Genomic DNA, 72,089 nt, shown 5'->3' on the forward strand with positions numbered 1-72,089 from the left:
TTAAAGTCCAAGAATCTTTTAAAAGTTCCTCCGGGATTCAAGGAAATTTCAGAGCAGACTTCTACCAGTTTCTCAACTGACACCTTCACAGATATGAAGAGCACTGATGGTTTTCGAACAAACCAAAATAAATCGTCTGTTCCACCCGGCTTTGAACCGATAATTAAAAATACTGACAAAATGACGACTGAAAGCAGGTCATTGAAAGATTCTCAAACAAAAAAATCAAACGCCCCTCCAGGTTTTGAGAACTTTGAACCAAAACCACTAAGTTTCACATCATCATCGTCTCAAACCAGTGTTGGGAGAAAAACGAAGTTTGGTGTACCTCCCGGGTTCGAGAAAATGAAATCTCCATCGGAACCGAAACTGAGGGAAATTTACTCCTGTATTTCGAAACAAAGTAGTCTGCTTAAAGTTCCGCCAGGCTTCAAGCCTTTACCTGACACATCAAAAGTAGATATGATTCAAAATGCGGAATTTATCAACAATGAAAGCAAAACTTCAAGTTTGTTTAAGCCAGTATTGTCTAAATATGCAGAACAGATAAACGATAATACCAAAACTGAATCATTGAACGTCCCACCCGGGTTTAAAACTATCAATAATTCTGTTTCAACAAGCTATGACAATTCAATCATAAAAGTTTCTCCACCAGGGTTCGAACCCATACCTAGTTCTGGTACCTTTTTCCCGGGATTAGAACAAACTCTGTTGAATGATTTCAGCTTAAAAACTTTGCCTGTAGCAAAACTTATGTCTGTTCCACCTGGATTCGAGTGCAAAGACCTGGCAAGAAATAAAAAAATAAATGATTTAACAGAAGCATCTTGTGTTGACCTCAATTACGAAGAAAAGAATACGAAAAGAAAAATATTACCACCACCCGATTTTAATGGAACTAAACATTTAGTCTCGAAACATACTAACTATCTTACCTTAAATGTACCACCTGGTTTTAAAAGCAGTGAACTGCCACAAAGCATTCCACAACCTGCAAACTTTCTAAGCAACAGCTGTAAACAAACAAAAACACCGCCTGGTTTCAAACCACATTTAAAGGTGCCTCCAGGTTTTCAACCTAAATCTAACGCTTGAGTACCAATCAATACTTTTGTGTATAACCCGCAGAAATCAAAATTTTGTTTTTAATCATAAAACAAAATTATGAAGAACTTTTCAACAAAAAGTTCTAGCAATCTAATCTCATCCAGTTGGTAGCAAGGTACAACAGGAAATCCAGAATATATAAAAATAAATTATAAAAACAATTTAATTAGAGCCAGAGGCGAGGCAACTGGCTAAACAAACTGCCTCTTATAAATAATAAAATAAATATCCGGTATATTTTGTCTCATTTGTATAAATTAATTACTTTATTTTTTCCTAAGAAATAAATAAATATGAATAGTCTTAAATATCTTTTTTTTACTACTTATTGAAAATATTCACTTCTATTTTATTAAAATACTTAACTATGTTAAAGTACAGTTTACAAACTAGCATTTTAGGTAAATTAATATTGCAATGTTTAGCTTTTTAAAGTTATTTAACTAACCAAACTAGTTTTAACAGTTGCTTGGCTTTTAACATGCTCATCATTTAAACTTACTCAAGTCTTTTTTTATTTTAAAAACTTTTTAACATTATCAGCTGTAAACTTTTACGCTTAAAATAATGAAAATATTTAAACCAGTGAATTTTCATTAAAGTATTTAGAAAAATAAAACCTTATTCGTAATAGTTCAAACTTAAAAAAAAAATTTTTTTAAGTAGATATTTTTAAGATAAAACTGAAAATTTTACACTTATTTAGAAATTTAACTTTATGTAATATCATAAACTTAGTTTTAGCTACATAAGTTATATAAAGCCCGAAAGATTATTTCAGTGAGTACATTGTAGTTATTGTGATTAGTAAAAACTTTTAAGTAGTGCTAAACTTTTAGGGCAAAAATTGGCCCAGCAGGCAGAAATCAGTAGTTTGTGTCATATTTTAAACTTGTGTAGTACTATCAAAACTAAGCATTTATACAAAAAATAATTCTAAATGTGCTCTATTTTATGTGTAGGTAGCAGTAGGATCCTTTTTAAGTTAATTCTAATGTAATATTTTATTTACAACCCAACCTAACCACTTAGTTAAACAGTCTACAATTTGTGTAGTATGTTTATGAGTCTTGCTATAATTTTAGTAGTGCTTCACTCCTTGTTAGCCAAGATATCGAATATAATCATAACCGGGAACTAGCGACACTTATCAAAAAAATATTTGTTATAAAGATACACGCATATCTATTATTTTATAGGCATAGCAAAATATGTTTTCAGGTTAGTTGTAAATTAAATCATGCTTTATTATTTATAGCTATCGTTTTGAAATTAGTCACTGTTAAAAGAATTAGTACAATAAACCGCGTTTTGTAGATCTTAAAAGCTTAAGGGGATCATAAGTTTTATTTAATACAAATAATATTAATGTAAAATGTTCCAACATGACTTTATTTTAACTTGTATATTAGTTTTGTTTTAACTTACTGTTTAATGTAAAAGTGTGAAGCATTTTCTGTCGATTTATTTTTTTTCTATTATCCTATTTGTTTTTAAACTTTTAATTAAATAGTTAAGTAAAAAACGTAATTAACTAATTATTTTATAACAGGTGAAAGTAGACTCCGTTAAGCAGGAATTTGAAAAACAAGATGAACTGAAGAAATATGCATTGAGGGCTGTTTATGCTTTACTGCAAATTCAACAAGTTAAAAAAATCACAACAAATCCAAGATTTCCTCACACAAGTTTGTTATACTTACATATTATTTTATGTTATAAAGTAGTTTTCTTTATAAGTTTAAACTAGTTTAGTTCATTTATAATATCACGATGTCACAAAAAATTAAGAGTCTTCACCTAAAACTTAACTCTTGTTATTTTTGTCAGTATTTATTTCGGCCATCATCAACAAAGTTAAGATGTTTTATGCCATCAATAATAAACAATGAACTTCACCGCACGACCAACAACAACAGCATCCGAGACAACATCCAAAATAAAACGTTTTTTTTTTTTTTGATTTTTGTTTAATGGTTGTTATTGAAATTTGTTTAAATTATTGACAACTTTATAAGTCTTATAAATAACTTTAATTGTATCTTTTCTTATTACTTAAAGAAACCCTTTACCATCTTGTTTAAAAACTTCGTACAAAGTTTTAGTAATTCATAATTTGTTATTTTATAGTAAAGTTTTTTATTTTAAAATAGTTAAAACAAATATAAATCTTAAACAACAGTTATTTCTTATAATTAACAACTTCTATCACAGATAAAACCAAATTCTGATCTTCAAAAAGTGTTAGATTCGATACATAAAGACGCTACTCAAGTAAACAATCAGATAAAAGTTGAGTCAATGGACCTATCTTGATTAGTTTTAAAAAAAAAATCATAAAAATTAACACTGTTTATGTTAAGTGTTACTTTGTGATTAGGAAAACATACTTCTAGCTTGCATACTAATATATTGTTTTTAATTTTTAGATATAAATATTTAAATTATTTAAAGATTATTAAAAAAAAAATACTTTCAACAGTCATGAAGGTATTTAATTTAAATTTAAGTTTTTTATTATGACTTCTTTGATTAAAATAATCTTTTTTTAGTGAATTTTTTATGTTACATTATTAATTCCTTTATATTTTTTCGTTGCATAATTTTCTTTGTAGCACAAATACAATTTACTACAAAACTGAATTGTGTTATATGTTTTAATTAAAGTTTATATATATCTGAGTTTCAATATGTAAGTTTTGTTAAAACTCGATTACACAAGGTTTTTGAAGCTCTTAAATGTTGTTTATCTTAAACTTTCCTAAAAAAATCTAAAACCCTTATAGTATTCTAAATTTGTTCATGTGATAGTAGCATAATTTAAAAAAAAACAGCTTTTCTAAAGTAGAACTGAGATTAAAAATGTAAAAATACATAGAGCTTTAGTAGGGAATAACTAGCCTGGGTAGGATTAGTCACATGTAACAAATATAATTTAAAACTAGCATTCTTAACAAAATTTAGCAAATTAGTACTATTTGTTCGTATAACTTGTAATTATATGAATATAGAACAAATACTAAATGAAAATGAGTTGTAAACAAGGGGTAACTTAAAAAATCTAAGCTAAACATATACTGATCTTAAAAATAAAAGCAAAGTCTATCAACAACTTTTTATTAGTTGTATAAGACAACAAATATTTATATAGACAAAAAGTATATGATTTTATTAAGGAGCCAAAAGTACTTGGCAATATTCATTTCAGCAATTTTTTCACCAGTTTTATTTGTTTTAAAAGTAAAAAAAAATTATATCATTTATTTTATAAACGTAAGAATTAAGCCAAAAGAGATTTTAGCACTAGTTCTAAGTACATATGCAATTTGAAAAATAAAAGATCGATCGCAAAAACTAGCTTTTAGATCTTATTTAAGATTTACTGTGGAATTTTTTTAAATTTCATTTAGTATGATTTTTGTGTGGTTCTTAACAATACGTGTTTTTCTATTAATTACTTTGAAAAAAACAAAACTTTTATTTGATATATTCAAGGGTCGCTAAACCTGAACTTAATATTTCCAAGTCTTTTACTAATTAATAAAACCAATATTAAAACAAAACATAGTATTTTATGGTATTAAACTAAAAAATAAGCCAATTGCTTGAGGCAACTTGATTTAATAAATTTTTTAATAAGTTCTAATAAAACAGTATGCAATGATTTCTTAATAAGAATTAAAAACTTTGACTATTTATGATACTTTGATTATAATGTTATGTATAAATGTTTATCTTTACTCTTAGCTGCTCTCAAAGATATTCAGTTTGATATATTTTAGTTTTATCAAAGGCAAACTAGTATTTATCGAAGCCATTCTAGTTAGTATAAGTATACAATGAATCAATATAACAGTCTAAAAAGGATTCATTCAAACTTTTAGAATACTTATAAAAATATTTGATAGTTGCAATAAAAATGATTTTAAAACGCCTGTAGTTTTAAATACTCTTTCTAATCTTAAGTTTCATTGTTAGTAAGACAGTAAGTAAGTTTGTTGAACAAAAAAAAAGGCGCTCAAAAAAACTTTGCTCTAAGTAACTGGGAGCCCAAAACATACCTATTTTTTAAAAGTAATAAGTTTAGTCCTGTGGTAAAGACTTACAATTAAGACCTTAATTTAATAATTACTCATTACTAGTGCTTCTTCAATTGCTTATCTTATCACATTTTAGGTTTAAAACTTTATTTTCCTGTCTATTATTACAAGAAATTTAAAATAAATACATCCTGCGAGCAACTCTTTCTATAAAAATTGGCCCGCGACTTATAAAAGGCTGCATACCCTGGAGTAGCACACCGTGTTAAATTAACCGCAGTGTTAAGTTAAGAAGGATTTAAAATACCACTTCGAAGCTTGTTATTAAAACCAATTAAAGACACACTTAAACGCTGATATTACGTCACGATTCAAACCAACATTGCATTCTGTATCTATATATTTATATAGTTACTGTTTAACTGTTTATATAAAAATTTAATTTTTTTTGAACTAATATTTAGATTTAACTTATTAAATCAATTGACTCTAAAAAACATAAACATCTAAAGTACATAACTCTAAAAAATGAAAAAAACTAAACATCGTTCAAATATTATAAATTATATATTGTTTTGATGATATTTTGTTTTAAATCAAAGTTTTTAAAAGGCTAACGCTAATATCATAAAAAAGTAATTCTAATAAAATCAAGTTAGATTAAAGGCCTTAAATTGAATTATCGTACAAAATATTAATATAACTTGTTTTTAGCTGAAGCCTTACTTTGAATTATAAAAGTTCAAATTATCTAAAACTAACTCTTAAAACATATATAAACTTAAAACTAACAAAATACCAGGTATGTTCGTAAACTTGGAAGCACTTTTTTTAAATGCAAAATAAATAGAAATACATTCATCTAAACCATTTTATGAACAGTTACTAAAGTATAAATAACTGGTAGGCACAAAAATTTGATTAGCTTTTTGTATAAGTAATAAAAGCTTTTTTTAACTAAACATCAAAAAAGCCTTTATTATCTTATTAAAGAAACTTTCAATTATTTTTGAGTAAACTTTTATAAACTAGTTTTGTTAATTATAAGTTTCTAAAGCTTTTTTTTATTATAACTTAAAAGACTTAAGTTATTTTCATTTCTAAAATAATGACATCCATTTTGTAATTATTTTACTTGGAGTGTTTCTAAATTTAAGTTTAAATAAAAACAAGCTAAAAAAAATTTTTAATTAGTTGCTAACATTTTAATGCAAGTTTAACTATTAACAATTTAACTAAAATTTTAATTAAACCTTTAAAACTACTTTTACGTTTAATTCATATGTATATAGTAAAGTTTAAAAATCAACAATAACTTAACCTTGCTATTTGATAAGCTCTTAGACTGCTAATAAAAAGACTTTATATTCATAATTAATGTCTTAACTTATAAAAACTTTATTAAACAAAAGTAAGCTGTATAAAAAAACTAACTTTTTTCAAATACTTAATCATCTTATGTATGATTAAATTTAGTTTAAATTTAAATGGCTCGATACATTATTTAAAAAATCTATAAATGAATAAACATCTGTAAAACTTTCAGTTAAGTAACGTAACTAAAACTTTTTATTGAGAGTTAAAGATTGTTTTTGTCAGGTTTATTGCAGACTTTTGCAAACTAATAGTTTTGTTTTTACTTCAAACAAAACTGATTAATATGCGTAAGCCAACAAAAAAGTAAAACAATCTTTAATTTCTTAATAACTAAACTTTTCGAACTAAAAAAAACGATCTAGTAGTTAAACTTTCACAATACTTAATAACAACTGTTAAAGTCAATATTCATTACTGGCTTTTTGACATGCTATAAACTACCTAACAAAATAAAAACTGATGTTTTTAAGTAACTATTAAAAATCTTCAGTGTGTGTTTATCTGTTGCGGACTAAAGCAGTTTAAAAGTTCTGTTTTAATTTCAAACAAAGCTTTTATTCTGCTTAAGCCAAGAACAATATGTAAATCTGAAAATTATAAACACAAGTTCGTTCATAGTTCATAATGAGCTTATACTGAAAATTCCTATTATCCTATTTTTAATGAAATACCAGATAACAGCAGTTTACTTAAAAGTAGAATGTATTCTGACAAGTTACATCTACAAAAGCAACTCACATATACTAGTTGTTTGTGAATTGTTTTTGTAGATAAAGCTTATCGAATATTTTTTTTTGTTAAACTGCATGTAGACATTTGAATTTACTTTTATAGGTTTAATAAATGCCATACATGCAACAATCTCATAAATGGTATGTATTAAACTATAAAAATAAACCAACAGCTTAGGATTGCTTAATTCTCAATGACTTTTGAAAGATTGGCGGTAGTTTTTATCTTCAGTTTTATTAAAGTGAAATAACCAGGTATGATTGGTTGATTTTTAGCCCACGTGAACAGTTTAAGATATTAACTCGTGTTTGGAAACTGTTATATTCTTATACCTTCTTTAATTTGAACTCAAATATACAAGTTTTTCAGATTGTAGAATCGTGACAAAATTTCTCGTGCCAGAAAAATTTAAAACTCGACTTTTGCAGTTTTAAATTATTCAGGTGCCAAAAAGCTTGTCAAATTTTTTAATTTTAAAACGTTTTATACACTTTTCTGCTTTGAATTGATCGCAGCCGGAAATAAATTAAAGTAAGGTTTGTAGAAATTTTATTTACTTAAATAAAAACAATATACCGTAGCAATTTATTGAAACAAGTAGAATGTATGCTAACAATCTCTTTACTAAAACATATCACAAACTTCAAATGTTTGTCTGTGAAATGGGCTAGTAAAAAAATTATCGCACATTTTTTATTATAACTGCTGCATAAGAATACCTGTTTAAAAACTAATCTCCAATTTTTAGTTATTTAGAATCTGAACTTGTATAGAAAGATAAGCTGTATGGAGTAGACTTTAGAAAGTTTTTTATTTAAAACAAGTTTATAAAACTACATATCAACGAGTCTTCAGAAGTAAAGTTTTTGCAACCAAAAAGTAATTTGTAACTGGATTATTATATACTTTATTCTTATAATCCAGCTAAAAATTACTGCTGGTAACAAAAATATTATCATAGTAAAAGTATTTAGGTTGAGCAAAATCAATGTTTTTAAATTCACTTGCAAATTCAAAACGAATAAACTAATCGCAAATTAAATAAAAATACTAAATTGTCTTTTAATACTTTGTTTTATTTTAAATTACAGATAAAAAATTTACCGTCAGAGAATGTTTCAAGTTCGAAATTTAAAACTAAAAATGAATTCTTTATCCAAAAGCTGTTTAATCTTAATAAAGAATTTTCTTGCCAAGTTTTTTACTGCTAAACAATTTAATTTTTTTCTTTAAACAAAATATCTAAACCAACATAGTTAACAGCAAATATTCAATCTTAAACTCAAAAATATTAAAGGGTAAACTGCTGCCCGCGGGCCAAATTCTATTTTCCAGCGGTTATTTGTTCAACTGTTTACTAAATAACAATAAGTAGAGGTGATTGGCTTTTTACAATTCAGGTTCACACAACTGTAAAATATTACAAAAACTAGTAAACGTAGAAAGTTGAAATAGTTTACGTTAACTTTTAAAGTAATCATGTATGCAATATTCTCATTGATGATTACTTAAAAGTTTAAAAAAGCCAAACAGTACAGTCTCTGTTTCAAACAACAATCTGTAAAATTTTTGAAGAAGCACTGACAAGGTAGTATGATGTCACAATTCAGATCAAAAATCGAACACGTCACTATTTGACGTTGGAAAAAAAATTTATGATGCTCATAAAGTAGTTATTTTATGGACAATATTTATCTCAGTATTATACTTTTTCTTAGAGTAATTTTGACTTATGATTATAACAGTTTAACAACTCTGTTTACCACTTGAAACATAGTTATTAAACTGTGATAGCCAAGAGCAAATTGTAAATAATTTAATTTTTGACAACCGAACTGCTTGACTAAAAGACCTTTTTTACTTTCTCTGCGGTCTATAAAACTTATGAATACTAAAAAAATATTCAATTAAATTTTTTTTATACTTGAAGCATACTTAAATACCAAATATAATAGTTTGATAAGGTTTTCCGAAATATTCTTCCTAACACTTCAAGTCATCTATAATTAGTTTTTAAATCCGTATTAAGTAACTTGACTTGTTGTTAAGTTTTGTTGAAAATTCAACCAATTGCTTCGGAAAAGTAAGAAACACATATTATTTTAGTTTCAAATATTTTTTATTTGCTTTTCTGCATCAAGTAGCAATGTATGATAGTTTATTAGTATTTATTGTTCGTTTTTAAACTTCACCGTTATAAGTTCCCTTTTTTGTTTTGTAGGAAGTTTTTTTAGTTTCTAAGCAATAGTAACTGCCTGATTTCTTTTTAAATTAAAAAATATGGCAGCTGCTCTTGCTAAGAAATTATAAAAAAATTAATAACAGTTCTGTTTTATGGATCAGTTTGTTATAAACCTTCAAAATATTAATTTTTCAGTATACTACAACAATATAATCAATATTAAAAAAAATATTAAAACACTTACCCGTTTTACTGACATCAAGTTTTGTTGATGATTTTTATCTCTATTCTTCACAATAGTAAGCAACATATAATAAAGTACAAAACGAAATATGTTAATTACCATTGTGGAGAAATTAGTAAAATATTTCAATATTAAGTTTGAATGAATAAATACCAAATTTAGTCATCGAAACAACAACTATAACAACAACAACAACAAGAGTTTTACATTTTATTATTAGACAACTAATAACTGACTTGATATCAAGTATTTTTAAAAGCTTTTGCTAATTTCTACACAAAAGTAAGTATCATTTTTCGTTTTTATCTAGAAATATGGCATCAACTCTCGTAAAGAAATAGGAAATATTTTAACAACAAGTGAGTGAGTTTTTACCTTTTAATATTTAATCGCTTTTAAGCTAAATCAAAAAATTCATAAACTATTTTACAAAACTTTACCAAACTACACCTGGTAACTTGATTCGACCTCAAGCTTTGTTGAAAATGTTCGAAAATTTCTGCACAAAAAATAGTAACACAATTTTAAAATCAATACGGAATATTTTACGCTTACCTTTCTGAAGAAGTTATCTAAACATTTTGCTACGTTTTTATCGTTTGCTATTTGAAACCACTATTTCTAGATCACAAGAACAACTTTAAAAATATTTTATAAAGTTATCAAAGTACTCACCCGTTAGGCTGTCAATGTGTTCTCAGTAAAGCCCATTCCGTTAATTTCCAAAGTTACCTCCAAAGTCCATCTTAGAAATACCGCAAACTAAATTATAAGTCTCAACATGTTATGAATGTACAACCGAATACACGGTTTTTTATACCTGAAAAAGTGAGAAGTGGCGAAAAAAGAGAATTTAATGAAACAAACAAAAAATAAGTTGGTTTCCGCGTCAACGTCTAGAATACACGAAAATTTTATATTTTAATCAGACGCGTCGTCGTCAATTCTTTTGTGTGAAAAAGTCGCTGAAATATTTTCGATGTTTTTTCTATAAGAGCTTCTCGTACCAACTTCTGAAATTTATCATAAACAAGTTTTTTTGAATACATTTATTTTGCTGACGTCTATTTTAAGTTTAAAAATAGATATGTCATAATAGTTTATTTTACTTGTTACTCCTTAAAACTGTAGTTAATAACTGTATCAAGTTTTAATGTATAAAACTTGTACTTATATACATATAACATTTTAAATGTTGACATAAATAGGAAGCATTTTCGATATACATACTTTGGTTGCGGACCTTAATTTCAAAATAGACTTTTTTAATTGTTAAAGGTTATTACAAAAGCACTTTTATTTGCCTTTTTAACCGTTTAAAATTCTTAGATACTTACATTTAGAAAATAATACAAAGTTTTTTAAAATAACAGCTTCACTACATGCTGTATAATGTTTTCACAAAATCTCATTTTTTGCTAAATCATATTACTAGCTAAGTTGAAATATTAATACTATACACACTTTTAAACAAAATTGAAAGTATCTAGAAAGTAAAGCTCATCAAATAAACAATGTTCTAAAATAATAAGTTTATAATTTACAATGCGTTTGCTTTAATTCTCGATATTTTGGTTTTTTGAAAGTTTTAACTTAAACAATAAGTGTGATCAAAATCTTGTATTTAGTAAACTTTAATAAATTTTTTTGATCAAATATTGTTGATGAATTGTTTTTTCGAGACATTATATTAAATAATAAAGTAAACAAGTTTAACTGTTATCATTTATACATTTTAGTTATGTAGCTGTTTGTAACTAGTTTATAAAACCTAAGGAGCAAATTTCTTTAACAACTGTCAAAATAAAGAGTTTTGTGTTAATTTTTAAAGTTTTCTGTTATAAACATCCCAATATAAAAATTTTATTACTACTTATACTATTCATTCACATAACAATTAACTCAAAAGAAATTCGAATTGTCATAAACTTTCAGTTTACCTAGTTTAAATATGATTAAAAATATCAATCTTCGATTTGGTCGTACCTCTTACAATTTACTTTAACTGTATTTTGGTAAAACTTATTGTTTACTGAATATTATCAGTACTTAACTTCAAACAAAATCGTACTAATGTAGTTAATTGGTAATTAAGCATTTATCGGCTTGAAAATTTATTATTATAGTTTATTTTAGTCTAAATTTTTTAATTTCGATAAAGTTCTGCTTCAGTTTTAGAGCTCAGTAGTGACATCGTTGTCGGCCAAATTCGAAAAACAAATTTTCAAGTTGCTCAGACTGCAAATAAAGCTAAAATGAAAATAGTTCAGGCCTACACAGATTTCAACTTATATGTCTTGTAGAAAGTGCAGAAAACTTAAAATTAGTTATTTAAGTAAACTTTTAGGAAGTAAGATGAGGTTTGTGTTTTATATAAAAGTTATTACATTTTTTATGACACTATAGTATGCTGTTAATGGCTGGATCTTAATCATTAACTTTATTCATAAATTGACACATTAAGTAATGCTTTAATTATTTTTTATCGTTATATAGGATAACTTAAACAACTGTAATTAGATGTGTTTTTACAATTTAACACAAGTTTTTGAATAAAAAATACTGTCCTAAAATTTTTATGTAAGAATTTAATTTAACTCATTTAGTTGCTAATGTTAAAAACTTTGAAAATCAATCCAACAAACTTTTAATACTACTGAAAAACTGTGTTAAACTTTATAATTTTCTTTGACTTGTGTTAACATTAGTACGAAAAAAAATTAAATCAAACTTGGTATTAATTGAAACCTTAACCTTTACTTGTTGAGAAGTGTACAAACTGTTGTAAAAATAACTTTCTTAATTTTTAGATGAATTTGTGTCTACATTTTGCTGATTTATAACTTTTTTTTGTTAAAGCCTAGTTAAAAACACATAATTTTTCTTTTCGATAAACTTGTAATTTGTGAATAATATTAAAAACTTTAGAGTAAAGTTTATCATTTTTAAAATCACTTTTAGTTTGCACAAAACAAGTTATATATAAAAAACTGACTTTATAAGCTGAAATCATTAAAATGTACTTATTAGGAAATATTGGTAATTTTTCAGGTGTTTAATAATTTTACGACAAACTTTTTTTAAATTTTGTAGACTGAGATTAAAAATTATGATCTAGAAGCTTTTATTGTCTCATTTAAACAAAAAATGATTTTCTATAGAACAGATGTTAACTTTCTTTGTTTGTATGTTGTGCAAATGTTTTTTGTTCATAACAACTAAGCCTCTCAGTGATAAATCTATTCAAATCATGTCTTTACTGCTTAAACAAAAGATAAATTTCTAATTTTACATGTCATACAAGTACTTTTTCTTTGTGCAATAATTTTAGAAACATAACAAAAAAACATTTAAAAATATTCTTAAGCATGAAAGTGTTTATGTAAAGCTTTATAAATTTATTCTTAGAATAGAAAATTCTTTGTTTAAAAAGTCAATTAAGTTTTAAAAAGTTTAGAAAAGAATCAATAAACACCTGTACAAAATATTCATATTTCTACATATTTTAACGGTGCTTCAAGCTTTAATTAAATGCTGAAAACTTTTTAATACTATAAGTTTAAGTACTTTAATGTACTAAGTTTTTTGAAAGACCGTTCAATGAAAAGTAATAAAAATTGTTCAGTTTTTACTGAGATTCTTAACTTCTACAATACTCACCTGAGACCTATGTGTTATAATTAAGTGAAGCAAACTGAGCTTTCAACATCATAAAATTAGCTTTGATATCGCAATGGAGTATAAAAATAATTAATTAAAACAAATTTCATAACATACGATATATATTTCTTGCTTGTTTACTGACAAGTTTTATGTCATCATTGTACTAACTAATTAATAAAACAAATGTTTTACTCACGGAAGTAGTTTCTTTATAAGTAATGACGTTTTTCTGCCCATAATATTTGAACAGCTCTACGCAGTGAATGTTATAAAAATTACAAAATTAGCTTGCAAAGAATTTTTTGTTTAACGTATATACTGCATTTAAATATGTCTTATTTGTATGCCAATGAATTTTTGAAATTAAAAACAAGAGTTTGTTTAAAGGACGAGGTAAACTGAATGTTAGTAACTTAAAATGCGTTTTAATCAACAACCTAATATTTTGATAAACGCATACTTCAGATTTAATAAAATTTGTCTTTATCAAGTAGTAATAAAAAATACAATACATTTAGAACATGACGTACAAAAATGGTTTGTGAAATCGTGTGTTGTAGAACGTACTTTATAAGGTTTCAGATTTTTAAAGCAGCTCACTTTTTATGAACGGAAAAACTTTGTTAGTTAAATTATCTTCTACATCATTGTATATAAATTCAAAAGCATTCTGAAATAAAAATAAAAGATCATTTTAAGTTTGTTAAGGTTTTTAATTAGTGCTAATACACGTATGAAACCATTATATTTTATAAAATTAGCTAAAAACTTTTATATTAATTTATTTTTAGTTTGGTTAAATATGTAAAAAAATATTTTAAAAATAAAATTTATTTTTTAAAACAATTTGTTTAAACTGTATTTTTTTAAATATACATTTTTAACATAAAACGAGGAATTATGAATAAAATATTTGTGTTTTACATAAAGTTGTAGTAAATTGTAAGTAGCATGTAAATCTAGAGTAAAATTTCATGTTCGTTTAAACAACTTTAAAGCTATTTTTTTCTTACTAAAATAAAATGAAGTAGCTAACATAAACTTAAAAGGTAGTGTGAATAAGTGTTAGGCAAATTCAAAGGTATTTTTTGATCAAATAGAGTTTTTACGATATCTGATTTATATTGTGTCATATGTATAAAAACAGCTTTACTTGATAATAGAACTTCAACTTTTCGTTGTGCGGATATTTTTGAACAGATAAAAATTAATACAAAAAGCATGTAAACAACAAAAAGCCATTAAAATTATTTTTCACTAAACAAACGGCACACTCAAAATTTCCACAAATGTTTTTTATCTTTATTTATTTTTGTAATTTTCCTTTTTTATTTATTAAATATTTTCCATTTCCCTCAGTTGGTAAGAAGTTCTTAGATTTGATTGGGTGGGAACTGGGCGCAGGTTAGAGAGTGGCTTCCGAATAAACAACAAGTACCGTTCTATATGTCCGACTAGTTATTTTAGCAATATACTTTTTAGGTTGTGGAGTTTCATCACATTTAGACCTTTCTAAAGTGTTTTTTAACAAAACATACTCATATAAAACTGTATATGGTAATGTTTTTTTTTTTGTGAAAGTTGTTTGAGTATTTGGTGTTGAAAAGATTGAAATTTTTTTGTTTCTATATAACTATATTTCAAATGTTTTAAACCTGAATAACAGTGTTGATATGTATCAGTATTTACTATAATTACTTTAAATTTGTTTTAACAAAGCATTTTTATCAAATAAAAAAGAAAACTGAGTTGTAAATTGTTAAAATTGTAAATTCAAAAATAATTGTATACAATTATCTAGTTATAAATCGAATTGTTTTATGATTGACAAAAAATAAACGCTCAAAACGTTTAGTCCAAGGACCTGGATTACAAAAATATCAAGAAATTAATTAATTTTTCTAAATATAAACATAAGAAACTTAATTAGCTTTTATTATATCTATTTGTCTTTTTTAAATAGTATTTACAGTAGAATAGGAGTGGATAACGTACAATCGTCGGTATACCTGATGTGTTTGTTAACCTAAAGTAACTTGTAAGCAAGTTTGAGTTTCTATAACTATTTTGAATTGAATTATATAATCGTTTTCAGTATAATAGTGTTGCTTACTAAACAATAATTTATTACAGCTTTAAATTTAAACAGTCTTTTTAATTTATATGAAATACTACGTTCTATTTATGCATTATGCTGCGTGCCCACAAGTTAGGGCCATGACATTAAATAACAATTACCATAACAAATTTCTTTGAATTCTGATCACATCCAATGGCCTCGCATCATATTGGAAACTATATTATTTTGGATGAAGGAAAATATTAAAATGAACCTAAAAGTTCTGAATATTTGTCACTAAAAGAGCTTCTGATATTTCATTAAACGTTAGTTTGATTTGATAATACTTTGGAAACATTAGTTTAGCAGATTTTTTTATTTAAAAATTCCGATTACTTTTATACTAAACTGTCACAAAAAGTATTAACAAAACTTTGTTTATTATTATTATTGTTATTATTATTATATTATTGTTAATAACTTTTGTGGTAAAACATTGGTTGTACTTTATATAGGTAAAAAGAAAAAAATATTGTCATTATTATTACTATTATTATTATTATTATTGTTATTATAATAATATCAATTATTATTATTTTTATTATTATTATTTTTTTTATTATTATCATTATCGTTATCATTATTATTAACATTATTATTATTATTGTTATATTTTATTAAAATTGCACCATCTTTTTTTATTTGTAAAGATTAATTTACTCAAAATTTAAAAATCTATTAACTCTCTCAATAAGAAATTATTTTGCATTAGTTTTTTCTTAAAGCTCAATTGGTTTTTCAAACATTTGTTCATGAGTTAAGCTTTTTTTTCAGTTTAATATCAAACTTTCAGTTTGTAAACTTTTTTAAAATTGTTCAGTTTAGGTTGAACCTTAAAAAAAATTGATAAAAATACGAATTTTTTTTAAAGATTTTAAGGTATTTAACTTTTTTAATACTTTATAACTGAAAGTTTGCTAATTTTGCTTCATTTAAAATAAAATTCAACTTAATAATCATTGTTTAAAACAAAATTAAAGTTAAGAAACAAAGTATAACTTTAATACTGTAAATCTAATTTCTATAATTTTGCCTTTTTGCTGATTGGGCTACTTAATAATGTTTTTAGTGTTTCCAATTACTTTATAGAATTAGTTTTATGAGTTTGTCAAAACTAAAGATACTTTTTTTGTGAATTAAACTTTGTTTCACATTAAAATTTGACTATTTTCTAGAAAAACTTGTTTAAACATTTTCTAAAATTAACTTTTGTGTTTAAGTAGAATAGTAAAGACTACTAGCAGCATAATTAGCTTTATTAAAAGCTTAATTATATTTATCATTTTTAATAAAACTTTTAAAGAATTAAATACTCTTACTTTTTTTGTGTTATATATTTGAAAAATATTTATATGACTAATTTTTATTTAAAAAAATAATACATATATGTGCATGATTTTATTTTTATACTCTTTCTATATAACAATATACTACAAAAATATGTTTCACTTTTACATAATATACATGAGCTGTTTAATTAAAATTCAGAAATTAGAATGAAGCTGCAAATACGCAAATAGAAAACTTTTAAACACTGTAATTAATTAATATAGTAGTTTGAGTATTCAAACAATATATAACTAAGATATCAAATGATAAGTTTCAAAGTATTGGATGATTATAATTAATGTTCTAGACAAAACGTTAAAAGGTATCTGTGGTGTGAGACTCGAAAACCATAAGATTCTTTGTGCACCAGGTCCTAGGAACAAACTTTTTGAGCTTTTGTCGTTCAATAAACAATATATAATGTCATAATGTTTAGAAGCATAACATTATTTATAAATAGTTTGTATATTTTACTTAAGAGCTTTCTTTATTGGAATAACGCTACTTGTGTTTTTTTTTTAACTATTTTGATGATTCTTTTGTAAATAAATACATCTGTAAAGTATTTAAACATAAAATGTTGTTTATTACTTCACTTAACTACTACAATAAGTTGAGAAGCTTAATTTTATATTAAACTTATTATTTTTACGTAAACATTTTTTTAGTTGGTGTTACTTAAAAGTAACATAGATTTTTTTAATTTTATTCAAGGTAACTTTTTGTATTGTGCTTAAACTAGTTAAATCTTTTATTTAAAATAACAAGTTTTTATGAAAAAAAATGTTATGCTAGTCTAAAAAGTCTAAATTGATATGTTTTAAAAGTTTAATAACTTTTAAAATTAAAAAACTTAATTTTTTCCTTTTAAGATCATAAAACATCATAAAATTAATATTAAAAGTATTGAAATACTTAATTTGTTATTAAGTTGTTTCTATTTAAAAACTATTTTTGTTTTTTTAAACAACTTGATTCTGTACGTATTTTTATAAAGATATTTAAAGCAAAACAAAATATAACCTTTATATAATTATTGTTAACTTTTTAGTTTACAATATAACTAAAGTTTGTTATTATTATTAATTATCTCGCTAAACTTAGTTTTGAGCATCAATTAAATATTAATTTGTATTGTTTATTAAACGACCAAAAAAGACGTTCAAAATAATTGGTCCTAGGACTTGGTGCACGAGAAAACATTTCGGTTATCGAGTCGCACACCACTTGGATACCTTTTACGTCTAGTTCCGGACAATGTGACAAGTTAAACTTATCTTACATGTATACTTACATTATGTTTAAAAGCTTGAATTTTTTTAAGTATAAACATTTTTATCTTAACTGTCCTACTTTAAAACATCATTTACGTTTGGCCTCCAAGTTGCGTACAAACGACGTCTTTGCTACTATGTGTATATTAAAAATAAAACTAATAGCACAAAAAGGTTTTATCTGTTTGTTTTTTAAAACTTCTTCAAGCTGAAAAATACTACTTGGCCAGGTACGGTTTGTAAACAACTGTAATTTTTCTAAAATTAAACCCCCTTGTAAATTAAGCAGTCTAGAAGCAAATTTATATTTAACAACAAAAAAAGCGCTCAAAATATTTTGTCCTAAGACTTGGTGCACGAAACCTTTCGGTTATCGATTCGCACACTACGGATACCTTTTAATATCTTGTCCAGGACCTATTTAAATTTTTAAATACTAAACTTAAATATTAAATAAATCAAAAATTAATTTTTTAAATTATAGAATTAGTGTACACATTAAGTTTAACATTTATTACCTTTAATATTTGAACTTTTCTATAGACTTTTGTTATGATTTGTTGGTATTTAATGGTTTTACTAATATTTTATTTACAAGTAAAAGCTAAAAACAGCCTATAGATAAATAAATATTCAAGCTTTGTAGGATGCTATGTTATTAACATAAGAAGCAGTTTAAAAAGCTAGGTTATTTTACTTTTATAAAAATGCTTTATTTAGTTTGTTTATTGGCCATAACTAAAATGTTTAATTTGTATCAAATTAAAATGCTCTTTAGTTTTATTTCTTCAACATGGCTTTATATACTACAGACATTGTCAAATAACTATTTTATATTCATATTAACAGATGTTAACATTTCATTTGGTCATCTGAATGTCTTCTTTGTGTCCTGAAGCCTGCATAAGCAACATTGACCAGTTGGTAGAACCTCTCAAAATTACCTGCATGTCTAAGGTTTGTTTGTTTATTTTTGATATATTAAAGACTGCAGCTTTTATCTAAGCTCTTCTCTATTTTCAACTTCCAAGTAGAATTATAATTGAAGGTACTTATTACAAACCAAATATTCTGTTTAAAAGTTATTAAAAATTGAATTTTTAACATTAGGTCATTGTAATATTTTTGCTTATTTTATTACTATAGTTTTGATAATTTATAGTCAAAACTTTAAAGCTAAGTTTTTTTATAAATAGAGGTCGGGAAATTTTATTTTTATGGTACTTACTACGTTATAAAAGTTTTAAAGGCTAATACTATTTAAACTTACCAAAATTTACACCACATTTTTACTAATACAGAGAAAATCAACTTCTTACCTGCATAGAATTTTCGATTGAGCTTATAATGATGCGAATCAATAAAATTTCAGTCTATGGATATTTCCTGATCAGTATCCTACTTATCATAATAGTTGAACACTGTTTTTGTGTTGAATTGAGATTTTTAAAAAACATATTTCTTACTTACTTGTGTATTTATTTTACATTTTATATTCAATTTTAACTTTCATCCAAGACAGTTAAATAGTAAATACTTTCTTATAAGTATATATGGAAAAATAGTATTTTAAAGATCTAATACCTTTGCCTGTATGGATACTTTATGATTAATTATTTATCTCAAATAATAATTGAAAACTGGTTTTGTTAGTGTTACTTAGTAATTATGAAAATATATTTCTTGCTTGCACACTAATATATTATTGTAACTTTTTGGTAATCTTTTTTGTGTTTTTCTTAAACAAATAAATGGTCTTAGAAACTTTATTTTTTAAACTTGTACAAAAAGATTTTTAAGTGTTAAGTTTTACTTATATAATTACCTTTATCCCTATTTTCTGATTAATATTTTATTTATAACATCAACTATACGTTGTTTTTGTTGAATGTTATTTTATGACTATGAAAATATATTTCTTGCTTGCATACTAAAATACTGTTTTTACTTTTTAGTTAACTATTTGCATTTTTTCAAAATTATTAAGTTTTAAATATTTTATTTTGAAATTTGTTTGATAACATATTTAAAAATAAAGTCTTCTATTATTGCTGACTTTGCTTTAAATGTTGTTCAGATTTTAGTATTTTAGCTAGCTATTTTATAAACGATAAAAGTTTGTATTTGAATTAACACTTATACTCGTGTTTTTCGTTATCCGTATATTTAACTTTTTAAGAGTTTATACGTTTCAAAATCCGTAAAACACAGCAATACCCTTAAGTTTCATGAATTCAAAATGTCTTAATTAAAACTTTTTTACTTAAAATTTTTATGAAGCACTGCTAAGCTTGTTTAATTTTTTTTAAACAAAAGGTTATCACTTTGAAAACCTTTATTTTTAGCGGTAGCAACAAATTAAAAAAATAGTTCGTTAGCCAGGTGTTAAATTAATTTAACTAAAGTAGATCATTATAAAATTTTTTTAATTGTTTATAAGATATGTTCTATAAAAATAGAGATTTATAATATGTAACTCTATTTTAGATACAGTAAGCACTAGGTGTTTTAAAAACATCCTTAACTTTGTTATAATCTGAAATTTAAAGTTACATACACTTGTATTTCGATATATCTATATTCATATTATTTATTTACATCTTAGTGAAACTATTACATACTGGTATATTTTAGTTCGTACTTCAAAAAAATTTAGCTGTAAAGTATGAAAGTACTTTAAATGAAAATTGTAAAAGATAAAAGCGTTTAAGATTTTTATAAAGCTTTAAGCATTTAACAAACAGCAAACTATAACTTTTAAATAAAAGATATGCTGTTGTACAGATACATTTAAAAAGCAATTTAGTAATATTTTACGAGGCATATTTTAAATTTTTGCTTCTTGTTTCATATAAATTAAGAAAACAAAAATACAAGAATTTTTAAATATTTAACATGCGATCTTTTTGTGTGTGATTCAATGTAACTTTCAAAAAGCCTACATAAAAGATGTATAAGTAGTTAAAAATTTAAAATACACGATCATAATACTTATGTTTGTGTTACACTTTGGTATTAGTAGTACAATCTGTTTAAAATTATTAACTCTTGAAAAAGTTTCGTGTTTTTAAGCATCTAAACGTTTTATATATGTAGAAAAACTAGTTTAAAAATTGTATAAATAAATACTTTGATAACACAACGGAACGATATAAACGACTTAGAACAAAATAATTGTAGAAAATAGCGTAAGAAATATTTTAACTAAAGTGTTAAAGTTATTTCCTGAAGCACTTAAGTTAAAAGAAAGGTTTATTGTATAAGCTTACACTTGCATGACAGTTAATAAAATCATTAAGTTGTTGTTTTCACTTGCATTTTGTATTCTTTTGTCGACTGCTTCTTGTGATGAAGGTTAGTTTTAAAGTGTTCAGTTTCTAAACATTTAAATTGTTTATAAAACTTAATTAATGTTAGTTTTTAAATATTCAGTTTTCTACTTATTAAGAACTTTATTATGTAAAGATTTTGCACTACCTAATATTTGTAGTTCACTCAATTTGAGTAAAAAAGTTTATAGTGTTTTATTTGTATCTTTTATTAAGTTCGAAATTAAGTTGTGTTTTTCTTAAAGTAAGTAAATAAATGTTTTAATTTGATACAAAAAGGTTAAAACAGTTAAATACAATTCACACAATTCAGTATAAAACTAAAGAATCAAAATCTTGATCTTAATTCAAAATAAAGCAAGTACAACAAAGTTTTTTTAGTTATAAAAAAAAATCAATTGACTTTGTAGTATTTTTTGTATAAAATAATTATTTTACAAGATAAAGTCGCTAAAATAAACTATAATATATTTTTTTTCAACTAAAAGATAGTAGATATTAGCTATTATTTGGTGTTAAAGGGTAATTTTTAATACATCCCCCATAGTATTTTTTCTAGTTTGAGCGAACAGTTATTGATCACAACTTTAAGTAATATAAATAAACACCTAGTTAAAAACCCTGACTTAGTTTTTTTAATCGGTTTTGAAAAATTTAATAAACTTAAGCTCAGTACGATAAAATTTAACGAAATGTATACAGTAAAAGTTTAATAAACAAACGAAAGTTTTGTGTTTAAATGTGCGAAAGTTAGCTAACAAAACTTAACCTAAGTTAAAGAATTAGTTACAATGAATTAGTATACTTTTCATTAACAATAACAACTTGTAGAGTTTTTGTCATAAAGTTATACTTTAATTGTTATTTGTATATGTGTACATTTAATAATTTTTAAGTTTCAAAGACTTTATTACTATTTTTATTCTTAGTATTTGGCTTTAAATAAAACTGGTTCAAAACATAATAAAAACGCTAAAAGTGTTCCTTGAAGTATATTTACAACTAAACTTTTTGTTCTAGTAATAATAGTTTTGATTATTTTATGTGTGTGGCTAACAATTTTTAACTCGTTTTTTAAGGATTTTTAAGAAACTTCTAACTCAATATGTCTACTCAAGACATTTTTTTTTTAATTTTTACAAGTTTTTACCCAAAACACTTAATTACTCAAGTACTTTACAAGCTAATTGTTTGATATTACAGATCCTAACAAAGCAAGTTCGATTGAATGTATAATAAAAACAATTTGCAATTTACTTTTCTTTGTTGAACTTACATATGTTTCTTTTGTGTAAAACAAGTAATCACAATTCCACGGATTTGTTAATATATAAAAAGCAACACCTTGGATCCAAACAACTCCGTGGAACGGTGTTAAATAAGTTAAAACAAAAAGACTTCTGTTAGTTCAGTGAAGAAAAAGGTCTGCGCAAGTTGTTTTTACCAAACTTATAGTCGAACTACTATTCGATTATAAATCACCACCGAAAGATCCCCAACTATTACGGCTATCTCGGATCTCCCGATGTTACCAAGGGAAACACTGGTGACGTCACACTGCAAAGAAAAGCCACGTCGCACGACAATGACGTCACACCAGAAGGCGATGACGTATCCGATAACATCGAGGAGGTACCACCTAACGTCACAGAAGAAGAGACGACAGGTGAAAAGCTGCGACGTCGCGGCGAAAACGTTCTTTGAAAGCAATGACGTCATTAACGAGGAAGTAGACATTAGTGACGAAAATGACGACGTGGATGAAGAAGGTGATAAAAGTTATGACTTTACCAATCTCACACGGTTTTAGGAGAGCATGTTGGAAGACGCTTACTAAGTATGAAGAGTGATAGTGAATAAATAAATATGAGGCCATTACCGCCCTAGTGGAGATGTCTAAAGTTTAAATATAAAGTTCACGCATTTTTATTAAAATTAATTTATGGTTTAGTTCATGTGCTCAATTTTACTTTTATTTTTGCATAATATCGACCCTTTTTATTTTAATCATTTCTCACCAAAAACCTTTGGATATTTTAAAGCCGTTGTTTTAAGATGCTTTTGTAAAACATTCACAACTTTGTTTTTGTTTGTAAGTAGTTTGTCTAAAAATAAAAATAGTATATTATTTAGTATGTTTATGTTAAACGAATCTCAACCATTGTGTACAAATGCTGTCACATCGAGTAGACATGTTAAAAAATTTTGTTGTATAACTTTGAAAATAGTTAATTTAGAAATATAAAATGAAATTAAAACAGAATACTTCAAAAACAGGTATGTTGGAAAGCAAAACTTTTGAGAACTAGTACAAATTGCACGAAGACAAAATTGCAAGAGGTTACTAAATTGCACGAGGGGACTAAATTGCACGAGGGAACAAAATTGCACGAGGGCACAATATTCCATGAGAGAATAAAATTCACGAAGATAATTTTGCACCAAGTGTCTGATTTGCACGAGTTACATTTTTGCAAGAGAGTAAAAAATACAGAAAAAATAAAATAAATAAAAGATAATTTTATTACAAAATTAAAAATACTGACTGAGGGTAAGGGTAACAGTCATCGTAAAAATAAAAGTATTAATTTTTTTATTATTATTTTTTTAACAAAAAAAAATTATAAAGAAATAACTCACCGACCGAGGGTTAGGGGTAACAGTGATAGTTAAAAACTATATTTATTTAAATAAATTAAAATTTAATTTAATAAAACAATTAAAAAAAAAACCGTAAAAAAATTTCTCCGTGCATAGTTGTCTGCTCGTGCAAAAGTGTTTTCGTGCAAAAGTGTTTTTGTGCAAAAGTATCTTCGTGCAATTTTATCCCCTCAAGCAAAAGTATCCTCGTGAAATTTTGAGCACTCATGCAATTTTTCCCCTCGTGCAATTTTGTACGCTCGCGCAAATTTAACAGCTACCTTAAACTTTTATAATTCAATCAACATGCCTTTATTATTAGTCAAATTAAAATAAATTATAAAAATATTTTTTTGTTTTTCATTAAAGCGTTTTTGACTTTTTTAGGAAACAAGAAATATTAAATAAAAATTAAGCCAATAGTATGCATTAACTACAATTTAAATAGTTTTTAAAATTGCAGATTTTTTTTTCCTTTAGGAACTTTTTGAACAAATTTAGTGAAAAATTTATAATTTTAGAATTTTTTTTCAAAATTAAGTAACTATTACAATTTTTAAGTAATTGGATACGGATCCGACCGGATTTTAGGATACTGATCTATTATTTAAATTAAGATCTTGCTTTTATGTTACATCAATGTTCTTTAATTTGTTTTTAATCGGGATATTAACAAAAAAGGCTAGGTTTTGTAGATCACTACTGCTAACACACATTAAAAAGTTACTCACTGTTTTGTTCTAAAAGCAACACTATTTTACTTATAAGTTTTTAAATAGTATTTATATTAATATTTGTTATAAATAAGTTATATCAGAATGTTTATAAGAGTATGAAGATAAGAATACTTTACTTAGCTGAAATAAGAAACACAAGAATTAGTTTTAACAGCTATTATTAATAAAAAAACGCTTAAAATTTGGAAAAAACGCTGTATGGATTTATATGCATTAAAAAAAGTAGTATCACTAATAAAGACATAATTAAAGTTCAAAAGAGACTTAATACCTAACGTTTTTGAAATAATTATAAAAAACAAATAAGTAGCTTTTCAAAAATGTTATTTTATTAGAAATATCACAGATTAGTTATTTAATGTATATTTGTGTGACAAAATAAAATAATCAGTGTATTTACAACTTTTTATGTGATGTCATTATTATAAATTTGACGTCACTGATATGGCCAGCAAGCTATAAATTCATAAAACTTTTGTAGATTGACTACTGCAGGTTTTTTTGTTGTTACTGACTACCAGTTTCAATAAAAAACAAAACCTGGGTATCAGTTTACCGAATGTTTGTGGTCAGATGATCAAAATGGAACGATTCAACTTTTATCTTAGTTTTCTTTGTGTATGTAAATATTTTAATTTCAAGGTTGTTAAACTTAATTCAAACAAAAATTTTTTTAAATTTTATACAGCTACTTTGAAGTTACACATAAACTCCTCACAACTTGTTTTTTAAAACTAATACAAAAGAAAAATTTATAATATGTATATTGTTTATTCAACGATAAAAAAGCGCTCAAAAAGTTTAGTCTGAGAACTTGGTAGGTGAAAAAACCTATCAGTTATCGAGTCGTACACAACATGCTTTAACAATTTCTTACAAGATATAAAATTAGAATGTTTTATCGAAACTTTTAAACCTTAAGATATAAAGCAATCAATAATATAAAGGAAAAGAAAAAAAGTATTTTACCGAAAAAAATAAAACAATGTTTTCAGCAGCACAATAAAAAATTACTATTATTTTTGTAATAACCAATTTTTATTTCAGCCATTATCAACAAAATTGAGATGGTCGCGCTATCAAATCAAAAATAATAAAGTTCAACACACGACCAACATCAACAGCATCTGAGACAACCTACGACCGGTTTCGTCCTTAATAGGACTCATCAGGCACGCATAGTCGCTAGATACCGCTGTTTTGATCTTACCAAGCGGGCTTAAGTAAAAACTACTAAAGGGACTCTTTGTGAGCAAAGTTGAAAAAGTTTTTAAGCATAAAAAAAAAACATTTATTTTCATACGGCTTTAACTTTAAAGTCTTTTTAAGCTTTAAGCTTCTTAAGCTGCAAAAATAAAGTAAGTCTTAAGCTTTTATTAAAATCCCTTCCCTTTGAAACTTTTTTAAGTGAGATTTCAGAAAAAAAATATCTGTTCCATTAAAAATATTTTAGACATTTTGAAAATTTCGGTGATGTGCTGACTTAGTACAACTTGTTTGTTAAACCAAAATTAAAGCTTTTTAGGTAATAGTAATATGTTTCTTAAAATTACACATTTCTAGGTTATTTCCCTTAGTTTCAGTAAATTTAATTTTAATAATCCTAGAACATAATTAATTGAGATCTTAATTAAAGACTTGTAAATGTATTGCAATTAGTCACTTTTGGATGAACATATTTGTATGAAGGTAAATTTAGAAAATTACATAACATATACCTGCACCTTTAAAACTTTTCAGTTAATTATTAAAACATAATTAATTATTAAAACATAATTAATTATATCTTTTCTAAACTTGTATAGGTCATTGTCATATGTAAAGTTACCTTTTTTGTACATATTTTGACCTTTGGGTTTCAAAATTGCGGTCCAACTAATTTAAATATCAAACCATCATGAGAACCCTAAGCAAAATACCTATTATTTTAGGAAGAAAATATTGTATCGCATTTGGCAAACACTCATTTTGGTGTAAACTACAAAATCAAACATCACTATTTTCTAGAAAATAAAGTCCAAAACCAGCTACTCTAAAATAAAATGTAAAAATTACCTACTTAAAACACAAAAAAAGCATTATTAAGAAACAACACAATTTAAGGTGTTTGTGGTGTCCAACATTTTATCTAAAAACTGGCCCTTATTTAAAATATAATTTATTTTCAAAACATACTTATTATTATACAAAAAAAAAGTTAATTTTTAAGAATAATCAGTCTTGACAAATATTTCCTGGACAAGAGGTTAAAAGGTATCTGTGGTGTGCCACTATTTAACAAGAAGGTTCTAAGTGGACAAGGTCCTAAAACGAAATATTTTAATCTTTTTTTTGTTGTTTGTCTTATACAGATGGTAACCATTTAACCTGAAAATATAGAACTTGAAAATAAAGACAAAATAAACAAAAAAAAAACCTGAACATTTTTACATTTCTGTAGCAACCTTACTTTTATGTTCTTTTATGGTGGAAAAACTTTATTTAACAAAATTGGGTCCTTAGTTTTACTTGCACAGACTTTGATTAAGATTACAGGAAATTTTAGGCTTTATTTTCAAAATGAAACTTTTTGCTTTGCCCTGCTAATGACATTCTTAAAGTTAGCAGTATATTTGCATCTTTACATTCATATTGTTTTATCTTGTGTACAAAACCTACAAGTTACATTATATTTTTTTAGTACTTTGTATTTGTGTTCTTGTACATCATCTCAACATGACTTACTCTTCACTCTAAATAATTACAATTTTTTATAAGTAAAAATCCATTTATGATTTCATAGTCAACATAAAAACACTAATAACTGAAATTTAGTACAAGTATGAATATAAAACACAAAAATGCAGCTAACTATAGAAACATATTCAACAATAATTCTTATAATAGTTGAAATGACGTTCAATTACATCATTTTTCATTGGTAGAATGGCACTGTCCTTCATAAGTATTGTCTTTAGTATTCTGATGTAAATATGATCAAAATAAACAGAAAAAAATTATTAGTTAAAAAAGCTAAAATTTAAGTTGGTAACAACACTAACTTAAAATTATCTTTAAAAGCTGAACATAGACCTAACAAAACAACATTTTTTAATAAAAATAAAGGGCATAGGGGGGGGTAAAAATACTTTTTTCACAATTTTATCTTGTTTTATATACTTTTTACTGAGCTACATGATGTAGCTTAAAAATTTTTTGAGATATTGCCAGTCAAAGTCGGAGGCAACAGTAGGTTCTTTATAGGAGGCGCAAACTAAAACAACAAATAGTTAGAAATCACTATAAATCTATAACTTACGTTTTTTGAGATAACTACCTTAAATTTTTAAGAAATGTTCCTTGCAATATTTAGAAAATTCTGTGTAAATAAAATTTAGAAAAATAAAGAAATTAAAATTTTGTGATAAAAAAACAAAAAAAACTTTTTTTGTTTATTTTTTTATAAATTTTCAACTTTTATAAAATTCTTTCTAACGGAATCTTCTTAATATATCAAAGAACACTTCCTGAGATTTTGAGGCAGTTATCTCAAAAAACAAAGATGGAGATAAATTTTTAGTGATTTAGTCTATTTTTGCTGTTTTAGTTTGTGACTCCCATAAAAAACCTATTGTTGCCTCCGACTTTGACCAGCCATATCTCAAAAGTTATTTTGAATTTTATAAATCTGTAAAAAGCATCTTGTAGCCTAGCAAAAACTATATAAAATAAGATCAAATTCTGAAAAAAGTGAATTATCCCCCATATGCCCTTAACATTGGCTCTTATATGAAAGCTTAAACTAAAGTCAGTTTTTATAGATAAAAAATTTTTAGTTATATTTTGAAATATAGATGTTTTTGTAAAAAGATTCCAATACAAACTACCACAAATTTTTCAGGGTCAATTTTCTTGGAAGTTGAAAAAATCACTAAAATTCTATCTCTTAAATTTTTGACCACAAATTTTCAGCAAACATTGCTTTTATAATTTAAAAGACTTATAGTGTTAGGTTTTAGATAGAAAAATCAAAAAAATAGATGTTTTTTTTTAGAAAATTTTTATTTTTCAAAGTTAAAAAAATTGCTGCACTAAATCAAGTAAAATATTAGTAATGGAATTACTATAAAAATTTGAAGGAGATTCATTAAAAAATGAAGAAAAAACTTTTTTTGTGCTTTTAGTTAGTGCCTTCCATTAGCAAACTAGTGAGGTCACCGCCTTTGATTGCTTATATCTCAAAAATTACTTTGAATTTTGATAAGTGGTTCAAAACGTATGATAGCTAAGATTAAACCTACAAAATAAAATTAACTTGTAAAAATCAAGAAGAACCCCTCTATTCCCTTCATGAAGTGGCACTATTATTAACAGTTTAAGAGACACCCAATTTTCTGAATAAAATGAAATTCAGTAGTATATGTTCATTAGCAAAGCAATTGTTTTTATTTGAAAACAAAGCTGAAAATTCCTTTAAATTGAATTTTTAAGTGTATATATAAAACTAAGGATAACCCAAAATTACTGCACTTTCATAGCTTTGTTGGAGTGTGTTAACTTGTTAACACACAGAAATTATAAAATACAGGGTTGCCACACTCTCAGGGAACTCAGGGAATCTCAGGGAATTTTCAAACTGTAGAAAATCTCAGGGAAACTCAGGGAATATCAGGGAAACTCAGGGAATTTTGGCATTTTTCTTTTAACTCAGGGAAACTCAGGGAAGTTTTGATTTGTTCTCTAAATTTCAGGGAAGTTTTTGAAAATCTCAGGGAATTTTTTTTCTAGATCTAGAATGAGGTTTAGTTAATCCAGTTTCAATATTTTGTTCAAAAGTAGTAATTTTTATTATTTAAGTGGTTATTTAGAATTTTTTTAGCCTTGCGGCTAGCTCTTCAATATTCTTAGTATTAACATTGTAGTTTTTTTAAGTTTTAAGTTTATATTTACTTAAGTAAAATAATGAAGTTATTATGTATGCATTTAAGTGAGTTCTTCATGTGAAATTATTACTGTAGTATAATTAAATTTTGTCAATTAAAATGTCAAACAAATTAAACTTTATTCTTTTATGTAGAAAGTTAACTAACAAGTTTACACAAAGTTGTGCAAAAATTTAGTTTTTAAATTTTAATTGGTTTAAACATTTTAAGATTGAGTTTTTGAAAACAGTTTTTTTCATAAATTTAATGCAGAAGCATACACATACAACCTTCCTTTTATTATTAAAGAAGAAAATGAGAATGAGGTATTAATAATTTGTGTTAGAAGAGAAAATTTTTTTTTTAAGATTTGAAAAATACTCAGGGGAACTCAGGGAATTTTAAGGTTACTCAGGGAAATTTTTGGTCACTCAGGGAAGATTTTTTGGCTCAAAGAGTGGCAACCCTGAAAATAATAACTTGTAAATACACAGAAGCATGTGTTAGTTTTATAAAGAAAGGGTACTGTTTAAATTTGATTTTATTATATGTGCTAAGATAGACTTTTGTCTCAGTTTCTAGTTTTGTACATGATCTAAGTAATGACAATTATGAAATCTATTTGCTCTTGAATGAATAAGAATCCTGTTTTATATTCCTTTCATAAGTGAAACTTAGTAACTTTCTGAACTAAGTACTTAACAAAATAAAACTTTGTTCAATATAATTTATACAAGTTTACAATTACAGACAATGTTTCTTAACAGATTAATAATTTTTTTCTAGAGTCATCTACCATAGGCTATGAATCACATGCAACTAGTGTGAAATTAGTTGGAGTGAAGCTAGAAGCTGAAATATTCTACCGTTTTTGAGAATTGCAACCAACATTTCAGTAGGCAAAAAATATGGAAAATTATAAATGAGTTAGTTTTTGTGAAAATCAACTGATAAGTATTTTTAAAACTAAATTTTTAAACTTTTATGTATTATAGTTCGGTAAACTATAAATTAGCAATAAAAGAAGTTTGTGATTATATACTTGATGCAAATTTGGCAATTTATGATTTCAAATTCATACTTTTTGTAGTTATAGCTGTTTTTATTCATTTAATCTATCTCTATACATGTTTAAAGTTTTAGGTAACTGATAGTATTTAATTTTACTTGTTTAGGTACTTGAAATTTTAGAACAACCACCTTGTAAAAAGAGAATTTACACTTATGTTAGACCAAATACTATTCATAAAAATCAACTTAATTGTTTTTATTTTTACAGTTACTTGTATACAGTTATATTTCCTTGAATTAATAGTGAAGTAATTGTCTTAAACTTAAAAAATTATCATTTGTTGGTATATTTTTCGTTTTTGTATGATCTGAGGTATAAATTACTATAAAAAAACTAAAATATGTAACTAATGATTAAGACAGCGTTATAGAAGACATAAATTTAAAAAATAAGGCTTTTAATATAAACAGTTTAACCTCAAATTTTTGATTAGATTCAGAAAAAAATTAATGAATATTAATTTTCTTGATATTTCAAAAAATAAACTTTTTTTGATTTAAATTAAAAATATTTTACTCTATATCAGGGTTTCCCAAAATTTTTTACAAATGGCCATCTTTAAAGAAATTTAAAAATCCATGTCCCCATTAACAACATTACTCAAATATTACCGTAAAACCACCTAAGACCTTTTTTTTTGCTTTTCATCTGCAACTCGAGAATATCTAGTGTAAGTTTTAAATTATGGCCTAATGCTCCCCTATGGCTCCTTTACTGCTCATGCCCCCCTCTTACCCATTTGCTGCTTGTGGCCACTTGAGTGTCATATCTGTAATTGGCCCACTTTGAAAAAACCCTGCTCTATATTATTATTCTCTATATTATATAATTTTAACTACTATTAATTTATAAATTCTATTAGATCTGTCCTGTAGCCTGTATGCTGCCCATACACTATGAAGAAATTTTTTATACTTTGCATTTGAAAACAAAGTGATAGTAATGCTATTCATCTTCATTTGAGTATAATTACTTTTATCTAACTTTGCTTAAAAATCATTTAATTAATATTTTTTTTTTACAATTTAGCAATTTTAACAATTCTAAGTTTTGTTACATAAATGCTTGGACCCTTCCATGGTCTTGAAAATATTATACTGTATTAAATATAATTAGTTATAGTAGTAGTAGCCTACTTAAGAGGGTCATAATTTATTTGTACACTAATTAAATCAGTTGTTGAAATACTAAATCTGCTTCTGTTAAATTGTTATTAAGCTATTCTAAAAGCTCCATGGTTATTATATCAAAATTTGTTTATTGACACAATTGTCACACACTCGGACTACTAAGACTATCTGAAAATTTCAGAAAAACTCACGCTATCTTGTTAAAAATGTTTAATATGACTCTGATTTCTTTAAATTTATTTTTTAAAGCAAATTTGTTTTGTTTTTTACTAACTATCAGGCTAGTTTTTATTATTTTCAAACTAAATTTATATAAGAATAATGTATTTCTTTCTATGTAACTAACTTTTTTGTAATGTTATAATTTAAGTATTCAAGCTTAATTAACAGTTTTTTTTTAGCTTTTAAGTCTTATATAAAAATAAAAATCACAAACTCCTAACAGTTAATTTTAAGTCAGGCTTTTTTTTTGCCTCAGAGAATGAAAATAAAACAGAAAACCAAAAAGTGCTATTTATATAACCGAGTTATACAATATATCTGAAAGTCCTACTAGTTTTTTTATAAGTTTACCTCAAACGTTTTTTTATACATAAATTTAACTATGATTGAAGTTAAAATAAGTAGTTTCTTTATATGTTTAAAATAATATTGTCCATTAATATGTCTTGGTTGGTTTATTACGTTTAAAAGCTAAATAAATCAAGGCCATAGAGGGGTGTCCCAACAAATAAAAAAAAATCTTTATTTAAAAGGTTTAAGTATAAACTACAAGCCAGTTCTTATTGAATTCAAAAATATCAGTTTTGAGATATTTTTTTTTAAAGTTTCCAATACAACTGTTTAGACCACAAATTTTTTGAGGTCAATTTTCTTGAAATTTAAGACAACACTAAAAATCAATCTCCTCCTATTTTTTTAAGCAATCTTCTTTATGTTTAAGGAGGTTTTTTACATTATTCAAAAAACATAACTTATGAGTTTTAGTAAATTATAAATTAAAAAAAAAGTTATTTTAGTCTATGGTAATGTTTTTTTTGTATTGTATAAAGGTTAGACTGTAAAAGTTTGAAGAAGATTGCTTGAAAATTGTAGAAGATAGATTTTAAACAAAATAGTCATTTTTTGCTGTTGTAGTTTTTACTCCTCATAGGAACCTATTATGCGGACCAACTTTGACCGACCATATCTCAAAAACTGATTTGAATTTTTTTAAATGGTAAAAAGCAACTTAAAGCTTCGTAACAACTCAATGATTTAAGATTTACTTTTAAAAAACATGGCCTATCCCCTATGACCTTAATACTGTTTAGTAATAGAAAATTTACATTAGAAACCCTACTAGTAAATATTTATGCACAAAGCTTTTTAAAGTAGATTTAAAAAAATTATAAATGATCTCTATTTTATTTATACAAAAGCAATGAAAATAAGAAGTAAACAAATTGTCACGCCTTTTAAGAATTGCACTTCATATAAAAATGTTACATGTACAATTCAAAATAAAATATACAAACCAATTTAAACTAAAATTTTCTAATTTTCCAAATAATATAAGAGCTTTACAAGTATTATATACATTTAGCAGTGAAAAAGAAACGTTTATACTTTTTAAAATCCTTATTATTTCACAGCCTAACAAATAGCACTGTATAAAACAATATATGGTAAAAATACAAACAGTTATAAAAAACTTTTAGAACAATAATTCAACACTGTCAAGAATTTTCTAGTAATTTAAACCTTGAAATTGCCTAAAAAATAAAAACTGTTTTAACTCATCTCATACATTGTAGAAATACAATAAAGCTGAGTAAAACAGTCACCGGTCAAATTGCAGTTGGAGAAACATCTATTGAAGTTTATATATTCTTTCATCTACGCTTTGCAGGAGGGTGGCAAAGTGCTTCTTCCTGATGCTCATCATGTCCGGATCAATGTGCAGCTTGTCAGGAATGTCAGGGTGTTCTTCCACCAGCTGAAGCGCAAACTCAATGCAGAACAACCCGCAGCTGGTCCCGTCCTTTTGCAGGTCGTGCTCAATGCACTCAATTGACCAATCAAAGTCCTCAAAGTTCCAACCGGTTGGTTTAGAGTCACAAGAGTGCACGTCTCTGGACTTTTTTCCAGCGTAAATGATTGGCTTATTTTCCTCACCCTTTCCTTTGTCATATTCTTGTTTTTTGTGGTTGATCTCAGTAAACCACTGAAGCAGATTATTACCAAGGGTTAACTGGCGCTCTCCGTTTTCACTGGCCAAGGAGTCAATGATGTAAATTGTCCTCGTAGCCTTGCAAAGCATGAACAATATCCAGTGCTGCACTTTTGGGCTCAAACTGAGGTTATACACACCCATCACCAGCTCCTTGTCCTCTTCAAATTTTGGAATGCCTTCACTGGTGACACTAATCAACTCAGTTGTGGATGTCTCAATGTAGTGCACGGGAGTGTCCTTGCACTTCAATTTGATGATTATCAAGTCCAACACATTGCCTATGAGCAACTTGTCTTGAATGGCAAGGCTCATTAAGTCCTCGCCGTTGAACGTGTAAGCGCTGTCTTCTGCCGCCCTGCACTGGATCATGACCTCCCGTGTAAATAGCCTGTCTTGGTTTTGGTTGAAGAGGTTGTACCACTTAATTTTGAGAATGTCTGGGAGGTGCTGGTTGTATCCGATGCATTCCAGCAGCTTTTGAATGTGCCAGTTTCTTAACATCTGCCATTGAGCCATTTGTTGCCTATGTTGTTCCAATAAGACAGCAAGCTCCCGTTCTTCATCCTCGTCTGTGTCTGTGAAGACTTCATCTGTTTCATGCTGAACACTTTCAGCCGTTTGTTGCCTATGTTGTTCCTCTAAAGCGAGTTTCTTCTCTTCCTCTAAGACAGCAAGTTCCCATTTTTCATCCTCATCTGAGTCCATGGAGACTCCATCTGCTTCATACTGAACTGAGTGGGCTTCATCATGCTTGTTTTCAGCAACTTCAGCTTGGTTGGCTTCCTTGTTGGCTAAATCCTGTTCACCTTTTTCTTCTGAGTTGTTGGTTGGTTTGATAGTCATTGTTATCAAATTAATCTTGGTCTCTAAAACTATTGGTCTGAAAATCTGTAATTTTAATATGTTTATGTATGAATTTAAGAGCCCTTACTTAATGATTACCCTTATGTTGAAATTTTTCAGCATTTGTTAAAGGTTCTATTCATGTTCATGAAAAATTTTATAGTTTTGCTAAAAATGAAACTATTATATTGTAGTGTAACTGCAAGTATAAAAATAAATAATCATAGTTTTTAATTTATACCCAAGCAAGCAACATAACATGATATCATAGGGGATTAGAACAATACAGTCCACAACAGGGTTTCTTAAAGTGGACCAAGTGGCCCCCTTGGGGACCATGAGGTTATGATTTGAAACTTACACTATATATTTTGAAGTTGATGATGAAAAAATGATAAAAGGTCTTAGGCGTTTTTAGTAACATTTTTTTGAGAAATCTTGTTAGAGATGACCATAGCTTTTTTGTTTTTTTAAGGGGTCTTTCAAAAAAATGTTGGGAAAGCTTGGTTTACAACTACACGTCATCTGTTGAAGTTTTTTTTAGTTAAAAATATACAGTTTGAGTACAGATTGCTAAAGAATTTAAATTTGAACATTTAAGTTTGACAACAAAATTCATAAGGAATTTTTGCTTTACTGCAACCTTATAATGACTTTAACAACACTAATGCTATCAATAATTTATAACATGATTAAAACTTGTATTCAATTTTGAGAAATAATGGTTCAACTTTTTAAGCTCAATAAACTGAAAACTTAATTTAAGGGCATAGGGGAGATCCAACTATATGTTTAACTAAAAATAACTCTAGCCTTTATGTTAGCTTTAAGTACAAATTACAAGCCAGTTTTTATGGAATTAGAAAATCTAATTTAACTTTTGATATATTGCATTTTTTTTAAAAACCTTATGATACAAACAAAATGGTCTGCAAATTTTTTGAGTTCAATTTTCTTGGAAATTTAAAAAATTACTAAAAATATATCCTCTCCTTCATTTTTTGAGCTTAAGACCTCAAATTTTTAGAAAACATTCCTTTTTTAGTTTAAAAGACTTTAGAACATTAAAAAAAATTAGTTTTAGATAAAAAAATTAGCTGATACTTTTTAATAAAAAAATTATTTTCTAAAATTAAAGAAAATCCTGCATTCAAATTTTTTTAATCAAATAATGGACTATCTGTGAAAATTCGAAGATTAGTTAAAAAATGAAGGAGATAGATTTTTAGTGAAATGGTCATTTTTGGCGTTTTTAGTTTGTGCCTTCCATTAGGAACCTATGGAGGTCACCAACTTTGATTGATCATAGCTTAAAAATTACTTTGAATTAAACTCTATAAAAAAGATTAACTAGTAAAAGTCAAGCTGGACCCCCTATGCCCAAAAGTTATATATAAAATACAGCACTTAAAGTAACAGTACTAATTAATCACTAAACTCAGCTAAAAAATACTTACTAAGAGCATTAATAATAGAAACAACTTATTGAGAAACTTTAAAAATACTTAATTTGTATAAAAATTATTTTATTCTAATAAAGTTTTGAAATCTTAGCTGTTACTCCGAGGTCTAGTACTTAAAAATTATTTTATTGATTACCTTTTGACAAAATAAAATTAACCTTCACAAATATTTCTATATAGTTTTAATTGATAAATTAATAAAAATACTTGTTAATACTTAATACTTCGATAAATCGAAACATATTATAAAAATGCCATTTCATTAAAGTTGCCATTCTTAAAGCTAAAATTTAGTCAGATTAAGTATTTTTAAGGAGTAAATGCCAGTAATATAATAAATTACTGCTAATCAAGCAAAAATATAGAAAAAACTTTTAAGAAAAATATATACAAGAATAATAATTAAAACTACATGAGTTAAAAAAAATATCATGGGTTTTTAAATGGCCTAAAAGATTTCAAACAACCACAATTTGATCTGTGATTTATTTAGTAATATCAATAATTCCTGTTTCTTTTTTTTAGTAAAATATTTTTCCAGTTTACTAAAACATATTACTAGAAACCAATCATAATTGATATTTTTAATTGAAAGGTGTTGATATTTTCTTGCACAGCAGCATTTTAGTAGTGACGTTTTTTGAATTTCCTAAATACTATTACAATTTTTCTTAATTGATTAATTAAATATTTAAAGATATGTTTTAATTCATTTTAAACTATAGTTATGTCATATGTTGGTTGCCACTCTTTGAAGCAAATAAGCTGGCTTGACCAAAAACTTGCCTGAGTTGACCTGACTTTTTTGGAATTTTGAAAAATATGATCCAAAAAAAAAGTTATAGTAAAAAGATATAAAATCAAAAATATAGCCTGAAACTTGGGAAAGATATCCAAGGTAGCCTGAGTCAGCATTATTTTTCAGAAACAAAATCAAATTAGCCTGAGTCAGCATAATTTTTCAAAAACCAAATCAAATTACCCTGAGTCAGCATAATTTTTCAAAATCAAATTAGCCTGACTCAGCCAAATTTTTCAAAAACAAAATCAAATTAGCCTGTGTCAGCATAATTTTTGAAAAACAAAATCCGACTAGCTTGAGAAGTCTAAATAAGTAGAAACCCTGTAATAAGTATGATTTTATCAAAAAATCTTATGTTATAGTTTTCATGTTGAAGAAATACCTTTTGTTAAAAAATTTTCCAAGAAGTTCCATTTTTTATTAACAAGTCAAAAGTTTTATACAAAAAAAAGCTATATCTATGAATAGCTTATAAAAATAATAACTAATGAATTTTAGAAACCATTCTTTTTTATGCTTCTAAAGAATACATATACTAAAAACATTTTTTCATAAAAATTAAGTAAAAAAATAAACCTGATAAAAGTATCTCTTAAAACTAAACAATTTTTTATATATATATTTTGTGATAATCCTACCAACTTCCAGGGATATGTCCAGGCTTCATAAGGTAAAATTGCATAAATGAAATGTTTTTAATTGTTTGGTGTATCTTAAAGCTTCACTTTCCCTAAGCTGCTATTTTCTAGGCTAATACTGTTTGACATCTAATGCAAATAAATCAGTTCAAAAATACAAACAACTAAAAGTTTAAAGAAATGTTTTTCATAGTTTAATTTTGATGAAACTATTTTATTTTGGTTCTAACTTCTGTATTTTTGGAACATTGTTATACTTAAATAAACTGCCTGAACATAATAATTATTATTGCTCACTTATTATTAAAGCACTTTAATTTTGTCAACTTTGTACTTGAGTCACTAATTTGCAACTGTTTGGACTTAACTTATAAGATAATTACTTTCTAAAAGTATCAGCAAATATTGCTAACTTTTTATACAAACAAGTTTTTATCTAAACAAGAAAAATCCAGACAATTTCTTAAATTTTTCATTTCAGTAAAACTTTTTTGTTTTAGTTCTAATTAATAAATAGTAGCTTTATAACTAGTCAATCACAGTTATTTTAAATATTGTAGCCTAGGAAAATGAACCTTTAGAGTGAGAGACACCAATGTTGAATAAGTACTTTTTTCAGAATTTTTTCTTTAATTGAAAGGTTTACAAAGAATTATTTATTTATTTAAACTTAAAGACATTTTGTTAGCTAACTTACTTCGTAAAAGGGTGTACTTTGATAAAGAAATTATAATTAAAACTAATACTGTAATTTATTTTTCAATTTATAGATATTTTTATAGTTTTTATCATCTATAATTAATTTCCTTCTAATTTAGAATTTTTTTATTTAATTCAATTCTTTATTTAAGTATATTAGTCTATAAAAGTTGAAATGTCACTTAAAAAGGTATTAGTGTTAAGGTGTTTGTAAAAGATATGTCAACATAAAACTTTTAAGTTGAACTTCATTTAAATAAAGTGTTAAAATGTCACTTTAATAATGTATTTGTTGAGTAAATAAGACTTGTTGGTCAGTTTTTAATAAGTTTTAGCAATCAAAACTTGTAAAATTTAAAGACAATACCAAATATTGATTTGAAAATGGTTGGGGGAATTTCTTTTAACATAAATAAACCTTACAAGAGTATAAAAAAAATCAAAAATATTAATGTGTAAATATTTAAGTAAAACTTCAAGTAATCTATAAGTATTATAAATAATTTTTTCAACTGCTGTATAATAAAAATAAGTAAAACTGTAAATTAATTTCTACATATATTGTGTGGTTCAACTTAAGTAATTAAGTAGTTTATGTAGTTTCCAGTACAAAAGGAGTGCATAATCTTAATTTATTTACTTTCTTGTCTCAATAGAGCTCTCTAAAATTATTCAGCTACATTATGAAATTACAATGAATTTTTAATTAAAAATTAAAACAGCTGATTGTAAGGTGATCAGCTTTGAAATGAAATTAATTATTTTTATTATAGTATATAAGCATAAAAATATATATTTGAGTATGTAAAATTTATGTTTAGACCAGGGTTTCCCAAACTTTTTTACAAAAGAAATTAAAAAAAAAGGCCCCCTCCAACAAGATTTCTCTAAAAAACTACCATTTAGAACTGCCTACAATTATTTTTTGCTTTATGATCAACTCAAGAATACCTAGTGTAAGTATTTATGGCCTTATGGCTCCCTAAACTTCTGTAATTGATTCCATTTGGCTCATTTTGGGAAACCCTGGATTAAACAATTTTTTGGTGAAAATTATAAGCTTTCTAGATTTTTATTTTCTTTTTACAGATCAAACGAAAACTCTAGGATCCAGTCTAAAACCTCCTCCGTCAGCTAAAATGCAACTTTACTACCAAAAGTTTTACAAACTGTAAGTTGAGTATATACTAACTATACATTGCTATTTACTAAACCAAGTACTGACTCCATAGATATATTTTATACTCTGGTAAATTCATTATATTTACTCTGATCACTTAGACTTTTTGCTTTAAAGAGTGGTAACCCCGAATAAATATACAAATGATATTTTTTAACACTGTTGCTTGAGCAATAAATTATTTAAATAATTTTTTGGTATGTGGTATTGAAAAATATAACTTTACTTCTATATTTGTTCATGGTTGACATTTTTGAGTCAAGAAAAGCTGGCCTAAGTGACCAAAGAACTAGCCTGAGACTATTGAAAACTAAAAAATGTTAATATGATCAAAAAATAAGAAATAATACTGTTAATTAAGCATACTACCTAAGTATTAGCAACAATTTCTAAAGGAAACTCAATATTAAAAAAAAAGATTAAGTCAAAAGCATTAGCCTGAGAATTAAAAAAAAAACATCAAAACTAGCCTGAATTTATAGAAAATTCAAACTTTAGTTTTTCAAAAAAGTTCATACTAGATTGAGTTTTCTTGAGTAGCTTGATAGTATGTACGTACAACCCTCTTTACTGCTATCTAATTATTTTAAAGTACTTTAATAAGTTTTCTTATTACAAGTATAAAGGACAAAACTTGAATTTGGTATTTAATAAATGATGTCTTTCAGTGAAAAATTATACTAGTTCGACATCAGTTTCTACCAACATTCTTAATAAAAAGTTTTGAAATTGATAAAATAATTGTTGTATAAAGTTAAGGTATATCAAATACTTTATCTAAGAAAAAACAAAAAGGATTTTTTTATATAGTCTTTCTACTGATTTTTATTTCTTAACTTTTTTATACAAAACTAATGCCATATTTGCCAATTAACTTTAAATATTTCTCTGTTGGAAAAAAAGTGTTGGTTATTTGAAATATATAATTATTTTTAAAGTGAGTTTATCCACAAGAATACACTGCAGGCTACTCTATAGATTAGTAATGTTTTTTGAAGTTTTTATGTCTACTTGTGGCTTATTCTAATGTTACCTAAACTGTTACTGGTAGTGTATACAGAAATTATTCTTAAATTACAAATTATGACTCTTGATAATTACAATTGTATCTTTTATTGAAAATGACCAAGCAACATTAAAAAGTGAAGTAAAAGGTTTTCTCGTGATTTTAAAGGGCTGCCACTCTTAGTTCCAAAAAACCCGGCTTCATTTAGCAAAAATAGTATGAGCTACATCAAGCTAGCTTTAAGTGGCCTTAGTTTAGATCACAATATACAACAATGAGCTAAAACTAATATAAAAAATAGAAACTTATTTTAAACATATAAGATAGCTAAAAATTAACAATAGTGTTTACAAAATTTACAACATGACTTTTAAGAAAAAAGATAAAATTTCACAAATGCTATCATAACTGACCTGAATTTTTCATAAAAGTTAAAAAAGCCTGAGTCACCTTTTAGTAGTGAACATTTAAAAAATTCGCTACTCTATTTCTTTTTCTAAAACTGAGATTTTATACAGTTTTCAATATTTTACTAGTGCAAGGGAACATACCAAAAGTGTGCATACAAATCATAACACTTTGTTGGGAAAAAAATTCAGCCTGAATGACCAAAAACTAGACTAAGAAAACAAATTTTAAGGGAAATTATAAAAAAAATAAGAGCAAATAACTAAAAGAATAACTTTAAGGGCATAGGGGGATGGGAAGGGTTAGGACATTAAAAAAAAATTTCAACAGCTGTTATATGAGCAAAATTATTAGTAAACTCTGTATAAATTAAATGTAACTTTTTATAGAACAGAAAAATAACAAACTTATGCAATATATAACTTTTCACTAAAAGTTCTTGATACAAATGTGTAACTTTTTCATCTTCAGTTTTCTTGATTTTTAGAAATTCACTAAAATCTTATATTTTTTGTTGTTGGGCTAGATACCTTAAACTTTTAGGAAAAATTCTCTAAATAGTTTAAAAGAATTAACAAGTTCAATTTAAAAAAAATTTAAATCATAAATCAACTATTTTTTTTAATTACTTTTTTTTTGAAAATATGTACCTATTTTAAAAGTGAAACATGATGCATGACAAACCTAAGCGTTTAAATGCAATTTAAGTCTTTTTAAGCATAAAATGAACGTTTTGGGTTTTTCATTACCAGGGCTGGTATAATACCAGGGACTAAAATGTTCCTAATGCAAAAAAACTTTTATCAATTATTTAGTAATTCTAAAACTTTTATTATCTATCAACAATAAAGTATGAACATTTTTTACATTATCCAAAATTTAAATAAATTTAGGTCTTTTTTGGAAAAGTTATAGAATTTTCATACTATTTGATTTAATAGACATCATTGTGCTTCAATTTTGTATCTTGTAAAACTATATAATTGTTTTTATGAGTTTTACATTAATTTTTTTTCCACTAAAACTATAATTAAAAAAAAACAGTTTTAAAATATAACCCTTTTTTTTATATTTATTTTGTGTTTTATTTGATGAAAAATAAATGATTTAATATATACTTTTGAAATATTAGTTGCACTGTTTTGTAAACATTCAGTATTCAAAATTCTTTTTAGTATCAAATTAAAGCCATATTGGAACACACTATTCTAACTTTTTAGGAAAATTCTATTTGTATTATGAACTTTTAGATAAATATTTTACAAACAGTCATATAAAATTGTTTTGAGTAAGTTCAAATTAATATAAAAATATTTAAATTAAGTTACACAAGCAGATTCGAACATTTTTTCTTGCAACTTATTTCTGTCAAATTGTTTCTAGTTTGTTTTATGTCACAAAACTGTATTATGTTTCTTTTTATCATTTTCATGTTATTGATTATCTAAACTTTTAAATCAAAAAGAACTAAAATAAAAGTTTGTTTTTATTTTGCTATCATGGTTAATGAGGTACTTTTTATTCATTTAACTACAACAAACTAAAACCTAATTTATTTGTTCAGTAAAACTGTAACTTGATAAGTTGTTCTACCAAATAAACAACTACTTTACTAATTTTAATTCATTTATTACAAGAGCTTTTGTATAGTAACAAACTTTAAAACTCATGAACCACAAGATGATCTGAGTAAAAAAACACTGGGATTTGTAAAAGATTATTTGAGCTAATAGCATAATAAAAATTGATGTTCTTATGAGATGAATAAAAATGTGCGAACTGATATAAATAAATTCATTGTTCTTATAATTGGCCAAAACTCTTTTTTAAAGCGTATTTAACAAAGGGTTGATCATGCCAATTCGATGATCAGACCACAAGTTTCGGTAGACTGAGACCGGTTTCGTCCTTATTAGGAATAATTAGTCTGTCACAACCGAAAAAACTTACAGTCGTCAATCTACAAACGTTTTATCATAATTTCACATGAAGTAACCATTTGCTCTTCATACAAAACCATTTGCTTCATGTGAAAGCATGATAACCCGTTTGTAGATTGACAACTGTAAGTTTTTCGGTCGTGACTGACTAACTAGTCCTAACAAGGACGAAACCGGTCTCAGTCTACCGAGAGCTTGTGGTCCGATGATCGAATTGGCATGATCAACCCTTTTGTTAAACATGAGCTTGTCTCACGGCAAACGAAAGTCCAGGCTTCTGCTCTGCAGTCTTTTGCCAACGATTTTGTTAAAAACCTATTTGTAGAAAAAAAAGACTTATATGAGTTTTAAGTTGTACTTCAATATTTTTCAGATAAAATAAAGTATGTATATATTTCTATTTGATATATTTTAATTCATTACTTATTGTTGTTTAAATTGGTATTCAAAGTTTTAATTTTAAAACTTAAATCAATTTCATAAGCATTGTGTTGTATGCAAATAGTTACTGATTAGTAAGTGTTGATTTACAGACAAACAACCATTTTTATTTAGTTAAGTAGAAGTATCTATGTGGTGTCTAATATGATTAAGAAAAAAAAGTTCATTTATTTTACAAATTCTTAAAGTTTAAATATTTTTACACTATTGTTTATTATATTCATACAAAAAATGATATATTTACTGAGTTTAGCAAAGTTAAGTAATGTTTATGTATAACTAAAGTGTTAAGTAAAATGGTATGTTTTGAATACGAATCATTTTTTGTAATAAATAGTTATGTTAAATTATAAGCTTCTATATAGTTTTAATATAGATAAATTTTAATAAAAATAGTTTGTTCTATTATGCTTATAAAAAAGTCTTGAATTAGTTTAATTGATAAATCTAACTTTTATCCATGTGAAGTTATTCACAAGTTTGTACATAATATGTTAACAAATATACAAGTAGGCTTGAAATATATATATAAAGTTAAAAGTAGCCATAGCAGGGGAGTAAATTTTAAATATGTATTTAACTTTTGATCACACTTAAATTTTGTAGAGTTTGTAAAATATGGAGATAATTTTTAAATAAAAAAACATCAATTTTATAAACAAAATCACTTGAAACAAAAGTGAAAGTTATAAATTAAAAGTACTAATAAAACATTGAGACAAACTTTTGTAAAATTAAAGGTTATTTTGGACAATAAGTGACGTGCTAATTTCAAATATCATCAAATACTTCTTTTTGCAGGATAAAAACGGAGCAACAACTTGAATGTCACGCTTGAAGTCAAAAAGAACATTGCTGTTTTGCGCCAAATATAACTACAAACGTCTTTGGACTTGAGAAAAAGCTTTTCAAAATTCCACAATTCACACAGGAACACGTAGTAGCTACATTACAGTAAACAAGGATTCTAAAATTTCCTGATTTTTAAATGTGCACTTTCATATCAAGCTTTTTATTCGAGCTAACTTTTTTTTGTTGTTGTAATTAATTTAAAGTAGAAGGATTTTTTTGGTCTTTTTAGTAAAAATATTAAATTGTTTTGAATATTTTACCAGCACTTCATGTTTTCATAACGTTTTGAAGATTAAAAGTTCTTTTTTTTTAATGTTGATTTTTTTTTGTAAATTATTCAAAATTGTATTATTAATTTAATCTATTAATTGTATAGATATTATATTTTGGTATAATTCACCATTTTAATATTTTCTTCAATTGTAATAGGTTGAAATTAGATTTAGGAGATGATTTTTGTAATGGATTTTTACAAAAATTTATTAAGCTTATAGCTGAGATTTAGCTGATTATTAAACTATTTCTTACTTGTTTAGATTTTGTTTGAAGTATTTCAAAGTGCTTTTAATGGTATTTTTTAAAGTAATAAGTCAATTTAAATTTAAAGTTTAGAATAATTATTACTTAACTTTCTTCGCTTTTAATAAGTAAGTTTGCAAGTAAAAATATAGATTACTAAATTTGAATTCTGTGAATGTTTAATATTTATTTTGTTAGATATAAAAACGTTGAAATATTGTTAGAATAGGTATAAGTAAGTAATTCACTTTTTGAATTTATCAATTAAGGCACATACATTTTTAATAAGTTTTGATTACAAATTATATCAGAATGCTAAACTATGTTTGTAACATTTAAGAATTAAGTTTTGTCGTTTTTATTAGACCAGAAGTCTTACAAGATTACATTAACAAGAAAAAAAATTATATTGTTTGCTGGTTAGATTTCTGTCAGGATTTTATGACAATCATTGAAATTTTCGTTTACTTCAAACATTTATAAAATAATTTTACATTTCTATAGGGTCGTTGTTTCAATATATATTTATTTGTGCTACTCTTTGGTTCACAATATATCTATACGAGTCTTCTTGGCGATTCTTACGAGAGGTACATTGTTTATGAAGGACTAGCTTTTCATGACAAATCATTGATTTCAAGTTTACATGCCAGCAAAGTTTGCTGTGATGCTAACATATTTTTATGTCGAAATAATTCATCTACACCAGCGGTTGGCAAACTGCGGACCTCGGGATACTTTTCTTTAAAAAAAATACTTTTTTTAGTGGAATTTAATAAAAAAGTCAAAGTTATTAAAACTTTCAATTTATATCTTAATTTATTAATTCGTAGTTTTAAGTGCTTTGAAAATTGTTTTATTAAGTATCTTGTTTTAAGCAGTATTTTTATTGATCAATGCAAGTATTTTAAGTGACTAAGGCCTGCAGAAGACTTTTATTCAGTGCGACACTCTAGAAACTTTCTAGAAAGTTTGGCCTCTTACTTAACTAGATACCGACCTTTAGGTCAGGGGTCGGCAAACTACTGCCCGCGAGCTCCTTTTCAGCCTAAAATATACATTTTAAAAACAATAAAAGTTAAAGATTTTGTAATAAAAACTTACAGTTAGGCTCTTAATCTAATTATTAATCTTTATAAGTGGTCTAATATTGCCTTATTTATCATTATTAGATTTAAAAAAATATTTTTATACTGATTACTACAACTTCTTTGTAAATAAATTCTGAGCTTAAAGATCTTTTTCTAAATAGTGCGGCCCGCGAGCAATTTTTCCTACGAAAATAAGCCCGCAAGTTACATAAGGTTGCCGACCCCTGGTCTGGGTAAAAAATGCACTAATAGATATTTTAGAAGCAAAATTTACATAATTTTTAAATAATCATATAAATTTACAGAAATTTGTGTCAAAATCTTTATTTATGACGTCTTTACTTAAAATTAAAAATCCTCATAAGCTGATTTTTTTTTCTTTCTAATTAAATGTAAAATGCAAAACAAAAAATTGCAATTTGTTGTTGCTTTTACCTGCTCAATTTTACTTGGTGCAGGTAAATTCGTTTACGATGCAAAAGTTATTCAAAATGAAAACAAATCTACATACTGTAAGCTGCTAGGCTTTGTTGAAAGCCTGATAGAAGAGGAAGAAAAAACGAGTTTCCAATCTTTCATGGATGCTCTTTTCTACAAAAAGAGTTGCGAAGAAAAATCGTTGTATGTCTTGCTGTTCAAACTATTTAGTCAAACGACGACGAAATTAATTCAATTTGTCGAAAACAAGGCTAACGATGACTCCATTAATGTGTTGGTTTTTCTACTTTTTTGTCTACAGAGTTTATACATGCTAAACAGTTTGTCAATAATCTTGGAAAACAAACTAAAAAATGTTTGCAAGTTGAAACAAAAAAGTTCAAACACATTACAACTCAGTGAAGATTCAAACTTAAAAGTTGAACTTAAAAAAGATAGATTAGACAGAGAATCAGTTTTAAATGTTGATCTGAATAAAGAAAATTTACCAGATTCGAAAACAAATCAGCGGACGAGTTTAACTTCAAAAACCGAAGTTATTTCTAAACCGAGTTTGCAAGAAAATCAGTCCGAAAACAAAACATCTTCAACTACAGATGGTACTTTAAATACAAGTTTGCAAGTTCCTCCATTAGATCTTAGCAGTCTAAAGTTAGATCCTTCAGAAGAAGTAGCATCAGCTAGAGAAACGCAAAAGGAAAATTGTACAAACTTGCAAAAAAGTACGTCTGATTTGATAGTTCAAACTGCGTCGTTAAGAAATATGGAGCAAAATGTTTTATCTTCAACAGAAATGCAGGAAAAACCGTTAGGTACAGAACAGGACACTTGTAAGAAATTGCAGAAAAATACTTCCGAATTTGAGTCTACAGCTCTCGTTCTTTCTAACACAAGTCTAAAAGGAAAACAGTTGGAGAGCAAAATATTATATTTAAACACAAATACTTTTGATTTTGAGTGTAAAGCTCCCGTGTTAACAGGACTTGATCCTTGTGGTCCAAATTCTGCAAGAACTTTAATAGACAGCATGCCTTTAAAGTCCAATAATATTTTAAAAGTTCCCCCGGGGTTCAAGGAAATTTCAGAGCAGACTTCAACCAGTTTTTCAACTGACGTCTTAGCAAATTTGAAGAGCACTGATGATTTTCAATTTACCCAAAATAATTTGTCTGTTCCACCCGGCTTTGAACCGACAATTAAAAGTACTGACAAATTGACGACTGAAAGCAGGTCATTGAAAAATTCTCAAACAAAAAAATCAAACGCCCCTCCAGGCTTCGAGAATTTTGAACCAAAACCGCCAAGTTTCACATCATCAACGTCTCAAACCATTGTTGGGAGAGAAACGAAGTTTGGTGTACCTCCCGGGTTCGAGAAAATGAAATCTCCATCGGAACCGAAACTCCGAGAAATTTACTCCTGTATTTCGAAACAAAATAGTCTGCTAAAAGTTCCACCAGGCTTCAAGCCTTTACTTAACACTCCAAAAGCAGATATGACTCAAAAAGCGGAATTTATCAACAATGAAAGCAAAACTTCAAATTTGTTAAACACTCCACGGGGGTTTAAGCCAGTATTGTCTAAATATGCAGAACAGATAAACAATAATACCAAAACTGAATCATTGAACGTCCCACCCGGGTTTAAAACTGTCAATAATTCTGTTTCAACAAGCTATGACAACTCATTCATAAAGGTTTCTCCACCAGGGTTCGAACCCATACCTAGCTCTGGTATCAACATCCCGGGATTAGAACAAACTCTGTTGAATAATTTTAGCTTGAATACTTCACCTGTAGCAAAACTTATGTCTGTTCCACCTGGATTCGAGTGTAAAGATCTTACAAAAAGTGGAAAAATGAATGGTTTAACAAAAGCAGCTTGTGTTGACATTAATTACGAAGAAAAGAATTCGGAAAATAAAGTATCACCACCACCCGGTTTTAATGGAACTAAACATTTAGTCTCGAAACATACTCTTACCTTAAATGTACCACCTGGTTTTAAAAGCAGTGACCTGCCACAAAGCATTCCACAAGTTGAAAACTTTCAAAACAACCACTGTAAAGAAACAAAATCACCACCTGGTTTCAAACCACATTTAAAGGTGCCTCCAGGTTTTCAACCAATATCAAACGCTTGAGTACCAATCAAGACTTTTGTGTATAACCCGCAGAAACTAAAGCTTTGTTTTTTGTCATAAAATAAAATTATGAAGAACTTTTCAACAAAAAGTTCTAGCAATCTAATGTCACTTAATCGGCAGCAAGTTACAACAAGAAAACCAGAAATTTTTAAATTAAAATATATATTTACAATTTAATTAAAGCCAGAGGCGAGGCAACTGGTCAAATAAACTGCCTCCTACAAATAATAAAATAATTATCCGGTACATTTTGGCTAATTTGTATAAACTTACTTTTTTTCTTTATTTAAATTACAATCTGAATATTAGTCCAATGCATATTATTTTTGTATTTATTAAAGGTTGTGCTGCTATTTTAAAACAATAAATGTATCAATGTTAAAGTACAGTTTGTAAACTATCTTTTAAGTAAATTAGTATCGCAATGTTTAAGGTTTGTTTTCAAAGTTGTTTAACTGACAAAACTGGTTTTAAAATTTGCTTAGCTACGAACAGGCTCATAGTTTAAAGTTGCTCAAGTTTTTTATTATTATATAAACTTTTGAACTTTATCAGCTGTCAACTTTTACGATTAAAATAATGAAAATAGTGAAATCAGTGAATTTTCATTAAAATATTTAGAATAAGAAAACTTATTCGTAATAGTTCAAACTTAAAAAAGTAAATATCTAAAGTAGATAATTTTAAGATAAATCTGAAACTTTTACACTTAGTTAGTTTACAATTTTACTTTATGTAATACCATAAATTTTGTTTTAGCTACATTAGTTATATAAAGCCAGAAAGACTATTAAAGTATAGTAGTTATTGTGATTAGTAAAAACTTGTAAAGTAGTGCTAAACTTTTAGGGCAAAATTTGGCCTAGCAGGCAGAAATCAGTAGTTCGTGTCATATTTTCAACTTGTGCAATGCTTACAAAACTAAGCACTTATACAAAAAATCTAAATGTGCTTTATATTATGTGTAGGTAACAGTAGGATCCTTTTTTAAATAACTTTACTGTAATCTTTTATTTACAACCTAATTACTAAGTTAAATAGTCTACAAATTGTGTAGTATGTTTATAAGTCTTTCTATAACTTTAGTAGTGCTTCACTCCTTGTTAGCCAAGATATCGAATATAATCATAACCGGGAACTAGCGACACTTATCAAAAAAATATATTTGTTGTAAAAAGACACGCACATCTAATATTTTATAGGCATAGCAAAACACGTTTTCAGCTTAGTTGTAAATTAAATCATGCTTTATTATTTATAGCTATCATTTTGAAATTAGTTAGTGTTAAAAGAAGTAGTACAATAAAATGCGTTTTGTAGATCTTTAAAGCTTAGGGGATCATAAGTTTTATATATAACAAATAATATTAATGCAACATGATTTTATTTCAACTTGTACATTAATTTTGTTTTAACTTACTGTTTAATGTAAAAGTTTGAAGCATTTTCTGTCGATTTAATTTTTTCTATTATCCTATATCTTTTAATTTTTTATTAAATAGTTAAGTGTAAGACACACTTAATAAAACATTTTTTAGCAGGCGAAAGCAGACTCCGTTAAGCAGGAATTTGAAAAACAAGATGAACTAAAGAAATGTGCATTGAGGGCTGTTTATGCTTTACTGCAAATTCTACAAGTTAAAAAATCGCAACAAATGCAAGATTTTCTCACACAAGTTTGTTATATTTACATATTATTTTATGTTATAAAAAATCCTTTATTTGTTCATACTAGTTAGTTTATTTATAATATCACGATGTCAAACAAAATTAAGATTCGTCACCTAAAACTGAATTCCCATTATTTATTTTTAATTTTCAGCTAAATAAATTACTTATTATCAAATCAAAAAAGTTTCAAGTTTTTAATAAAAAACTTTTGCTGATACTCAAAATAAAAACCAGGAATGAGTTAAAAGTGTTGCATGATTTTTGTTGGTTCAAAATTCACCACAAAAAGTTGTTACAAAAACACATTGTGCACAATTTAAGACGATTTGAAAAAAATCATGGAAATACTGATTGATTTTTTCAACAAAACTGAAAGTTAACGAAAAATGATAAAAACTTCACAAATCAAATAAATCTTCGTGAATATTTAAGACGCATTGTTAGTTCAAAATTCACAACAAATTTTTCACCACTTTCCCTTGATATTTCTGTCGTGGGTGCTTCCTCCAAAGTTATTCTGGGTTTGTTACCATAACACATAGATAATTTAAAGGTTTAGATCTAGTAAATGTAGTTGTGTGTGTGAGGATGCTTTATTCACTAGATTATGACGTCACAACAAAATTTTGATTTTATTTCAATTACTATTTTTTTACTTCCGGGCTGTGATTGTCTAACAATTTCTTAACGATTAAGGCTATGCGCAGTCTCATTTACGCGGACTTAATTGTAGATAAAAAAACAGTTTATAAATTGTTGTTTGAATTACTAACATACAATTTTATACGGCTTGTATAAAACGTTACAAACATAATTTATAATGTAATTAATGGTCTTTTAAAAGTTTATCGGACTCCTAACAAGTTAGAAATTGGTAGTAAATACAACAGAATGATTCATAATTTACTTTTTCAACTTAAGAGTTGATGGCTTAATCGTGTTTTGTTTTATTTTCAGCTTAATGGTTTTACCGAGATTTGTTTAAATTATTGACGACTTTATTAGTCTTATAAATAAATTTAATATCAAAATGATCTTTTTTTATTACTTAAAGAAACCCTTTAACGTCTTTTTTAAATTTCGTACAAAGTTTCATTAATTCATAGTTTGTTATTCTATAGTAAAGTGTTGTAATTTCAAATTACTTAAAACAAATGTATAACTTAAACAACAGTTATTTCTTATAATTAATTTTTATCACAGATGAAATCGAATTCCAATCTTCAAAGGCTGTTCGATTCGATACATAAAGACGCTACTCAAGTAAATAATCAGAAAAAAGTTGAGTCAATGGACCTATCTTCATTAGTTTTAACAAAATCATAAAAATTAACACTGTTTTATGTTAAGTGTTACTTTGTGATTAGGAAAATATATTTCTTGCTTGCATACTAATATATTGTTTTTAATTCTTAGATAAAAATATTTAAATTTTTTAAAGACTATTAAATAAAAAAACTTTTAACAGTCATTAAGGTATTTAATTAAAATTTAATTTTTTTTTTTTATGACTTCTTTGATTACAATAATCTTTTTTAGTTAATTATTTATGTTACATTATTAGTTCCTTTATGTTTTTTCGTTGCATAAACTTCTTTATAGCACAAATACAGTTTACTTCAAACTGAATTTCGTTATATGTTTTAATTTAGATTTATATATATCTGAATTTTAATATGTAAGTTTTGTCAAAACTCGATTACACAAGATTTTTGAAGCTGTTAAATGTTGTTTATCTTAAAGCTATCTAAACAATTTTAAAACCCTCATGTTATTGTAAACGTATTCATTTGGTAGTAGTATAATTTAAAAAAAAAAAAACAACTTTTTTAAGTTAGAACTGAGATAAAAAATGTAAAAATATATAGAAGTTTAGTAGGAAATAACTAGCCTGGGGTAGGAATAGTCAAATGTAACGAAATATAATTTAAAACTAGCATTCACAACAAACTTGCCTTCAGTTTGTTTTGATGTTTTTGCCTATAGTTTAACAAATTAGTACTATTTGTTTGTATAACTTGTAACTATATGAATGTAGAACAAATACTAAATGAAAATGAGTTGTAAACAAGGGGTACAAAACTTAAGCAATTTAAGCTAAACATATACTAATCTCAAAAATAAAAGCAAAGTTTATCAACAACTTTTTAATAGTTGTTTTAAACAACAAACATTTTAATACATAAATGCTATATTATTTTATTAAGGAAGCAAAAATAGTCGGAAATGTTTATTTCAGCAATGAATTCACCAGTTCTTTTGTTTTAAGAGTTTTTTTTTTCTTTTCATTTATTTTATATACGTAAAAATTAAGCTAAAAGAGATAAATATTTTAAAATTTTTAGCACTAGTTTAAAGTACATATGATGCGATTTTAAAAATACAAGATGAATTGAAAAAACTAGTTTTTAGATGTAATAAAACTTAGTGTTGAAATTTTTTTTTTTTTGATTTAGTACAATTTTTTGTTTGATTCTTAACATTACGTGTTTTTCTATTACATAATTGTTAAAAACAAAACTTTTGTTTGATATATTCATAGGTCGCTAAACCAGAACTTAATATTTCCAAATCTTTATTAATGGAACCGTCATTAAAACAAAACATAGTATTTTATGGTATTAAACTAAAAATAAACCAATTGCTTGAGGCAACTTGTTGTAATAAATTCTTTAATGAGCTCTAATATAATAGGATGCGTGATATTTTTATTAATTTGACATAAAAACTTTAATTATTTATGATACTCTGGCTATAATGTTTTGTATAAATGTTTATCTTTACTCTTAGCTGCTCTCAAAGCTCTTATGTTTGATATAATTTAGTTAATTAAACAAATGCAAACTAGTACTTATCGAAGCTATTCATATTAGTATAAGTATCCAATGAATCAATAAAACAGTTTAAAAAGGACCCATTGAAACTTTTAGAATACTTAAAAAAACATTTAATAGTTGTCATGAAGATCATTTTAAAACGCCTGTGGTTTTAAATACTCTTTCTAATCTTAAGTTTCATTGTTATTAAGACAGTAAGTAAGTTTGTTGAACAAAAAAAAATTGCGCTCAAAAAGTTTTGATCTAGGAACAGGGAGCCCAAAGCATGCTTTTTTAAAAACAGTAATAAAAATAGTTTTGTTTTAAAAGCTTACAATTAAGATCTTAATTTAATAATTTCTCATTACTAGTGCTTCCCAATTGCTAATTTTATCACATTTTAGGTTTAAAACTTAATTTTCCTGTCAATTACTACAGATTTTTTAAAATAATTGCAACCCGCGTGCATCTCTTTTTATAAAAATTGACCCGCGACTCATAAAAGGCTGCATACCCCTGGAGTAGAAAACCGTGTTAAATTAACCGCGGTTTTAAGTTAACTAAGTTTTACCACTTTGAAACTTGTCATTAAAATTGAAGATACACTGAAACGCTGATGTTACGTCACAATTCAAACCAATATTGCATTCTGTATGTTTTTATTTATATGGTTACTTTTTAAAAGGTTATATAATTATTTATATGCACTTTTTATTAACTATATATTTAGATTAAACCTATCAAATCAATTGATATAGAACATAACTCTAAAAAATGTCAAAAAACTAAACATCGTTCAAATATAATAAACTATATATTGTTTTTATGATATTTTTGTTTAAATTAAAGTCTTTATAAGACTAATGCTAATATCATAAAAATATAATTCTAATAAAAATCAAGGCTTTAAACTAAATTATCGTAAAAGTTATTAGTATAACTTGTTTTTAGCTGAAGCCTTACTTTGATTAATAAAAATTCTATCATTTTAAAACTAACTCTTGAAATATTGATAAGGTTAAACATATATAAACTTAAAACTAACCAAATACCAGATAATTTCGTAAACTTGGATGCACTGTTTTTTTTCAAAGTAAATAGAAATACGTTCATCTAAAACACTTTATGAACAATTACTAAAGTATAAATAACTGGTAGGCGCAGAAATTTGATTAGCTTTTTGTATAAGTAATAAAATCTTTTTTTAACTAAACATCAAAAAAGCCTTTATTATCTTATTAAAAAAACTTTCAATTAATTTTGAGTAAACTTTTATGAACTAGTTTTGTTAATTATAAGTTTCTAAAACTTTTTTTTTATTATGACTTATAAGACTTAAGTTATTTTCATTTCTGAAATAATGACATCCATTTTGTAATTATTTTACTAAGAGTGTTTCTAAATTAAAGTATCAATAAATCAAGCTAAATAAATTTTTAATTAATTGCTAACATTTTGAGCTGCAACTGTAAATTAATTACTAGCAATCTAAATAAAATTTCAGCTATACCTTAAAAACTACTTTTACGTTTAGTTCATATATTGAGTAAAATTTAAAAATCAAAAATAAATTAACCTTGCTCTTTGATAAACTCGTAGACTGCTAATAAAAACACTTTATATGTAAAATTAATCTCTTAACTTATAAAAACTTTATTAAAACAAAAATAAGCTGTATAAAAAAACTAATTTTTTTCAAACATTAATCATCTTATGTATAATTAAATGTAGTTTAAACTTAAATGGCTCGATATACTATTTCATAAATATAAAAATGAATAAACATCTGTAAAACTTTCAGTTAAGTAACGTAACTAAAACTTTTTATTGAGAAATAAAGATTATTTTTGTCAGGTTTATTGCAGACTTTTGCAAATTAATAGTTTTGTTTTTACTTCAAACAAAACTAATTTATATGCGTAAGCCAACAAAAAAGTAAGAAAATCTTTAATTTCCTAATATATAAACTTTTCGAACAAAAAAAAACAATCTAGTAGTAACATACTTCTAACAACTGATAAGATCAATATTCTTTACTGGCTTTTAAACATGCTATAAACTACCTAACAAAAGAAAAACTGATTTTTTAAGTAACTATTGAAAATCTTCAGTGTGTTTATCTGTTTCGGACCAAAGCAGTTTAAAAGTTCTGTTTCAGTTTCAAACAAAGCTTTTATTCTGCTTAAGCCAAGAACAATATGTAAATCTGAAAATTTTAAACACAAGTTAATTCATAGTCCATAATGAGCTTATACTGAAAATTCCGATTATCCTATATTTTATGAAATACCAGATAATAACAGTTTACTTAAAAGTAGAATGCATTCTAACAAGTTATTTCTACAAAAGCAACTCACATGTACTAGTTGTTTGTGAATTGGTTTTGTAGACAAAGCTTATCGAATATATATTTTTAAAATAATCTGCATGTTTAAATTTTAATTCGTTTTTATAGGTTTAATAAACGCCATATATGCAACAATCTCATAAATGGTATTTATTAAACTATAAAAATAAACCAACAGCTTGAGATTGCTTAATTCTCAATGACTTTTGAAAGATTGGCGGTAGTTTTTATCTTCAGTCTTGCTAAAGTGAAATAACCACGTATGATTGGTTGATTTATAGCCCACGTGAATAGTTTAAGATATTAACTCGTGTTTGGAAAGTGTCATACTTTTATATATTCTTTAATTAAAACTCGGTTATACAAGTTTTGCAGATTGAGAAGAATTGTGACAAAATATCTCGCGCCAGAAAAATTAAAAACTCTAATTTTGCAGTTTTAAATTGTTCAGGTGCCAAAAAGCTTGCCAATTATTTTAATTTTTAAAAGTTTTAAACCCTTTTCTGATTTGAGTTAATCGCAGCCGGAAATAAATTAAAGTAAGGTTTGCAGAATTTTAAAATAAAAACCACATACCATAGCAGTTTATTGAAACAAGTAGAATGTATGTTTACAATTTCTTTTACTAAAACATATCACAAACTTCAACTGCTCGTCTGTGAAATGGGCTAGTAAAAAAATTGTCGCACATTTTTTATTATAATTGCTGCATAAGAATACCTGTTAAAAAACTAATCTACAATTTTTAATTATTTAGAATCTGAACTTGTATAGAAACATAAGCTGCAAGGAGTAGACTTTAGGAAGTCTTTTATTCAAAAAATTATTTATAAAACTCACATATCAATGAGTCTTCAGAAGTAAAGTTTTTGCAACCAAAAAGTAATCTGTAACTGGATTATTATAGATTTAATTTTTATAATCCAGCTAAAAATTACTGCTGGTAACAAAAAAATTAACATAGTAAAAGTATTTAGATTTAAGCAAAATCAATATTTTTAAGTTCACTTGCAAAGTTCGAATAGAATAAGCTAATTGCAAGTTAGTTTAAAAATATAATAAATTTTTTTTAAATACTTTGTTTTATTTTTAATTAAAGATCAAAAATTTACCGTCAGAGAAGGTTTCAATTCAAAATTTAAAACTCAAAAATAAAATCTTTATCCAAAATCTGCTTAATCTTAATAAAAATGTTTCTAGTTAAGTTTTTTAATGCTAAACAACTTAAAAGATTTTTTTTTCATTAAACAAAATTTTTAAACCAATATAGTCAAGAGCAAATATTCAATCTTAAACTCGAAAATATGAAAGGGTAAACTTCAGCCCGCGGGCCAAATGTCTTTCTCCAGCAGTTATTTGTTCAACTGTTTACTAAATAATAACAAGTAGAGCTGATTAGCTTTTTACAATACAGGTCTCGTATATTTTCACACAACTGTAAAATATTACAAAAACTAGTAAACGTAGAAAGTTGAATGGATTTTATAAAACTTGCAATATTATCATAGATGATTACTTAAAGTTTAAATAATCCAAACAATTAATACTGTCTTTGTTTGAAACAACATCCTGTAAAACTTTTGAAGATGCACTGACAAGGTACTATGACGTCACAATTTAGATCAGAGATCGACCACGTCACTATTTGACGTCAAAAAAGGGTTATATTATTCTCATAAAGTAGTTATTTTATCAACAATATTTATCTCAATATTGTGTTTTCATTGAGCAACTTTTGACTTCTGATTATAACAGGTTAACAACTCTGTTTACTACTTGAAACATAGTTATTAAACTGTGATAGCCAAAGGCAAATTGTAAATGATTTAATTTTTGACAACAGTACTGCACGACTAAAAGACCTTTTTTACTTTTTTTGCGGTATATAAAACTTATGAATAGTAAGAAAATTAAAGTAAAAGACTACTTCACTTGGAGCATACTTAAATATCAAATATAATAGTTTGATAAGGTTTTCCAAAATATTCTTCCTAACACAGGTTATGTATTAACCTCAAATCATCTACAATTAATTTTTAAGTCCGTATTTAGTAACTTGACTTGTTGTTAAGTTTTGTTGAAAAGTTAACCAATTGCTTCGGAAAAGTAAGAAACACTTATTATTTTAATTTCAAATAAGTGTTAATTGCTTTCCTGAATCAAGTAGCAATACATTAATTAGTTAGTATTTTTTGTTCGTTTTTAATCTTCACCGCTATAAGTTCCTTTTTTTTTTGTAGGAAGTTTTTTTAGTTTCTAAGCAATAGTAACTGCCTGATTTCTTTTTGAATTAAAAAATATGGCAGCTACTCTTGCTAAGAAATTATAAAAAAAAATTAATAACAATTCTGGTTTATGGATTAGTTTGTTCTAAACCTTCGGAATATTAATTATTGAGTATACCACAACAATATGATCAATACTTAAAAAAATATTAAAGCATTTACCCATTTGTACTGAAATCAAGTTTTGTTGATAATTTTTATCTCTTTTCTTTACAATAGTAAGCAACATATTATAAAGTACAAAACGAAATATTTTAATTGCCATTGTGGAGAAATTATAAAAATATTTCAATATTAAGTTTGAATGAATAAATACCAAATTTTGTCATTAAAACAACAACAACAACAACAACAACAACAACAACTAGGGTTTTATAATTTACCATTAGACAACTAATGACTGACTTGATATTAAGTTTTTTTGAAAGTTTTTGCTAATTTCTACACAAAAGTAAGTGTCATTTTTCGTTTTGATCTGAAAATATGGCACCAACTCTCGTGAGGAAATGGGAATATTTTAACAACAAGTGAGTGAGTTTTTACCTTTTAATATTTAATCGCTTTTAAGCTAAATCGCAAAAGTCATAAATTATTTTACAAAACGTTACCAAATTACACCTGGTAGCTTGATTCGACCTCAAGCTTTGTTGAAAATGTTCGAAAATTTCTACACAAAAATTAGTAACACAATTTTAACTCAAAACTGAGAATATTACGCTTACCTTTGTGAAGAAGTTATCAAAACATTTTGTTACGTTTTTATCGTTTGCTATTTGAAACCACTATTGCTAGATCACAAGAATAACTTAAAAAATGTTTTATTGAGTTATCAAAGTACTAACCCGTTAAGCTGTCAATGTGTTCTAAGTAGAGCCCATTCCGTGAATTTTCCAAAGTCACCTCTAAAGTCCATCTCAGAAATACGGCAAACTAATAACAAGTCTCAACCTGTTATTAATATAAAACCGACTAGACGGTGTTTTATACCTGAAAAAGTGAGAAGTGGCGAAAAAAGAGAATTTAATGAAACAAACAAAAAATAAGTTGGTTTCCGCGTCAACGCCTAGAATACACAAAGAAAACTTTTTTTTTTCTAATCAGACGCGTCGTCGTCAAATCTTTTGTGTGAAAAAGTCGCTGAAATATTTTCGAAATATTTTCTATAAGAGCTTCTCGTACCACCTTCTGAAATCTATCATAATCAAGAAGTATGTTTTGAATACATATTTCGTTGTTGACGTTTACTCAAGTTTAAAAATAGATATGTTGTAAGTGTTTACTTTGTTTTCACTCCTTAAAACTGTACTTAATAACTGTATCAAGTTTTAACATATAAAACTTGTACTTATACATATATAGTATTTTAAATGTTGTCATAAACACAAAGCGTTTTTGAAATACATATTTTTGTTGCGGACCTTAATTTCAAAATAGAATTTTTTATTGTTAAATATTTATAGAAAAACACTTTTATTTGCCTTTTTAACCGTTTGAAATATTTAGATACTTACATTTAGAAAATAATACAAAGTTTTTCAAAATAATAGTTGAACTACATGCTGTATAATGTTTTCACAAAACTTTTTTTTTTTGCTAAATCATATTACTAGCTAAGTTGAAATATTAATACTATAGACAAATTTAAACAAAATTGAAAGTATCTAGAAAGTAAAGCTCATTAAATAAACAATGTTCTAAAATAATCAAATTTATAATTTACAATGCGTTTGCTTTAATTCTCGATATTTTGGTTTTTCAAAAATTTTAACTTAAACAATAAGTGTGATCAAAGTCCTGTGTTTAGTAAACTTTAATAAAATTTTTCGATCAAGTATGGTTTATGAATTGTTTTTTCGAGACATTATATTAAATAATAAAGTAAAAAAGTTTAGCTGTTATCGTTTATACATTTTAGTTATGTAGCTGTTTGTAACTAGTTTATAAAACCTACGGAGAAAATTTATTTCACAACTATCAAAATAAAAAGTTTTGTGTAAATGTTTTAAGTTTTCTGTTATAAACATCCCAATTTTAAAATTTTATTACTACTTATACTATTCATTCAGATAACAATTAACTCAAAAGAAATTTGAATTATCATAAACTTTCAGTTTACCTAATTAAAATATGATTAAAACTATTAAACTTCGACTTAGTCTTACCTCTTACAATTTACTCTAACTATATTTTGCTAAAACTTATTGTTTACTAAATGTTGTCAGTACTTAACTTCATACAAAATCCTACTAAAGTAATTAATTGGTAATCAAACACTTATTCGGCTTGAAACTTTATTATTATAGTTTATTTTAGTCTACATTTTTCAATTTCGATAAATTCCTGCTTCAGTTTTAGAGTTTAGTAGTGACATCGTTGTCGACCAAATTCGAAAAATATATTTTCAAGTTGCTCAGACTGCAAACAAAGCTAAAATGAAAAAACAAAAGTTCAGGCCTACACAGATTTCAATTTGTATGTCTTGTAGAAAGTGCAGAAATTTTGAAATTAATCATGTAAGTAAGCTTTCAGGAATCAGGTAGTAAGATAGAGTGTGTGTTTGGTAAACATTTTTTATTGTTACAAGCTAGTGTATGTTTTATGGTATTTTAGTATGTTGTCAGACACTGGATCTTAACTATTTATTTTTGACACATTAAACAATGCTTTAATTAAATATTTAAACTTTACATAAGATATTTTTATCTTAAACAGCTGTTGTTAGACTTGTTTTTCATTTTAAGACAAGTTTTTGAGTAAAAAGTACTATCCTAAAACTTTTATGTAAGAATCTACGTTTACTTATTTAGTTTCTAATGTTAACAATTTTGAAAATCAATGAAGCAAACTTCTAATTATTCTTAAAACTTTAATTAAACTTTATTATTGTTTTACTTTTGTTAAGACCAATATGAAAGCAGTTATATCTTATTTCTTATTAACTGAAACTTTAAATTTTCATTTAAAAGTGTACAAACTATTTTAAAAATACCTATCTTTAATTTTATATTAATTTTTGTCTACATTTTGCTAACTTATAACTATTTTTTGTTGAAGGGTATTTTAAAAATCACATATTTATTTTTTTGATAAACATGTAATTTTTAAAAGATATTGAAAACTTTAAAGTAAAGTTTATCATTTTTACAAACAATTTTACTGTTACACAAAGTAAATTTTATATAAAAAACTGATTTTATAAGATGTAGTCATTGATATGTGCTTATATGGAAATGAGAGTAATTTTTCAATTGTTTAACAAATTTGCAGACAAATTTTTGAAAACTTTTTAGACTTGTACTGAAAACTATGAACTAGAAGTTTTTATTGTCTCATATATACCAAAATAGCTTTTTAAAATACAGAAGTTAGTTTTCTTTGTATGTTTGTTGTGCAAATGTTTTTTGTTCAAAACAAATAAGCCTCGCAATGATAAATCTATTGAAATCATGTTTTTACTTCTTAAACAAAAGATAGTTTTTAAACTTTACATGTCATACAAGTACTTTTCTTTGTATAACTTTTGAAATTCTATAACAAATAAGTATTTCAAAGTATTCTTAATAATAAAAACTTTTATGTAAAGCTTTATAAGTTTATTCTTAACATTATTATTATTCTTATTAAAACTTATAAAATTCTTTGTATAAAAAATCAAAAAGGTTTCAAAAGTCTGAAAACAAAAAAATAAACACCTGTTCAAAATATTAACATTTCTATGCATATTAATGGTGTTTATACCTAAGATTAATTACTAAAACTTTTTCATACAGTAAGCATAAATACCTTTATATGTTTTTTTTATAATGTTTAATAAAAACAATGAAATTTGTTCAGTTATTATTACAGATATTCCAATACTCTTGTGAGATTTCTGTGTTTTTTTTTGATTTAGTTTAACAATAAGCTTTTAACTAAGTAGTAACTTTTGTATAGAATTAGCGTTGATATGTAACAGAGTATAAAGATAGTATATATAGCGTAAAAAGTAATAAGCTGTACCATATCTTCTTAATGATTTATTACTGACAACTTTTATTTCTATATTTTATGCCAGGGGTCGGCAGCCTTTTGTAACTCGCGGGCCAGTTTTCTCAGACAAAATTGCTCGCGGGCCACACTTTTTAGAAAAAAATCGTCGAGGGCCGCATTTATTAAAAAAAATATAGTAATTACTAGAAAAACACTATTCTAAATTACAAATATAACAAAACAAGCAGAAAAATAGCACATTTAAAGAATATTCATTAAATTAAGAGCCTAGTCATAAGTTTTTATTGCAAAACCGTTTACTTTTATGTTTTTTTTTTGAATATTTTTTTGATTAAAAAGTAGCTCGCGGTCCGCAGATTTAGGCATTTAGGGCCGCATTTGGCCCGCGGGCCGCAGTTTGCCGACCCCTGTTCTATTCTAATGATTAAAACAACTGATAGTTTTGTCCATAAATGTGAACAGCTTACAAAGTCCGTAAATATTATAAAATCTATTAAAATAGCTTGCAAAGTATTTTTTTCAATGTATATACAGCATTAAGTATATCTTATATGTGTGTCAATAAATTTTCATGATGAACAATGCAACAATTTGTTTAAAGGACATATTAAATGTTGGACAAACTTAAAAGTTAGTAATGTAAATTTCCTTTTAATCAACAACGTATTTTAGTTGTAAAAGAGTTTATAAATATATTATTATAAAAGCGTTTTCAGGTTTAAATAAAATTACTGTTAATCAAGTAGTAATAAAAAATGAAATACAATTAAATCATGACATACAAATTTAGTTTGTGCAATTGTGTTTTAAAACGTACGTTATAAGGTTTCAGACTTTTTAAAGCAACTTATTTTTTATGAACAGAAAAGCTTTATTACTTGAATAAACTTAAAAACATTCTAAAAGTAAAATACCATGTCTAGTTTGTTAAATTTTCAAATAGTTATACTAGATGTAACTAACCATTAATGTTAATTTAGTGCTAACTATAACTGTTATTACAAACTTATTTTTGATTTGTCCAAAAGTGCAAAATGCATTGTACTAATGATCTTTTACTAGTTTAAAACAACATTTTAAGACTATATTTTGTTAGCTGTTAGGATTTTTATGTTAAACGCTTAATTATGAATGAAAAGTTTGTATTTTACATTAAAAAAAAAATGTAAGTAGCATGAAAAATTTTATAGTAAAATATAACATTTGTTTAAACCACTTTAAAGCAAATTTTTGTGACCAAAACAAAAGAAGCTTTAATTATAAAACTAACTGTGTAGCACAGGGGTCGGCAGCCTTTAGTGACTTGCGGGCCAATTTTCATAGAAAATATTGCTCGCTGGCCGCACTTTTTAGAATAAGTTTTTTAAGGGCCGCACTTATACTGAAACTATTGTAACAATCACTATAAAAGTACTGTTTAAAAGAAAAAGATTAAATAAGCAATAATAAAGAACTAGTAGAGAGTATTTATTGAGCTAAGACCCTAACTTTAAGTTTTTATTACAACACCTTTAACTTTAATTGTTTTAAAAAAGTATGTCTTTAGCTAACAAGTACCTGGCGGGCCGCAGATTTTTGCTCCGAGGGTCGCATTTGGCCCGCGGGCCGCAGTTTGCTGACCCCTGGTGTAACATAAACAAGCTATCATACACTTATAAGGTAGGGTGAGTAAATTTTCATCAGTTAAGCAAACTAAAAGGTATTTTTTTAATCAAATATAGCTTTTATGATAACTGTTTGGACTGAGTCTGAAAACTTTATTTTGAGTTTTGTATTCCGTCATATGTGTAAAAATTGCTTTAACTCTTAATATAAGTTTAACTTTTTTTTGTGCGAATACTTTTCAGCAGATTTAAATTAATACAAAAAAGCATCTTAATAACATAATCAATTAAAACTATTTTTCACTGAATAAACGGCATACTCAAAATTCCAACCCAATTTTTTTTCTTTATTTATTTTTGTAATTTTGTGTTTTTATTTATTAAGTTTTTACCATCACCCTTGGTCGGTAAGTGGTTCTCGAATTTTGTTGGGTGGGAATTGATCACGGAGAGTGGCACCTGAATAAACAACAAATAAAAGTTTATATGTCCGACTAGTTATTCTAGCAATATACTTTTTAAGTTGTGCTTTTTCATCATAAATAGACCTTTTTAAAGTGTTTTTTAACAAAACATACTCATATAAAACTGTATATGGTAATATTTTTTTTTGTGTGTGTAAGTCGTTTGATTATTTGATGTTGAAAAGATTTAACAACTTTGTTTTTCAAATAACTACTTTTCAAATGTCTTAGACCTGAATAACAGTGTTAATACTTATCAGTTTTTACTATAAAACCTTTAAAACTGTTTTTACAAAACATTGTTATCAAATAAAAAACAAAACTGAATTGTAAGTTGTTAAAACTGTCAGTTCAAAAATGCTTGTATACAAGTTTCTAGTAATAAATTGAATTGTTTAACGATTGACAAAAAATAAACGCTCAAAACGTTTAGTCCAAGGACCTGGTCAACAAAAGTATCAAGTACTTTATGTAATTTTCTATATATAAGAAATTTATATAGCTTTGTTTATATCTATCTGTTACTTTAAATAGTGTATACAGTAGAATAGGAGTGGATAAAGTACAACCGTAGGTATACCTGATGTGTTTGTTAACCTAAAGTAATTTGTACGCAAATTTGAGTTTCTAGAAGTAACTTGAATTGAATTCTATAATTGTTTTCAGTATAATAGTGTTGCTTACTAATCAATAATTTATAAAAACTTTGAATTTAAACAGTCTTTTTAATTTTTATGAAATATTACGTTTAAATTATGCTGTGTGCCAACAAGTTAGGTCCATGACATTAAAGTACAATTACCATAACAACAATCTTTGAAATCTGATTACATCCAATGGCCTCGCATCATCTTGGAATCTGTATTATTTTTGATGAAGCTAAAAAAATAAAATGAGCCTAAAAGTTCTGCATATTTGTCACAAAAGAGAGTTCCTGATATTTCATTCAACGTTAGTTTGATTTGATAATATTTTGAAAACATTAGGTGTTTTTACTTAAAATTTATTAACATTCCAATTACTTTTATACTTAACCGTCACAAAAAGTATTAACAAAACTTTGTTTAATATTATTATTTTTATTATTATTATTAACATTATTATATTTTATTAACACTGCACCATCTTTGTTTATTTGTAAAGTTTAATCTACTTAAAATTTTTTAAAATGTAAACTTTCTCAATAAAAAATTACTTTGCATTAGTTTTTTCTTAGAGTTTAATTTGTTTTTACAAACATTTGTTCATAAGCTAAGCTTTTTTTTCAGTTTAATATCAAGTTATCAGTTTGTAAACTTTTTTATAATTGTTTAGTTTAGGTTGAAGTTTAAAAAAAATAATAAAAAAACAAAAAAAAAGATTTTAAAGATTTTTAGGTATTTAATTTTCACAATACTTTATAACTGAAAGTTTGCTATTTTTGCTTTATTTTAAATAAAATTCAACATAATAATCATTGTTTAAAACAAAATTAAAGTTAAGAAACAAAGTATAACTCTAATGCTGTTAATCTGTGTTTTATAATTTTGCCTTTTTGCTGATTGGGCTATTTAATAATGTTTGTAGTGTTTCCAATTAATTTAAAGAATTATTTTTATGAGTTGATCAAAACTAAAGATACTTTTTTTTAGTCAATTAAACTTTGTTTTACATTAAAATTCGACTAACTTCTAGAAAAACTTGTTAAAATACTTTCTTAAATTAACTTATAAGTTTAAGTAGAATAGTAGAACTACTAGCAGCATAATAAGCTTTATAAGTTTAATTCAAAGTTTATTTATGTTCATTCTTTTTAATAAAACTTTTAAACAGTTAAAAACTGAAATTTTTTTAGTGTTGTATATTTGAAAAATGTTTATAAGATTAATTTTTATTAAAAAAAAATACATATATCTACATGACTTTGTTTTTATACTGTTACTATATAACAATATACTACAAAAATATGTTTCACTTTTACACTATACACATGTGCTGATGAATATACGAATTCAGAAATTAGGATGAAGCTGTAAATACTCAAATAGAAAAACTTTTAAACACTGTAATTAATTAATACAGTAGTTTGGGTAATCAAACAATATCTAACTAATACATAAAATAACAAGTTTCAAACTATTGGATGATTATAAGTAATGTCCTGGACAAGACGTTAAAAGGTATCCAAGTTGTGTGAGACTCTCATAACCGTAAGGTTCTTCGTGCACCAGACCCTAGGAACAAACTTTTTGAGCGCCTTTTTTGTTGTTCAATAAACAATATATAATGCCACAATGTTTAGAAGCGTTTCTTATTTGTAAATAGATTGTATAATAGAGCTTTCTTTATTGGAATAATGCTACTTGTGTGTTTTTTATTTCTTTTAATGATTCTTTCGTATATACATACATCTGTAAAGTATTTAAAAATAACATGTTGTTCATTACTTCACATAACTACTACAACAAGTTTAGAAGCTTATTTTTATATTAAACTTATTATTTTTACGTAAACATTTTTTAGTTGGTGTTACTTAAAAGTAGCATAGATTTTTTTAATGTTATTCAAGGTAGCTTTTTGTATTGTGGTTAAACTAGTTAAATCTTTTATATAAAACGACAGTTTTTATGTAAAAAATTGTTTTTCTATCCTAGAAAGTCTAAAATCTAAATTGATATGTTTTAAAAGTTAAATAACTTTTTAAATTTCAAAAATTAATTTTTTTATTTAAGATCATAAAACATTATAAAATTAATATGAAAAGTATTTAAATACTAGATTTGTTATTAAGTTGTTTTTATTTCAAAACTATGTTTTGTTTTTTTTAATTGCTTGATTCTGTACGTATTTTTATAAAGAAATTCAATGCAAAACAAAATACAAGCTTTATATAATTTTTGTTAACTTTTTAGTTTATAACATTAACTAAAGTTTGTTATTATTTTTAATTATCTCGCTAAACTTTGTTTTGAGCATAAACCAAATATTAATTTTTATTGTTTATAAAATGACTAAAAAAGACGTTCAAAATAATTGGTCCTAGGACCTGGTGCACAAGAAAACCTTTTGGTTATCGAGTCGCACACCACTTGGATACCTTTTACGTCGTGTCTAGGACAATTTGACTAGGTAAACATATCTTACATATACATTTGCATTGTTTTTAAAAGCTTAATAGTTTTTAAGTATAAACATTTTTTTCCTAATTGTTCGACTTAAAAACATCATTTATGTTTGGCCTCCAAATTGCGTACAAACGACGTCTTTGCTACTATGTGTATATTTAAAATTAAATTAAAAGCACACAAAGCTTTTATCTGTTTGTTTATTAGAACTTTTTCAAACTAAAAAGTACTTATTGGCCGTGTACGGTCTGTAAACAACGGTAATTTTTCTAAAATTGAACCCCCTTGTAAACTAAACTGTCTAAAAGCAAATATATATTTAACTACAAAAAAATAGCGCTCAAAATATTTTGTCCTAAGACTTGGTGCACGAAAGGTTTTTACCTTTCGGTTATCGATTCGCACACTACGGATACCTTTTAATATCTTGTCCAGAACCTATTTAAATATTTAAAAACTAAATTTAAATACTAAATAAATTAAAAATTAAATTATTTAAATTATAAAATAAGTGTACACATTGATTTTAACATTTATTACCCATAACATTTGAACTTTTCTATAGACTTTTGTTATGATTTTGTAACAGGATATCAAGTTGCACTTGATTACTGTTTAGATTTGGTTGGAAGTTTTGAGCTAAAAGTTCATCCAAGCGTTAAGAGAAAGCTCGCAAGGTCAAGTTTTATACTGATGCAAGTTTAATACAGTTGACAAAAAGAGAAAATAAAGTGCAGACCAGAAACCCTGATGCAACATTGAGTTAGGGAATGTTATATATTAGCTGATACAACAGACAGATGGGAGATTCTAGCCACAGCCTGCTGCAGTAAACGTGATAATGAAGAATAGACATTTATATTGTTTTCTTGTGTTATATAAAGTGTTTTTTGATTAGTATTATTTTTATAAGTATTTCTTATTTACATTCTAAGTAGTTAAATCGTATTTTGTTTCATACATTCGTAAAGTATATTCTTGCTAGATTAAATCTTGTGTAAAGGTTTTGACCACATTTAAAGTGTTTTCTAAATTTGATGTTCTTTATATATTTGTTAGTGTTTGCAATTGTTCTTTATATAAAATATGTTAACTCATGTCATGCCTAGTTTTATATAGAGTAGCCTAAGTATTATTAGTATCATTATTTAGTATAAGTTAAGTTTAGTATTTAAGGTACCTACATCTGTAGGTTACAATTGGCGTCCTCGTTTAAAGAATAACTAGTCTTTTAAATAACAGTTAAATATTACCAAAACACTATTTTACCCAATTAAGTTTTATTAGTGTATTACCTCTTATTTTGAAAGCAGTATTTATCACAACTTTATCTCACATTCCGATATTATTTTTTTTTTATATACTGCATTTTATTTAGTAGTAGAATTAGAGAAATTTTACAACAAATTGTGTTTTTAGTTTTTAATAAGCAATACTTACATTTGCCATATGCCCATTTAAAAGTCTTTGAGTTTGTACCCATAACCAGAATGAATAGGGGGTTAGGAAAACTAATAAGTCAAAATTGAACTGACTAAATTATTGTCCAAAAAGCAAAGTAGAACTGACAAACTTTAGTCCAAAAACTCAAAGTAGAACTGATAAATTTTGAGTAAACAAAGTCAAAACTGCACTGACAAAATTATGATCCAAAAAGTCAAAGTAGATGTGACAAAATTATGATCAAAAAGTCAAAATTGAACTGACAAAATATTATTCCAAACAGTCAAAGTAGGTCTAACAAAATTTAGTACAAAAAGTCAAAATGTAACTGACATAATTATTGTCCAAAAAGTCAAAGTTGATTTGACAAATTTTAGTACAAAAAGTCAAAATAAAAAAACTAACAAGGTATAAGTTTAAATAAGTCTTAAAAGTGGTGACCAATTTTATTTGTAAGTGAGTGATATTAGATTTATCTAAGGCTCTTAAACCTTAATAGCACAATAAAAAAAGGAAATATTTATTAATAACTAAGACAGCAAAGACCAGTAACATGCTGAAAATTTTGGAGTTTGTATTATAGGGGTTTGCATAGGCATGACATTTGAGTGGTTTTTTTGTATTTATGTAATTAACCTGTTTTTCAATACTGCAATCTTTATAGTAGAATGTGACTTATGTTTAATATTGTTTTTGAAGTTAAATAAACTGTTGAAGCTAGTAAAACACATTAACTTTTTTTTGATTATCAAAAGTACAAAAGTTAAAGAACTAAATTACCATTTGTTAAAATTGTTTAATTGTTTTATTTTCTAATTTGCTTTAAATCTTGTATGGAAAACATGAGTAGTTTTGAGACCAATTCAAATTTTTAAATGTGTAAATTTTTTCTTGTTTATGAAGAAAGGGTGTTTTTTATCTTCCAACAAAAAGGCAGAGGAGAAGTAGAGTGACGATTCTCTTTCAACAGTGGAGAAGAGGAAGTGTAACAGGATATCAAGTTGCACTTGATTACTGTTTAGATTTGGTTGGAAGTTTTGAGCTAAAAGTTCATCCAAGCGTTAAGAGAAAGCTCGCAAGGTCAAGTTTTATACTGATGCAAGTTTAATACAGTTGACAAAAAGAGAAAATAAAGTGCAGACCAGAAACCCTGATGCAACATTGAGTTAGGGAATGTTATATATTAGCTGATACAACAGACAGATGGGAGATTCTAGCCACAGCCTGCTGCAGTAAACGTGATAATGAAGAATAGACATTTATATTGTTTTCTTGTGTTATATAAAGTGTTTTTTGATTAGTATTATTTTTATAAGTATTTCTTATTTACATTCTAAGTAGTTAAATCGTATTTTGTTTCATACATTCGTAAAGTATATTCTTGCTAGATTAAATCTTGTGTAAAGGTTTTGACCACATTTAAAGTGTTTTCTAAATTTGATGTTCTTTATATATTTGTTAGTGTTTGCAATTGTTCTTTATATAAAATATGTTAACTCATGTCATGCCTAGTTTTATATAGAGTAGCCTAAGTATTATTAGTATCATTATTTAGTATAAGTTAAGTTTAGTATTTAAGGTACCTACATCTGTAGGTTACAATTTGTTGGTATTTAATGGTTTTATTAATTTTTTATTTACAAGTAAAAGCTAAAAAAAATACAGATAAAGTAAGATTCAAGCTTTGTAGGATGCTATGTTATAAACATAAGAAGCAGTTTAAAAAGCTAGATTATTTTACTTATATATAAATGCTTTATTTAGTTTGTTTATGTGCCATAATTAAAATGTTTAATTTGTATCAAAATAAGTTGCTCTTTAGTTTTATTTCTTTAATATAGCTTTATATACTACAGACATTATCAAATATTTATTCTATATTCATATTTAGCAGATGTTAACATTTATTTGGTCATCTGAATTTCTTCTTTGTGCCTGAAGCCTGCATAACCAACATTGATCAATTGGTAGAACCTCTCATAATTGCCTGCATGTCTAAAGTTTGTTAATTTATATTTAATGTTTTAAGACGGCAACTTTTATCTAAGCACTTCTCTATTTTCAAATTCCAAGTAGAATTATAATTAAAAGTACTTGCTACAAAGCAAATATTCTATTTAAAAGTTAAAAAAATTGAATTTTTAATATTAGATCATAGTAATATTTTTGCTTGTATTCTCACTATGATTTTAGTAATTTATAGTCAAAACTTTAAAGCTAAGTTATTTTTTTCAAAAAAGTTGGGCAAAATTTTTTTTATGTTACTTACTACGTTATAAAAGTTTTAAAGGCTAACACTTACCAAAACTTACCAAAATTTACAGCACATTCTTACTAACACAGAGAAAATTAACTTCTGACCTGCATAGAATTTTCGATTGAACTTATAAAGATGCAAATCAAATAAAAGTTCAGTTTATGGATATTTCTTGATTAGTATCCTACATATCATAATAATTAAACACTGTGCTTGTGTTGATTTGAGATTTAAAAAAATAAATTTCTTGCCTACTTGTGTGTTTATTTTACTTTATATATTCAATTTGTTTACTTTCATCCAAGACAGTTAAATAGTTAATACTTTCTCTTAAGTATATATAGAAAAAAAGTTTCTTTTAAATCTAATACCATTGCCTGTATTGATACTTTATGATTAATAATTTATCTGAAATAATAAAAAAAAAACTGGTTTTGTTAGTGTTACTTTGTGATTATGAAAATATAATTCTTGCTTGCACACTAATATATTAATTTTTACTTTATAGTAATTTTTTTTGTGTTTTTCTTAGACAAATAAATGGTCTCAGAAATTTTATTTTTTAAGTTTGTACAAAAACATTTTTAAATGTTAAGTTTTATTTACTTAATTACCTTTATTCATATTTTTTGATTAATATTCTATTTATAACAACAATTAAACGTTGTTTATGTTGAATGTTATTTTATGACTATGAAAGTATGTTTCTTGCTTGCATACTAAAATACTGTTTATACTTTTTAGTTAATTATTTGCATTTTTTTAAAATTCTTAAGTTTTAAATATTTTATTTTGAAATTTGTTTGATAACACAAAAAATAGATAAAGTTTTTATTATTGCTGACTTTGCTTTAAATGTTGTTCAGATTTTAATATTTTAGCTAGCTACTTTATAAACAATAAAAATTTGTGTTTGAGATAACACTTTTACTCATGTTTTTCGTTATCCGTATATTTAACTTTTTAAGAGTTTATACGTTCCAAACTCGTAAAACATAGCAATATCCTTAAGCTTCATGAATTCTAAACATCTTATTTAAAACTTTTTTACTTAAAGTTTTATGAACCACTGCTAAGCTTGTTTGAATTTTTTTTAACAAAAAACTATCACTTAGAAAACCTTTATTTTGAGCGGTAGCAACAAATAAGAAAAAATAGTTCGTTAACCAGGTAATAAATTAATTTAACTAATCTAGGTCATTACAATATTTTTTAAAGTGTTTATAAGATCTGCTCTATAAATATAGAGATTTATAATATGTAACTCTATTTGAAATACAGTCAGCACTAGGTGTTCTAAAAACATCGTTAACTTTGTTATAATTTGATATTTAAAGTTACATACTTGTATTTCGATATATCTATAGTCATATTATTTAGATTAGTGGTTGGCACTAGTGTACATGAAATTTCTTTTAGGGTGCATGAAACTTATTTTAAGGTACATGATTTTTTTTTTTGAGAGCTGAAACTAAATTAAATTTTTTTTTATATCTTTCTACATTTAAGACATATTCAAACTTGATATCTAATTAATTATTTTGTTGT

The 72,089-nt window shown here is 25.8% G+C and overlaps 1 long non-coding RNA gene across 1 annotated transcript; it reads left to right on the forward strand.

Moving 5' to 3' along the window:
• Positions 1-26,338: 26,338 nt before the first annotated feature.
• On the forward strand, positions 26,339-44,616 carry LOC145837102 (uncharacterized). The gene is made up of 4 exons (XR_014369911.1): positions 26,339-26,465; positions 30,464-30,603; positions 39,629-39,710; positions 44,316-44,616. It is a non-coding gene; the product is annotated as an uncharacterized LOC145837102 (long non-coding RNA).
• Positions 44,617-72,089: the final 27,473 nt, after the last annotated feature.

This window comes from Thalia democratica, chromosome 5 (genome assembly GCF_965202585.1).
Source record: "Thalia democratica chromosome 5, ktThaDemo2.hap1.1, whole genome shotgun sequence".
In the NCBI taxonomy this organism is placed as follows: domain Eukaryota; kingdom Metazoa; phylum Chordata; class Thaliacea; order Salpida; family Salpidae; genus Thalia; species Thalia democratica.